Source organism: Xenia sp. Carnegie-2017, unplaced genomic scaffold, assembly GCF_021976095.1.
Source record: "Xenia sp. Carnegie-2017 unplaced genomic scaffold, XeniaSp_v1 HiC_scaffold_6, whole genome shotgun sequence".
NCBI classification, from domain to species: Eukaryota; Metazoa; Cnidaria; class Anthozoa; order Malacalcyonacea; family Xeniidae; genus Xenia; species Xenia sp. Carnegie-2017.
In genome coordinates, this window is record NW_025813526.1 from 4,193,137 (window position 1) to 4,260,393 (window position 67,257).

General features: G+C 30.2%; 10 non-coding genes and 1 pseudogene across 10 annotated transcripts; 4 read left to right on the forward strand and 7 right to left on the reverse strand.

Moving 5' to 3' along the window:
• Nucleotides 1-35: 35 nt before the first annotated feature.
• On the forward strand, nucleotides 36-108 carry Trnai-aau. Its single transcript has one exon. It is a non-coding gene; the product is annotated as a tRNA-Ile (tRNA).
• Nucleotides 109-2,629: 2,521 nt separating this feature from the next.
• On the forward strand, nucleotides 2,630-2,702 carry Trnai-aau. Its single transcript has one exon. It is a non-coding gene; the product is annotated as a tRNA-Ile (tRNA).
• A 2,558-nt stretch (nucleotides 2,703-5,260) lies between these two features.
• Trnai-aau lies at nucleotides 5,261-5,333 on the forward strand. Its single transcript has one exon. It is a non-coding gene; the product is annotated as a tRNA-Ile (tRNA).
• A 2,697-nt stretch (nucleotides 5,334-8,030) lies between these two features.
• On the forward strand, nucleotides 8,031-8,103 carry Trnai-aau. The gene has a single exon. It is a non-coding gene; the product is annotated as a tRNA-Ile (tRNA).
• Nucleotides 8,104-22,991: 14,888 nt separating this feature from the next.
• On the reverse strand, nucleotides 22,992-23,100 carry Trnal-caa. Its single transcript has 2 exons — nucleotides 23,063-23,100; nucleotides 22,992-23,037 (listed from the first exon to the last, which is right to left on the reverse strand). It is a non-coding gene; the product is annotated as a tRNA-Leu (tRNA).
• Nucleotides 23,101-25,613: 2,513 nt separating this feature from the next.
• On the reverse strand, nucleotides 25,614-25,722 carry Trnal-caa. Its single transcript has 2 exons — nucleotides 25,685-25,722; nucleotides 25,614-25,647 (listed from the first exon to the last, which is right to left on the reverse strand). It is a non-coding gene; the product is annotated as a tRNA-Leu (tRNA).
• A 9,768-nt stretch (nucleotides 25,723-35,490) lies between these two features.
• Nucleotides 35,491-35,563, reverse strand: Trnav-uac. Its single transcript has one exon. It is a non-coding gene; the product is annotated as a tRNA-Val (tRNA).
• Nucleotides 35,564-37,296: 1,733 nt separating this feature from the next.
• Trnav-uac lies at nucleotides 37,297-37,369 on the reverse strand. The gene has a single exon. It is a non-coding gene; the product is annotated as a tRNA-Val (tRNA).
• A 1,754-nt stretch (nucleotides 37,370-39,123) lies between these two features.
• Nucleotides 39,124-39,196, reverse strand: Trnav-uac. The gene has a single exon. It is a non-coding gene; the product is annotated as a tRNA-Val (tRNA).
• A 1,594-nt stretch (nucleotides 39,197-40,790) lies between these two features.
• Nucleotides 40,791-40,863, reverse strand: Trnav-uac. Its single transcript has one exon. It is a non-coding gene; the product is annotated as a tRNA-Val (tRNA).
• Nucleotides 40,864-56,344: 15,481 nt separating this feature from the next.
• Nucleotides 56,345-57,541, reverse strand: LOC124456928 (annotated as a pseudogene).
• Between the last annotated feature and the right edge of the window lie 9,716 nt (nucleotides 57,542-67,257).

Consider the following 67,257-nt stretch of genomic DNA (forward strand, 5'->3'; position numbering starts at 1 on the left):
GTAAGTATTTACTTAATATAACCACGTCAATGTCAGGTCTATTAGCTCAGTCGGAAGAGCGTGGTGCTAATAACGCCAAGGTCGAGAGTTCGATCCTCTTATAGACCATTTCCTATACTGATAGTTTTTAAAAATTGTTTAATATTAGTATCAACATTTATGACAGAAATAAACAGTATTTAATGCCTTTTTTAGGTTTACTTTCTTTATATTAAATTCCTCTTAAATTATAATATAAAAAACTTAAGAATTCTCAAATAATTACTAAGATAAAACTTTTAATGTTGGCAAGATAAAGGGCATTTAGGTTGTGAAAAAGTTTCATGAAGAAAAAGTTCCACAAAGGCATCAATAAAACTTGTTTTATAATATGAAAATATTTTGTCGTTTAATGTAATAGTTAAACCTGTATTGAAAGTTAAAAAGGAAACATAAATCCTTTTATTTGGCTTTTCATTTTAGTTATAATGTATATAAAAATTCATTGCTCGTAGAACCTACGTTGAAAAAGAAAATCTGTCACTTATATTTTCCACATCTACAAGTTACATGGTTTTAGATATATATAACACAATTGCTTCTCAGACAATTTTTGTATATGACCTGGCAGTGCAATGTTTTGTAAATTATTTGATGATAAAGCCATATTTTAGCCATGTAAAACATAAATTTTTACATAATTTTGTTTAATCAATTTAAATTTCGCACCTCAGTACCAAGTACATCAAGAAAGAAAATCAGGCAATTGCAGTGGCATTGCTTAGTATGTTCTGACCAGGGGTGAAGATTGAACCGTCAAGTCTTAAAAAATAAATTTTTGATCACTATTGCACTATTTGGTTTATAAACTTAAACCCTATTTAAAATTATGTACATGATATTTGATTATTATTGTATGGTCTATTAGCTCATAAGGAAGAGCTTGCTTTTATTACTGGCAAGGTCGATAATTTGATCTTCTGACAGGCCAATTTTGTTAATGACACTTTTTAAAAACTCTTTAAATTAAGTATTAATATTGATTTTAAAAAACAGTATTTAATACTTTTTTATGTTCACTTTTTTGAAATCAAATTTTCCCATCAAATTATAATTTAAAAAACTCAAGAAATATCCAAATAATTAACAAAAATAAAACTGTTGATGTCAGAATGATAAAGTGATACTTTAGACGGTGGAAAATTATAATAAAGAAAAATGCCACAAAAGCATGAATAAAACTTGTTTTATAATATCAAAATGTTTTGTATGTTTAATGTATTACTTGAACCTATATTGAAATTGAAAAAGTCAACAAAAGCCTTCTATTCGCCATTCATTCTAGTTATAATATAACTAAACATTGATTGTTCGTGGAACCCACCTTGAAAAAAATGTCTGTCACCTATATTTTCTACATCTACAAGTGAGATGAGGGCAACTATTCATACTAACATTGCTTAGATATATGGCATCAAAGTATTTTAATTACTTCGAGATAATAATTTCTGGATATGAGCTAGCAGTGCACAATGTTTTGTAAATTAGTCGAATGTAAAGCCATATTTTAGCAATGTAAAATATAAATTTCTTGACAATATTCGTTAATGAAATTAAATTTCCAACATCAGTACCAAGTATATCAAAAGAAAATCAGTCAATCCCAGTGTCATCACTAGGATGTTCTAACTAGGGTGAATATGTAACTGTCCTAGGGGTGAATATGTAACTGTCAAATCTTCAAATTTTACACCATTTTGTAAAATCTACTTGATAAAACCATGTTTATGTATAGTCTATTAGCTCAGTCGGAAGAGTGTTATGCTAATAATGCCAAAGTTGAGAGTTCGATTCTCTCACAGACCATTTCCTATACTGATAGTTTTTCAAAACTGGTTAATTTAAGTATCAATATTTATGACAGAAATAAACATTATTAAATGCCTTTTTTAGCTACAATTTTTTGAAATCAAATTTTCCTATCAAATTATAATTTAAAAAACTCAAGAAATATCCAAATAATTAATAAAAATAAAACTGTTGATGTCAGAATCATAAAGTGATACTTTAGACTCTGGAAAATTATAATAAAGAAAGAAATGCCACAAAGGGGAATAAAACTTGTTTTATAATATCAAAATGATTTGTATGTTTAATGTGTTAGTTGAACCTATATTGAAATTGAAAAAGTCAACAAAAGCCTTCTCTTTGGTTTTCATTCTAGTTATACCTAAAATTGATTGCTTGTGGAACCTACCTTGAAAAAGAAAGTCTGTTACTTATATTTTCTACATCTACAAGTTAGATGAGGGCAGTTATTCATATTAACATTGCTCAGATATGTTGCATCAAAGTATTTTAATTACTTCGAGAAAATAATTTCTGAATATGGTCTAGCAGTGAACAATATTTTCTAAATTCGTCGATTATAAAGCCATATTTTAGCAATTTAAAACATAAATTTCTTGACAATATTGGTCAAGGAAATTAAAGTTCCAACATCAGTACCAAGTATATCAAAAAAGAAAATCAGTCAATCCCAGTGGCATCCCTAGGATGTTCTGACTAGGGGTGAATATGTAACCGTCAAATCTTCAAATATTTATACCATTTTTGTAAGTATTTACTTAATATAACCACGTCAATGTCAGGTCTATTAGCTCAGTCGGAAGAGCGTGGTGCTAATAACGCCAAGGTCGAGAGTTCGATCCTCTTATAGACCATTTCCTATACTGATAGTTTTTAAAAATTTTTAATATTAGTATCAACATTTATGACAGAAATAAACAGTATTTAATGCCTTTTTTAGGTTTACTTTCTTTATATTAAATTCCTCTTAAATTATAATATAAAAAACTTAAGAATTCTCAAATAATTACTAAGATAAAACTTTTAATGTTGGCAAGATAAAGGGGCATTTAGGTTGTGAAAAAGTTTCATGAAGAAAAAGTTCCACAAAGGCATCAATAAAACTTGTTTTATAATATGAAAATATTTTGTACGTTTAATGTAATAGTTAAACCTGTATTGAAAGTTAAAAAAAGGAAACATAAATCCTTTTATTTGGCTTTTCATTTTAGTTATAATGTATATAAAAATTCATTGCTCGTAGAACCTACGTTGAAAAAGAAAATCTGTCACTTATATTTTCCACATCTACAAGTTACATGGGGCGATTCCACATCTTAACATTGTTTTAGATATATGGTATAACACAATTGCTTCTCAGACAATAATTTTTGTATATGACCTGGCAGTGCGCAATGTTTTGTAAATTATTTGATGATAAAGCCATATTTTAGCCATGTAAAACATAAATTTTTACATAATTTTGTTTAATCAATTTAAATTTCGCACCTCAGTACCAAGTACATCAAGAAAGAAAATCAGGCAATTGCAGTGGCATTGCTTAGTATGTTCTGACCAGGGGTGAAGATTGAACCGTCAAGTCTTAAAAAATAAATTTTTGATCACTATTGCACTATTTGGTTTATAAACTTAAACCCTATTTAAAATTATGTACATGATATTTGATTATTATTGTATGGTCTATTAGCTCATAAGGAAGAGCTTGCTTTTATTACTGGCAAGGTCGATAATTTGATCTTCTGACAGGCCAATTTTGTTAATGACACTTTTTAAAAACTCTTTAAATTAAGTATTAATATTGATTTTAAAAAACAGTATTTAATACTTTTTTATGTTCACTTTTTTGAAATCAAATTTTCCCATCAAATTATAATTTAAAAAACTCAAGAAATATCCAAATAATTAACAAAAATAAAACTGTTGATGTCAGAATGATAAAGTGATACTTTAGACGGTGGAAAATTATAATAAAGAAAAAATGCCACAAAAGCATGAATAAAACTTGTTTTATAATATCAAAATGTTTTGTATGTTTAATGTATTACTTGAACCTATATTGAAATTGAAAAAAGTCAACAAAAAGCCTTCTATTCGGCCATTCATTCTAGTTATAATATAACTAAACATTGATTGTTCGTGGAACCCACCTTGAAAAAAAATGTCTGTCACCTATATTTTCTACATCTACAAGTGAGATGAGGGCAACTATTCATACTAACATTGCTTAGATATATGGCATCAAAGTATTTTAATTACTTCGAGATAATAATTTCTGGATATGAGCTAGCAGTGCACAATGTTTTGTAAATTAGTCGAATGTAAAGCCATATTTTAGCAATGTAAAATATAAATTTCTTGACAATATTCGTTAATGAAATTAAATTTCCAACATCAGTACCAAGTATATCAAAAGAAAATCAGTCAATCCCAGTGTCATCACTAGGATGTTCTAACTAGGGTGAATATGTAACTGTCCTAGGGGTGAATATGTAACTGTCAAATCTTCAAATTTTTACACCATTTTGTAAAATCTACTTGATAAAGCCATATTTATGTATAGTCTATTAGCTCAGTCGGAAGAGTGTTATGCTAATAATGCCAAAGTTGAGAGTTCGATTCTCTCACAGACCATTTCCTATACTGATAGTTTTCAAAACTGGTTAATTTAAGTATCAATATTTATGACAGAAATAAACATTATTAAATGCCTTTTTTAGCTACAATTTTTTGAAATCAAATTTTCCTATCAAATTATAATTTAAAAAACTCAAGAAATATCCAAATAATTAATAAAAATAAAACTGTTGATGTCAGAATCATAAAGTGATACTTTAGACTCTGGAAAATTATAATAAAGAAAGAAATGCCACAAAGGGAATAAAACTTGTTTTATAATATCAAAATGATTTGTATGTTTAATGTGTTAGTTGAACCTATATTGAAATTGAAAAAGTCAACAAAAGCCTTCTCTTTGGTTTTCATTCTAGTTATACCTAAAAATTGATTGCTTGTGGAACCTACCTTGAAAAAGAAAGTCTGTTACTTATATTTTCTACATCTACAAGTTAGATGAGGGCAGTTATTCATATTAACATTGCTCAGATATGTTGCATCAAAGTATTTTAATTACTTCGAGAAAATAATTTCTGAATATGGTCTAGCAGTGAACAATATTTTCTAAATTAAGTCGATTATAAAGCCATATTTTAGCAATTTAAAACATAAATTTCTTGACAATATTGGTCAAGGAAATTAAAGTTCCAACATCAGTACCAAGTATATCAAAAAGAAAATCAGTCAATCCCAGTGGCATCCCTAGGATGTTCTGACTAGGGTGAATATGTAACCGTCAAATCTTCAAATATTTATACCATTTTGTAAGTATTTACTTAATATAACCACGTCAATGTCAGGTCTATTAGCTCAGTCGGAAGAGCGTGGTGCTAATAACGCCAAGGTCGAGAGTTCGATCCTCTTATAGACCATTTCCTATACTGATAGTTTTTTAAAAATTGTTTAATATTAGTATCAACATTTATGACAGAAATAAACAGTATTTAATGCCTTTTTTAGGTTTACTTTCTTTATATTAAATTCCTCTTAAATTATAATATAAAAAACTTAAGAATTCTCAAATAATTACTAAGATAAAACTTTTAATGTTGGCAAGATAAAGGGGCATTTAGGTTGTGAAAAAGTTTCATGAAGAAAAAGTTCCACAAAGGCATCAATAAAACTTGTTTTATAATATGAAAATATTTTGTACGTTTAATGTAATAGTTAAACCTGTATTGAAAGTTAAAAAAAAAGGAAACATAAATCCTTTTATTTGGCTTTTCATTTTAGTTATAATGTATATAAAAATTCATTGCTCGTAGAACCTACGTTGAAAAAGAAAATCTGTCACTTATATTTTCCACATCTACAAGTTACATGGGGCGATTCCACATCTTAACATTGTTTTAGATATATGGTATAACACAATTGCTTCTCAGACAATAATTTTTGTATATGACCTGGCAGTGCAATGTTTTGTAAATTATTTGATGATAAAGCCATATTTTAGCCATGTAAAACATAAATTTTACATAATTTTGTTTAATCAATTTAAATTTCCACCTCAGTACCAAGTACATCAAGAAAGAAAATCAGGCAATTGCAGTGGCATTGCTTAGTATGTTCTGACCAGGGGTGAAGATTGAACCGTCAAGTCTTAAAAAATAAATTTTTGATCACTATTGCACTATTTGGTTTATAAACTTAAACCCTATTTAAAATTATGTACATGATATTTGATTATTATTGTATGGTCTATTAGCTCATAAGGAAGAGCTTGCTTTTATTACTGGCAAGGTCGATAATTTGATCTTCTGACAGGCCAATTTTGTTAATGACACTTTTTAAAAACTCTTTAAATTAAGTATTAATATTGATTTTAAAAAACAGTATTTAATACTTTTTTATGTTCACTTTTTTGAAATCAAATTTTCCCATCAAATTATAATTTAAAAAACTCAAGAAATATCCAAATAATTAATAAAAATAAAACTGTTGATGTCAGAATGTTAAAGTGATACTTTAGACGGTGGAAAATTATAATAAAGAAAAAATGCCACAAAAGCATGAATAAAACTTGTTTTATAATATCAAAATGTTTTGTATGTTTAATGTATTACTTGAACCTATATTGAAATTGAAAAAAGTCAACAAAAAGCCTTCTATTCGGCCATTCATTCTAGTTATAATATAACTAAACATTGATTGTTCGTGGAACCCACCTTGAAAAAAAATGTCGGTCACCTATATTTTCTACATCTACAAGTGATATGAGGGCAACTATTCATACTAACATTGCTTAGATATATGGCATCAAAGTATTTTAATTACTTCCGAGATAATAATTTCTGGATATGAGCTAGCAGTGCACAATGTTTTGTAAATTAGTCGAATGTAAAGCCATATTTTAGCAATGTAAAATATAAATTTCTTGACAATATTCGTTAATGAAATTAAATTTCGAACATCAGTACCAAGTATATCAAAAAAGAAAATCAGTCAATCCTAGTGTCATCACTAGGATGTTCTAACTAGGGGTGAATATGTAACTGTCCTAGGGGTGAATATGTAACTGTCAAATCTTTAAATTTTACACCATTTTGTAAAATCTACTTGATAAAGCCATATTTATGTATAGTCTATTAGCTCAGTCGGAAGAGTGTTATGCTAATAATGCCAAAGTTGAGAGTTCGATTCTCTCACAGACCATTTCCTATACTGATAGTTTTCAAAACTGGTTAATTTAAGTATCAATATTTATGACAGAAATAAACATTATTAAATGCCTTTTTTAGCTACAATTTTTTGAAATCAAATTTCCTATCAAATTATAATTTAAAAAACTCAAGAAATATCCAAATAATTAATAAAAATAAAACTGTTGATGTCAGAATCATAAAGTGATACTTTAGACTCTGGAAAATTATAATAAAGAAAGAAATGCCACAAAGGGAATAAAACTTGTTTTATAATATCAAAATGATTTGTATGTTTAATGTGTTAGTTGAACCTATATTGAAATTCAAAAAGTCAACAAAAGCCTTCTCTTTGGTTTTCATTCTAGTTATACCTAAAAATTGATTGCTTGTGGAACCTACCTTGAAAAAGAAAGTCTGTCACTTATATTTTCTACATTTACAAGTTAGATGAGGGCAGTTATTCATATTACCATTGCTCAGATATGTAGCATCAAAGTATACTAATTACTTCGAAGATAATAATTTCTGTATATGACCTAGCAGTGCACAATATTTTCTAAATTAGTCGATTGTAAAGCCATATTTTAGCAATATAAAACATAAATTTTTTGACAAGATTGGTTAATGAAATTAAATTTCCAACATCAGTACCAAGTATATCAAAAAAGAAAATCAGTCAATCCCAAATTTATTCCCAATTACTCGATCCCAGCCTTATTTTAGCAATGTAAAACATACATTTCTTGACACTATTGTTAATGAAATTAAATTTCCAACATCAGTACCAAGTATATCAAAAAAGAAAATCAGTCAATCCCAGTGGAATCCCTAGGATTTTCTGACTAGGGGTGAATATGTAACCGTCAAATCTTCAACACTTTATACCATTTTTGTAAGTATCTACTTGAAATAACCATGTCATTGTAAGGTCTATTAGCTCAGTCGGAAGGGTATGGTGCTAATAACGCCAAGGTCGAGAGTTCGATCCTCTCATAGACCATTTCCTATACTGACAGTTTTCAAAATTGTTTAATTTAAGTATCAACATTTATGACAGAAATAAACAGTAGTTAATGCCTTTTTAGGTTTACTTTCTTTATATTAAATTCCCTATTAAATTATAATTTACAAAACTTAAGAATACTCAAATAATTAATAAGAAAAACTTTTGATGTTGGCATCATAAAGGGGCATTTAGGTAGTGAAAAATTTTCATAAAGAAAAAGTTCCAAAAGCATCAATAAAACTTGTTTTATAATATGAAAATATTTTTATGTTTAATGTAATAATTAAACCTGTATTGAAAGTTAAAAAAAGGAAGCATAAATGCTTTTATTTAGTGTTTTCTTCGTAATCTTTAAGATCACTACAGTCAACTCCTTTCTCAATGGGATAATATTCACAATAGGTATTATATCCTCCGTTATCATTAATATGGTTATTAAGCCAATAATTATGCCAGTAATAAAAGTAGCTTTGTCCCATAAAATTGGAAAAGTAATAGTATAAATAATCATCCAGTGGACAATAAGCACAAGCATCAATTCAACAACACATGATTATTTATTAATATAATTTTATTTTAGTGTTTTAAAAATATTTTCTTTTAACAAAGTTTCTTCATTAAAATTCATTACATTATCACTTCATCTAAAGTATCGTAGGTATTTTTTTTCTCTACATTCTAATAAATTGATGTAAAGAGATCTTATTTTGTCTTTTTTATTTTTTAATAGTTTTGTCTATTTTTTCATACATTTCTTTTATATTAAACACAATTTCCATTCTTATTAATTTTATAACTTCTTCAATTTTTTCTAAATTTTCCTTTTTCATTTTCGATTTTTTAATTCATTAATGTTATTATTTTGTTAAATTCATTAAAAACTCTTGATTCTAAAGAATATTCAACCTCACAAGAGATACATTTTGTACACGATGATGGTTTACATTTTTTGGAGGGGAGAAATATCATGTGAATTAAAACCATTTAATCCACAATAAGCCACCTTATGAAATAATCTACCTTTATCTTTGGATATCATGGTTTCGTCTGGTCGTAGTTTAATGTTGTTAATGTTGGCAAGGAAGGTGGTGGCGTTTTTAATGTTGTGAGGTGAATTTTTGACTAGTGAATAGAGAATATTAGAGAGATATTTTAAAAGTTCATACGTAGGTGAGCCTGGAAGCGATACGATACTTTGAAGCGGGTTGTTTTCTTTGTGGATTTGTGGTAGTCCGTAGAATTTGGCGGTAGATGTGTCATTGGGTTCAAATCTTCGGTAGTCGTTTTCGGTCAGTTCCTTTTATCTTTGACTTGTTTCAGTTTATGGTTGATGCGGTTGGTGGTCATTTTGCTAGGGTCTGCGTGGAGAGGTTCGTAGGTGGTGGTGTTATGTAGAAGGGTCTTGGCTTTGTCGATGTAATCTGATTTGTCCATGATAACTGTTTTGCATCCTTTGTCAGCTCGTAATATGATTATTTGGTCGTTGTTTGTAGGTTTTTAATTGCTCTTAGTTCTTCGTTATTTAGAGTAAGTGGTGGTTTGTGGCAGAGGTCAGTGGTGATTTGTTACAAATGTCTTCTTTCGTTTGGTCTTTTAAGTTCTTTAGTCAAGTTTGTTCGCATCTTGGAAGTTGTAATTTAATCCTTTGTTTAGAATTTTAGTTTGCTTTTTGGTTAGTGCTTTGCTCCAGGTGGTTTGTGACTCACTCGTTTGTGTTGGGATTAAGTTGTTTATATAATCTTGATTCTTGTAATTTTTGTTGGAGTTTGTGGTGTTACTTAATTCTATACTAAACAAATACAAACCGACAAAGTAACAAGAAACCAAAGGAAACAGTAAACATTTTACTAGGGTTATAGTGGAGAGGGCACATTGTTATACACTTTGCATAACACAAAACTTTACAAGTGTAACTTATAAAGTGTAACAAATGTAAAACTTTACAAGTGTAACTTATGTTACACTTTGCATAACATAAAACTTTACACTTTTTTTCTCGCATATGCACTTTAAGCACTCTTGGATTGCTTAGACTTTTAACTTTCGCACTATGCAAAGCTCACATTTATAGGTATGAGCACTCTGGTGACTCTAGAATACAATCCACACCATTTGTAACTGTACATCCTGTGTCCCAGCTGCAGGAGTGACCATTTTATTATGGTGATAGCCGGGAGGGCACATTGTTGGACACTTTGTATATATAAATATATATAAAGCTCACCTTTATAGATTTGAGCACTTTGGTGACCCAAAACAATCCATACAATGTGTAATCGTACATCCTGTGTCCCAAGTGCAGGAGTCACTATTTTACCATGAAGATAGCCTGGAGGGCATATTGTTATACACTTTGTATATATAAATATACATAAAGCTCACGTTTATAGGTTTAAGCACTCTGGTGACTCTAGAAAACAATCCATACAATTTGTAACTGTACATCCTGTGTCCAAAGTGCAGGAATCACCATTTTACGATGGTGATAGCTGGGAGGGCACATTGTCATAAACTTTGTACAAATATATTGTTTAAAAATAAAAATTTCTCTGGATGTTATAAATAACTTTATTGAGCTTTCTAAATGTCAAAAAAAATTGAAATACTTAAATTAAAAAACAATAAAATTACAATATTTATTTACTAAACAAAATCATGTCAAAGTAAGAACCAAAGCCTTCCAAACAATTATTGACCTAAGTTCTCTTTATAAGCAGATGTTATCACTGGTCCTAATTTGACAATAGTGCGTCCTGATTTTAAAATACATCACACTACAAATAAAAAGCCTTATAAACTTTCCTTTATAGGTTAAAAATTGTACATTTCAAAGTGTGCTTTTGGAAACATGTAATTCTTAAAATGTGTTTTGTATTGTTAAGTTCTTATGATTCAATTAAAAATTGTCTGTTTCCATTATAGATTAACAAAAATATAAAAATACAAACAATATAAACAAAGAGAACAAAGAAAAAATCAGGTAAAAACTAAGCGATAAGTACCATAAATATTCCTCATTAACTTAAACATTCTAAATGTACAATTTAAAGGTTTTCAAACAATTATTGACCTAAGTGATTTTATAAGCCGATGTTATCACTGGTGCAACTTTACAATTGTGCTGTCTTTATTTAAAATTACATCACACTGCAAATAAAAACCCTACAAACTTTCCTTTGTAGGTTAAAAATTGTACATTTCAAAGTTTTCTTTGGAAATATGTAATTTTCAAATGTCTTTGCATGGTTAAATTCTTATGGTTCAATAAAAAAATTGTCTGTTTCCCTATAGATTAATGAAAAATATAAAAATTCAAACTATATGAACAAAGAAAACAAAGACAAACATCAGGTAAAAAATAAACAGTGAGTACCATGGACAGTCTCCAGTAATGTAGGTTAAAATTCATAAATGTCAGGAGTAGGATTGAACACGCCACAATAGTGGACCGAATGCTTGAAGCAATATTAATGCTGTACTTGAGTCGGGCACCTTAGACCACTCGGCCATCCTGACAATCTTACAATCCTCAAAAAAAGTATTATATTGTTTAAAATATTCCAATGTAAAATTATAACTTTTTAAAATGTAATTACATAAGTATGTAAGTTGTTAATAACTTTCACTAAGACTTAATAGCATATAAATGTTGTGGAAAAAGTGGGCGTAGATCTAGTTTATCGTTACTCTCAGAAAAGAGCTCAAATTAGGTCAATTAAAGTATATTTACAATTCTATGTTCAAATGAACCTTAACATGAAATCTTTAAAGATTTTTTTGTGACTTTCTCTGTATATTTCTGAATTTATAACAATGTAAACCTAATTAATCATAGTTCTAAATGTCATAAAAAATTTAAATACTTAAATGAATAAAACAATAAAACTATAATATTTATTTACTAAAGAAAATATATGTCAAAAGTACGATTCAAATCCTTGCAAAAATTATTGACCTAAGTGCTTTTTATAAACAGATGTTATCACTGGTGCTACTTTGACAATAGTGCCGTCCTGATTTTAAAGTACAAAACACTACAAATAAAAAAGCCTTATAAACTTTCCTTTATAGGTTAAAAAAATTGTACATTTCAAAGTTTCCTTTTGGAAACATGGAATTTTTAAAATGTGTTTTGCATAGTTAAGTTCTTATGATTTAATAATAAATTGTCTGTTTCCGTATAGATTAATGAAAAATTTCAAATTGCAAACCATATTATAAAAGAAAACAAAGACAAACAAGTAAAAAATAAACAGTGAGTACCATGGACAGGCTCCATTAACGTAGGTTAAAATTCAGAAATGTCAGGAGTAGGATTGAACCCGCCCACAATTGTGGACCGAATGCTTGAAGCAATATTAGTGCTGTACTTGAGTCGGGCACCTTAGACCACTCGGCAATCCTGACAATATTGCAATCCTCACAAAAAGTACTATATTCTTTAAAATATTCTAATGTAAAATTATAACTTTTTGAAATGTAATTACATAAGTATGTAAGTTGTTAATAACTTTCACTAAGGCTTAATAGCATATAAAAGTTGTGGAAAAAACTGGACGTAGTTCTGGTTTATATTTTACTCTTAGAAAGGAGCTCAAATTACGTCAATTTAAATATATTTACAATCTAATGTTTAAATTAACCTTAAAATGGAAGCTTTACAGATTTTTTTGTGACTTTCTTTGTATATTTCAGAATTTATAACAATGTAAACCTAATTAATTATAGTTTTAAATGTCAAAAAAAATTGAAATACTTAAAGTAATAAAACAATAAAATTACAATAATTATTTACTAAACAAAATTTACGTCAAAAGTCGATTCAAATCCTTGCAAACAATTATTGACCTAAGTGCTTTTAATAAACAGATGTTATCACTGGTGCTACTTTGACAATAGTGCCGTCCTGATTTTAAAGAACAAAACACTACAAATAAAAAAGCCTTATAAACTTTCCTTTATAGGTCAAAAAAATTGTACATTTCAAAGTTTCCTTTTGGAAACATGGAATTTTTAAAATGTGTTTTGTATAGTTAAGTTCTAATGATTTAATAATAAATTGTCTGTTTCCGTATAGATTAATGAAAAATTTTAAAATGCAAACCATATGATGAAAGAAAACAAAGACAAACAAGTAAAAAATAAACAGTGAGTACCATGGACAGGCTCCATTAACGTAGGTTAAAATTAAGAAATGTCAGGAGTAGGATTGAACCCGCCCACAATTGTGGACCAGATGCTTGAAGCAATATTAGTGCTGTACTTGAGTCGGGCACCTTAGACCACTCGGCCATCCTGACAATGTTGCTATCCTCAAAAAAAGTATTATATTGCTTAAAATATTCCAATGTAAAATTATAACTTTTTAAAATGTAATTACATAATATGTAAGTTGTTAATAACTTTCACTAAGGCTTAATAGCATATAAAGTTGTGGAAAAAACTGGACGTAGTTCTGGTTTATATTTTACTCTTAGAAAGGAGCTCAAATTACGTCAATTTAAATATATTTACAATTTAATGTTCAAATTAACCTTAACATGGAAGCTTTACAGATTTTTTTTGACTTTCTTTGTATATTTCTGAATTTATTACAATGTAAACCTAATTAATTATAGTTCTAAATGTCAAAAAAAATTGAAATACTTAAAGTAATAAAACAATAAAATTACAATAATTATTTACTAAACAAAATTTACGTCAAAAGTACGATTCAAATCCTTGCAAACAATTATTGACCTAAGTGCCTTTTATAAACAGATGTTATCACTGGTGCTACTTTGACAATAGTGCCGTCCTGATTTTTAAAGTACAAAACACTACAAATAAAAAAGCTTTATAAACTTTCCTTTATAGGTCAAAAGAATTGTACATTTCAAAGTTTGCTTTTGGAAACATGGAATTTTTAAAATGTGTTTTCTATAGCTAAGTTCTAATGATTTAATAATAAATTGTCTGTTTCCATATATATTAATGAAAAATTTCAAAATGCAAACCATATGATGAAAACAAAGACAAACAAGTAAAAAATAAACAGTGAGTACCATGGACAGGCTCCACTAACGTAGGTTAAAATGAAGAAATGTCAGGAGTAGGATTCAAACCAACGCCCACAATTGTGGACCCGAATGCTTGAAGCAATATTAGTGCTGTACTTGAGTCGGGCACCTTAGACCACCCGGCTATCCTGACAATATTGCAATCCTCACAAAAAGTACTATATTCTTTAAAATATTCTAATGTAAAATTATAACTTTTTGAAATGTAATTACATAAGTATGTAAGTTGTTAATAACTTTCACTAAGACTTAATAGCATATAAAAGTTGTGGAAAAAACTGGACGTAGTTCTGGTTTATATTTTACTCTTAGAAAGGAGCTCAAATTACGTCAATTTAAATATATTTACAATCTAATGTTCAAATTAACCTTAAAATGGAAGCTTTACAGATTTTTTTGTGACTTTCTTTGTATATTTCTGAATTTATAACAATGTAAACCTAATTAATTATAGTTTTAAATGTCAAAAAAAATTGAAATACTTAAAAGAAATAAAACAATAAAATTACAATAATTATTTACTAAACAAAATTTACGTCAAAGTACGATTCAAATCCTTGCAAACAATTATTGACCTAAGTGCTTTTAATAAACAGATGTTATCACTGGTGCTACTTTGACAATAGTGCGTCCTGATTTTAAAGAACAAACACTACAAATAAAAAGCCTTATAAATTTCCTTTATAGGTCAAAAATTGTACATTTCAAAGTTTCCTTTTGGAAACATGGAATTTTAAAATGTTTTGTATAGTTAAGTTCTAATGATTTAATAATAAATTGTCTGTTTCGTATAGATTAATGAAAAATTTTAAAATGCAAACCATATGATGAAAGAAACAAAGACAAACAAGTAAAAATAAACAATGAGTACCATGGACAGGCTCCATTAATGAGGTTAAAATTAAGAAATGTCAGGAGTAGGATCCGAACCACAATTGTGGACCCGAATGCTTGAAGCAATATTAGTGCTGTACTTGAGTCGGGCACCTTAGACCACTTTCGGCCATCCTGACAATGTTGCTATCCTCAAAAAGTATTATATTGCTTAAAATATTCCAATGTAAAATTATAACTTTAAAATGTAATTACATAATATGTAAGTTGTTAATAACTTTCACTAAGGCTTAATAGCATATAAAGTTGTGGAAAAACTGGGCGATAGTTCTGGTTTATATTTTACTCTTAGAAAGGAGCTCAAATTACGTCAATTTAAATATATTTACAATTTAATGTTCAATTAACCTTAACATGGAGCTTTACAGATTTTTTGACTTTCTTTGTATATTTCTGAATTTATTACAATGTAAACCTAATTAATATAGTTATAAATGTCAAAAAAATTGAAATACTTAAAGTAATAAAACAATAAAATTACAATAATTATTTACTAAACAAATTACGTCAAAGTACGATTCAAATCCTTGCAAACAATTATTGACCTAAGTGCCTTTTATAAACAGATGTTATCACTGGTGCTACTTTGACAATAGTGCCGTCATGATTTTAAAAGTACAAAACACTACAAATAAAAGCTTTATAAACTTTCCTTTATAGGTCAAAAGAATTGTACATTTCAAAGTTTGCTTTTGGAAACATGGAATTTTTAAAATGTGTTTTCTATAGCTAAGTTCTAATGATTTAATAATAAATTGTCTGTTTCCATATATATTAATGAAAAATTTCAAAATGCAAACCATATGATGAAAGAAAACAAAGACAAACAAGTAAAAAATAAACAGTGAGTACCATGGACAGGCTCCACTAACGTAGGTTAAAATGAAGAAATGTCAGGAGTAGGATTCAAACCAACGCCCACAATTGTGGACCCGAATGCTTGAAGCAATATTAGTGCTGTACTTGAGTCGGGCACCTTAGACCACCCGGCTATCCTGACAATATTGCAATCCTCACAAAAAGTACTATATTCTTTAAAATATTCTAATGTAAAATTATAACTTTTTGAAATGTAATTACATAAGTATGTAAGTTGTTAATAACTTTCACTAAGACTTAATAGCATATAAAAGTTGTGGAAAAAACTGGACGTAGTTCTGGTTTATATTTTACTCTTAGAAAGGAGCTCAAATTACGTCAATTTAAATATATTTACAATCTAATGTTCAAATTAACCTTAAAATGGAAGCTTTACAGATTTTTTTGTGACTTTCTTTGTATATTTCTGAATTTATAACAATGTAAACCTAATTAATTATAGTTTTAAATGTCAAAAAAAATTGAAATACTTAAAGAAATAAAACAATAAAATTACAATAATTATTTACTAAACAAAATTTACGTCAAAAGTACGATTCAAATCCTTGCAAACAATTATTGACCTAAGTGCTTTTAATAAACAGATGTTATCACTGGTGCTACTTTGACAATAGTGCCGTCCTGATTTTAAAGAACAAAACACTACAAATAAAAAAGCCTTATAAACTTTCCTTTATAGGTCAAAAAAATTGTACATTTCAAGTTTCCTTTGAAACATGGAATTTTAAAATGTGTTTTTGTATAGTTAAGTTCTAATGATTTAATAATAAATTGTCTGTTTCCGTATAGATTAATGAAAAATTTTAAAATGCAAACCATATGATGAAAGAAAACAAAGACAAACAAGTAAAAAATAAACAGTGAGTACCATGGGGCTCCATTAACGTAGGTTAAAATTAAGAAATGTCAGGGTAGGATTGGTTGCCCACAATTGTGGACCGAATGCTTGAAGCAATATTAGTGCTGTACTTGAGTCGGGCACCTGACCACTCGGCCATCCTGACAATGTTGCTATCCTCAAAAAAGTATTATATTGCTTAAAATATTCCAATGTAAAATTATAACTTTTAAATGTAATTACATAATATGTAAGTTGTTAATAACTTTCAAAGGCTTAATAGCATATAAAGTTGTGGAAAAAACTGGACGATAGTTCTGGTTTATATTTTACTCTTAGAAAGGAGCTCAAATTACGTCAATTTAAATATATTTACAATTTAATGTTCAAATTAACCTTAACATGGAAGCTTTACAGATTTTTTTTGACTTTCTTTGTATATTTCTGAATTTATTACAATGTAAACCTAATTAATTATAGTTCTAAATGTCAAAAAATTGAAATACTTAAAGTAATAAAACAATAAAATTACAATAATTATTTACTAAACAAAATTTACGTCAAAAGTACGATTCAAATCCTTGCAAACAATTATTGACCTAAGTGCTTTTTATAACAGATGTTATCACTGGTGCTACTTTGACAATAGTGCGTCATTGATTTTAAAGTACAAAACTACAAATAAAAAGCTTTATAAACTTTCCTTTATAGGTCAAAGAATTGTACATTTCAAAGTTTGCTTTTGAAACATGGAATTTTAAAATGTGTTTTCTATAGCTAAGTTCTAATGATTTAATAATAAATTGTCTGTTTCCATATATATTAATGAAAATTTCAAAATGCAAACCATATGATGAAACAAAGACAAACAAGTAAAAATAAACAGTGAGTACCATGGACAGGCTCCATTAACGTAGGTTAAAATTAAGAAATGTCAGGAGTAGGATTCAGAACCCATACAATTGTGGATGGGCTTGAACAATATTAGTGCTGTACTTGAGTCGGGCACCTTAGACCACTCGGCATCCTGACAATGTTGCTATCCTCAAAAAAGTATTATATTGCTTAAAATATTCCTGTAAAATTATACCTTTTAAAATGTAATTACATATATATGTAAGTTGTTAATAACTTTCACTAAGGCTTAATAGCATATAAAAGTTGTGGAAAAAACTGGACGTAGTTCTGGTTTATATTTTACTCTTAGAAAGGACCTCAAATTACGTCAATTTAATTATATTTACAATTTAATGTTCAAATTAACCTTAAAATGGAAGCTTTACAGATTTTTTTGTGACTTTCTTTGTATATTTCTGAATTTATAATAATGTAAACCTAATTAATTATAGTTTTAAATGTCAAAAAAAATTGAAATACTTAGAGTAATAAAACAATAAAATTACAATAATTATTTACTAAACAAAATTTACGTCAAAAGTACGATTCAAATCCTTGCAAAGAATTATTGACCTAAGTGCTTTTTATAAACAGATGTTATCACTACTGCCACTTTGACAATAGTGCCGTCGAGATTTTAAAGTACAAAACACTACAAATAAAAAAGCTTTATAAACTTTCCTTTATAGGTCAAAAAAATTGTACATTTCAAAGTTTGCTTTTGGAAACATGGAATTTTTAAAATGTGTTTTGTATAGCTAAGTTCTAATGATTTAATAATAAATTGTCTGTTTCCATAGATTAATGAAAAATTTCAAAATGCAATATGATGAAAGAAAACAAAGACAAACAAGTAAAAAATAAACAGTGAGTACCATGGACAGGCTCCATTAACGTAGGTTAAGATTCCTAAATGTCAGGAGTAGGATTGAACCCATACAATTGTGGATCGAATGCTTGAAGCAATATTAGTGCTGTACTTGAGTGGGGCACCTTAGACCACCGGCCATCCTGACAATATTGCAATCCTCACAAAAGCACTATATTCTTTAAAAATATTCTAATGTAAAATTATAACTTTTTGAAATGTAATTATATAAGTATGTAAGTTGTTAATGACTTTCACTAAGACTTAATAGCATATAAAAGTTGTGGAAAAAACTGGACGTAGTTCTGGTTTATATTTTACTCTTAGAAAGGAGCTCAAATTACATCAATTTAAATATATTTACAATTTAATGTTCAAATTAACCTTAACATGGAAGCTTTACAGATTTTTTTTTGACTTTCTTTGTATATTTCTGAATTTATAACAATGTAAACCTAATTAATTATAGTTCTAAATGTCAAAAAAAATACTTAAAATAATAAAACAATAAAATTACAATAATTATTTACTAAACAAAATTTCGTCAAAGTACGATTCAAATCCTAGCAAACAATTATTGACCTAAGTGCTTTTAATAAACAGATGTTATCACTGGTGCTACTTTGACAATAGTGCCGTCCTGATTTTAAAGAACAAAACACTACAAATAAAAAGCCTTATAAACTTTCCTTTATAGGTCAAAAATTGTACACAAAGTTTCCTTTTGGAAACATGGAATTTTAAAATGTGTTTTGTATAGTTAAGTTCTAATGATTTAATAATGTCTGTTTCATTATAGATTAATGAAAATTTCAAAATGCAAACCACATGATGAAAGAAAACAAAGACAAACAAGTAAAAATAAACAGTGAGTACCATGGACAGGCTCCATTAACGTGGGTTAAAATTCATAAATGTGGGAGTAGGATTCGACCCACAATTGTGGACCAATGCTTGAGGCAATATTAGTGCTGTACTTGAGGTCGGGCACCTTAGACCACCGGCCATCCTGACAATGTTGCTATCCTCAAAAAAGCATATTCTTTAAAATATTCAATGTAAAATTATAACTTTTGAAATGTAATTACATAATGCGTAAATTGTTAATAACTTTCACTAAGACTTAATAGCATATAAAGTTGTGGAAAAAGGCATTAGTTCTGGTTTATATTTACTCTTAGAAAGGAGCTCAAATTATCAATTTAAATATATTTACAATTTAATGTTCAAATTAACCTTAACATGGAAGCTTTACAGATTTTTTTTGACTTTCTTTGTATATTTCTGAATTTATTACAATGTAAACCTAATTAATTATAATTCTAAATGTCAAAAAAAATTGAAATACTTAAAGTAATAAAACAATAAAATTACAATAATTATTTACTAAACAAAATTTACGTCAAAAGTACGATTCAAATCCTTGCAAACAATTATTGACCTAAGTGCCTTTTATAAACAGATGTTATCATTGGTGCTACTTTGACAATAGTGCCGCGTGATTTTAAAGTACAAAACACTACAAATAAAAAAGCCTTGTAAACTTTCCTTTATAGGTCAAAAAATTTGTACATTTCGAAGTTTCCTTTTGAAAACATGGAATTTTTAAAATGTGTTTTGTATAGTTAAGTTCTAATGATTTAATAATAAATTGTCTGTTTCCGTATAGATTAATGAAAAATTTCAAAATGTAAACCATATGATGAAAGAAAACAAAGACAAACAAGTAAAAAATAAACAGTGAGTACCATGGACAGGCTCCATTAACGTAGGTTAAAATTAAGAAATGTCAGGAGTAGGATTCGAACCGCCCACAATTGTGGACCCCAGATGCTTGAAGCAATATTAGTGCTGTACTTGAGTCGGGCACCTAGACCACCGGCCATCCTGACAATGTTGCTATCCTCAAAAAAAGTATTATATTGCTTAAAATATTCCAATGTAAAATTATAACTTTTTAAAATGTAATTACATAATATGTAAGTTGTTAATAACTTTCACTAAGGCTTAATAGCATATAAAATTTGTGGAAAAACTGGCGTAGTTCTGGTTTATATTTTACTCTTAGAAAGGAGCTCAAATTACGTCAATTTAAATATATTTACAATTTAATGTTAAATTAACCTTAACATGGAAGCTTTACAGATTTTTTTTGACTTTCTTTGTATATTTCTGAATTTATTACAATGTAGACCTAATTAATTATAGTTCTAAATGTCAAAAAAAATTGAAATACTTAAAGTAATAAAACAATAAAATTACAATAATTATTTACTAAACAAAATTTACGTCAAAAGTCTGATTCAAATCCTTGCAAACAATTATTGACCTAAGTGCCTTTTATAAACAGATGTTATCACTGGTGCTACTTTGACAATAGTGCCGTCCTGATTTTAAAGTACAAAACACTACAAATACTTTATAAACTTTCCTTTATAGGTCAAAAGAATTGTACATTTCAAAGTTTGCTTTTGGAAACATGGAATTTTAAAATGTGTTTTCTATAGCTAAGTTCTAATGATTTAATAATAAATTGTCTGTTTCCATAGATTAATGAAAATTTCAAAATGCAAACCATATGATGAAAGAAAACAAAGACAAACAAGTAAAAAATAAGTGAGTACCATGGACAGGCTCCATTAACGTGAGTTAAGATTCCTAAATGTCAGGAGTAGGATTCAACCCACGCCCACAATTGTGGATCCGAATGCTTGAAGCAATATTAGTGCTGTACTTGAGTCGGGCACCTTAGACCACCCGGCCATCCTGACAATATTGCAATCCTCACAAAAAGCACTATATTCTTTAAAATATTCTAATGTAAAATTATAACTTTTTGAAATGTAATTATATAAGTATGTAAGTTGTTAATGACTTTCACTAAGACTTAATAGCATATAAAAGTTGTGGAAAAAACTGGACGTAGTTCTGGTTTATATTTTACTCTTAGAAAGGAGCTCAAATTACATCAATTTAAATATATTTACAATTTAATGTTCAAATTAACCTTAACATGGAAGCTTTACAGATTTTTTTTTGACTTTCTTTGTATATTTCTGAATTTATAACAATGTAAACCTAATTAATTATAGTTCTAAATGTCAAAAAAAATTGAAATACTTAAAGTAATAAAACAATAAAATTACAATAATTATTTACTAAACAAAATTTACGTCAAAAGTACGATTCAAATCCTAGCAAACAATTATTGACCTAAGTGCTTTTAATAAACAGATGTTATCACTGGTGCTACTTTGACAATAGTGCCGTCCTGATTTTAAAGAACAAAACACTACAAATAAAAAAGCCTTATAAACTTTCCTTTATAGGTCAAAAAAATTGTACATTTCAAAGTTTCCTTTTGGAAACATGGAATTTTTAAAATGTGTTTTGTATAGTTAAGTTCTAATGATTTAATAATAAATTGTCTGTTTCCGTATAGATTAATGAAAAATTTCAAAATGCAAACCACATGATGAAAGAAAACAAAGACAAACAAGTAAAAAATAAAGGGTGAGTACCATGGACAGGCTCCATTAACGTAGGTTAAAATTCATAAATGTCGGGAGTAGGATTCGACCCACAATTGTGGACCCGAATGCTTGAGGCAATATTAGTGCTGTACTTGAGTCGGGCACCTTAGACCACTCGGCCATCCTGACAATGTTGCTATCCTCAAAAAAAGCACTATATTCTTTAAAATATTCTAATGTAAAATTATAACTTTTTGAAATGTAATTACATCAGTACGTAAATTGTTAATAACTTTCACTAAGACTTAATAGCATATAAAAGTTGTGGAAAAAACTGAACGTAGTTCTGGTTTATATTTTACTCTTAGAAAGGAGCTCAAATTACGTCAATTTAAATATATTTACAATTTAATGTTCAAATTAACCTTAACATGGGAGCTTTACAGATTTTTTTTGACTTTCTTTGTATATTTCTGAATTTATTACAATGTAAACCTAATTAATTATAATTCTAAATGTCAAAAAAAATTGAAATACTTAAAGTAATAAAACAATAAAATTACAATAATTATTTACTAAACAAAATTTACGTCAAAGTACGATTCAAATCCTTGCAAACAATTATTGACCTAAGTGCTTTTAAAAACAGATGTTATCATTGGTGCTACTTTGACAATAGTGCAGCGATTTTAAAGTACAAAACACTACAAATAAAAAAGCCTTGTAAACTTTCCTTTATAGGTCAAAAAATTTGTACATTTCGAAGTTTCCTTTTGAAAACATGGAATTTTTAAAATGTGTTTTGTATAGTTAAGTTCTAATGATTTAATAATAAATTGTCTGTTTCATTATATAGATTAATGAAAAATTTCAAAATGTAAACCATATGATGAAAGAAAACAAAGACAAACAAGTAAAAAATAAACAGTGAGTACCATGGACAGGCTCCATTAACGTAGGTTAAAATTAAGAAATGTCAGGAGTAGGATTCGAACCCACGCCCACAATTGTGGACCCGAATGCTTGAAGCAATATTAGTGCTGTACTTGAGTCGGGCACCTTAGACCACTCGGCCATCCTGACAATGTTGCTATCCTCAAAAAAAGTATTATATTGCTTAAAATATTCCAATGTAAAATTATAACTTTTAAAATGTAATTACATAATGTAAGTTGTTAATAACTTTCACTAAGGCTTAGCATATAAAATTTGTGGAAAAACTGGTGAGTTCTGGTTTATATTTTACTCTTAGAAAGGAGCTCAAATTACGTCAATTTAAATATATTTACAATTTAATGTTCAAATTAACCTTAACATGGAAGCTTTACAGATTTTTTTTGACTTTCTTTGTATATTTCTGAATTTATTACAATGTAGACCTAATTAATTATAGTTCTAAATGTCAAAAAAATTGAAATACTTAGTAATAAAACAATAAAATTACAATAATTATTTACTAAACAAAATTTACGTCAAAAGTACGATTCAAATCCTTTAAACAATTATTGACCTTGTGCTTTATAAACAGATGTTATCACTGGTGCTACTTTGACAATAGTGCCGTCCTGATTTTAAAGTACAAAACACTACAAATAAAAAAGCTTTATAAACTTTCCTTTATAGGTCAAAAGAATTGTACATTTCAAAGTTTGCTTTTGGAAACATGGAATTTTTAAAATGTGTTTTCTATAGCTAAGTTCTAATGATTTAATAATAAATTGTCTGTTTCCATATAGATTAATGAAAAATTTCAAAATGCAAACCACATGATGAAAGAAAACAAAGACAAACAAGTAAAAAATAAACAGTGAGTACCATGGACAGGCTCCATTAACGTAGGTTAAAATTCATAAATGGGGTAGGATTCGGCACAATTGTGGACCGAATGCTTGAAGCAATATTAGTGCTGTGTTGAGTCGGGCACCTTAGACCACTCGGCCATCCTGACAATGTTGCCATCCTCAAAAAAGTATATTGCTTAAAATATTTCAATGTAAAATTATAACTTTTTAAAATGTAATTACATAAGTATGTAAGTTGTTAATAACTTTCACTAAGGCTTAATAGCATATAAAAGTTGTGGAAAAAACTGGACGTAGTTCTGGTTTATATTTTACTCTTAGAAAGGAGCTCAAATTACGTCAATTTAATTATATTTACAATTTAATGTTCAAATTAACCTTAAAATGGAAGCTTTACAGATTTTTTTGTGACTTTCTTTGTATATTTCTGAATTTATAACAATGTAAACCTAATTAATTATAGTTTTAAATGTCAAAAAAAATTGAAATACTTAAAGTAATAAAACAATAAAATTACAATAATTATTTACTAAACAAAATTTACGTCAAAAGTATGATTCAAATCCTTGCAAAATTATTGACCTAAGTGCTTTTATAAACAGATGTTATCACTGGTGCTACTTTGACAATAGTGTCAGTCCTGATTTTAAAGACAAAACACTACAAATAAAAAAAAGCTTTATAAACTTTCCTTTATAGGTCAAAAAAATTGTACATTTCAAAGTTTGCTTTTGGAAACATGGAATTTTTAAAATGTGTTTTGTATAGCTAAGTTCTAATGATATAATAATAAATTGTCTGTTTCCATATAGATTAATGAAAAATTTCAAAATGCAAACCATATGATGAAAGAAAACAAAGACAAACAAGTAAAAATAAACAGTGAGTACCATGGACAGGCTCCATTAACGTAGTTAAGATTCCTAAATGTCAGGGTAGGATTCAACCCATACAATTGTGATCCAATGCTTGAAGCAATATTAGTGCTGTATGAGTGGGCACCTTAGACCACCCGCCATCCTGAATATTGCAATCCTCAAAAGCACTATATTCTTTAAAATATTCTAATGTAAAATTATAACTTTTGAAATGTAATTACATCATGCATTAAATTGTTAATAACTTTCACTAAGACTTAATAGCATATAAAAGTTGTGGAAAAACTGGACGTAGTTCTGGTTTATATTTACTCTTAGAAAGGAGCTCAAATTACATCAATTTAAATATATTTACAATTTAATGTTCAAATTAACCTTAACATGGAAGCTTTACAGATTTTTTTGACTTTCTTTGTATATTTCTGAATTTATAACAATGTAAACCTAATTAATTATAGTTCTAAATGTCAAAAAATTGAAATACTTAAAAGTAATAAAACAATAAAATTACAATAATTATTTACTAAATTTACGTCAAAGTAACGATTCAAATCCTTGCAAACAATTATTGACCTAAGTGCTTTTATAAACAGATGTTATCACTGGTGCTTCTTTGACAATAGTGCCGTCCTGATTTTAAAGAACAAAACTACAAATAAAAAGCCTTATAAACTTTCCTTTACAGGTCAAAAAAATTGTACATTTCAAAGTTTCCTATTGGAAACATGGAATTTTTAAAATGTGTTTTGTATAGTTAAGTTCTAATGATTTAATAATAAATTGTCTGTTTCCGTATAGTGTAATGAAAAATTTCAAAATGCAAACCATATGATGAAAGAAAACAAAGACAAACAAGTAAAAAATAAACAGTGAGTACCATGGACAGGCTCCATTAACGTAGGTTAAGATTCCTAACTGTCAGGAGTAGGATTCGAACCCACGCCCACAATTGTGTATCCGAATGCTTGAAGCAATATTACTGCTGTACTTGAGTCGGGCACCTTAGACCACTCGGCCATCCTGACAATGTTGCAATCCTCAAAAAAAGTATTATATTGTTTAAAATATTCCAATGTAAAATTATTTCAATATATGATTGCATTGTTTATCATAGTGAAATTATGAATGAAATTTTAGAGGAAAAAATGGGAAAGAAATATGATTTTGTAGAAATTTATAGAGTATGGAAATGATGAAATCGAAAGAATATATAATAACATTTTTCTTTCAGTGTTTGATTATCATTGTCCCTCTCTTCCAACGTTTGTAAATGATGACAATGAGGAGAACGAAGAAGACTAAAAATTAATAACGATTTTATAAAAGCATAAATTATCAAAAGTGAACATTTAGAAGATAATGAACAAAATATATATGGTATCAAAGAAAAAAGGAAAATATAATCGTTTAAATATAAAAATGTAGAGAAAAAATGATTTATGGAGTATTTATTTCATAGATGCCAAGGTTTTGGTTTGTAAAGTGAGAATGTAATCACAAGGGGCATAATAGTGAGCCCGGATGGCCGAACCTAGACTAAAATATGAATAAAATTCATCGACCTACTTTGGTTTTCATCAACGTAATTGAAATAAGGGTTCAATCAACATGTTTTGTTTTCTCAACAGTAGAAGTTTTGTGAAGCAAAACATCACTTCTTATGGAGCTTGTTATATTCCCATGTTGCAGTTTTGGCTTTCTTTAGCATAGACTTTGGTGGTTCAAAAACTTGGGCTGGTTGTAATATTTAAGAAAAAGAGTGATATTTTGTCTGAATGGAGTGGTTGCGTGAGATTGCGTCGAAAAGCGTGAGTCTCACGCCAAAAGCGTGAGACTTGTTCTTTATGTTATTAATGCAACTCAATCTACTATTGGATTTGTCAATGTTTAAGTCAAGACAAAATAATCATTTAGATACGACTAACGAGTAACCTAAAATTTTATTTTTCTATTAAATTGTGTAATATATTTATTTGTTTTCATTCTGATTTTGTGATGCCATAAAAAATATTTCCAACAATAATAGAGTTTAAGGCACAAAAAGTAAACCAATAACCATTTTAGAAACTATGTATAAATGCATAAATTTAAATTATATTGAAATATAATTTAAATATTACACTTTTTCTGCATTGCTGCCATTGATTCAGTTTTATTTAATTTTAAATTGTCAGTGTTTTCTATTGGCATAAGTGATGTTTCTTTCAATATAAATTACTTTGACCAAAAGTATAAAAATTTGCTATTACTTGTTTTTCTCAGTGTACAGATGAACGTGTTTTTCATGTTAACACAAATGCAATAACCACTATACCACATAAATGACTTCTTGGGGTGTTTGATATTACTTAATAAAAAAGAAACAAATCATATAAGACTAATTCATTTTACACATATATTTTAGATTTAACATTATTTCATACTAAGTTTCTTCTTAATTGTAATATTACCTATGTTTTAAATATCTACCATAAGATTTAAAATTTTTAGGTCATTTTTTTAGCAAGTATAAAATACATGTCATAACATATACATACTACATACAAATATACATACTATCAAATTTGTAAATGTTTATTTAAAGAAAATATAAACTTTGATGTGATTGTCAATATAATAAAATTTTTCTTTGAATATGAAATGGTTTAATATCTTAGCTTGTTTGGTTTCTGCTTCTCTAAAATGACATAAAACATTCACATGAAAATTGTATGTGTTTCATGTTACAAAATATACAAAAGCAATTGGAAAATTATTTATAACTAATTATTTTTATTTTCATTTATACTTTATATTAAACTTTAAATCATCATTGTTCTGCATTGGCATAAATTCAGTAGTATTTAAAATTAGTTTGACATTAATTCTGTTGATTATAAAAATTACTTCCAATTGTTATCATGCTGCTCAGGATCAAACTGAGGGCCTTGTGCATGTAAAACACATGTGATAACCACTACACCACAGAAACAACTGTATTTATTCCTACTAAAAAAGAAACTAATCATATAAGAGTTATTGATGTTGCAAATATATTTTAGACAGAGCACTAGTTTATACTTGGTTTCTTCTTTCTTGTGATATCACATGTGTTTTACATATTTCCAATCAGTTTTAAAAGTTTTTAGTCAATTTATTCATGCAAAAATAAAACACATGTCACTATTTATGTATAACACATACAATAATGTATACAAAAAAAAATTATATCTGTTTTCTTTAATAAATAATAAATGGAGCAAAATGTTTTTTTAAGTTTTATGCAAATACAATAAATATGTCATAATTTCAAAATAAATAAATTAACAAATTTAAATATACTTGACTTAATCACAATGCACTGACAACATTTGGCATGTAACATACCTATCATATCACTTATAATGTACGAATAACATAATCAAATTTGCACCTTTTCTAACACTTAAAAGAATTAAGCATCTCAAACAACAAAATGTATACCGAATAAAGCAGATTTGAATTGTCTTTATTTTCTATAAATTTTTATTTATATTAAATTGTCCAATTCTAAAATTTATTTCTTTTTCAAATTTGTCGCTACAAGAATCAATTAGCAGTAAATTGTTTAAGAGATGAAAATGGAATTAATATTTTTCCTCGTTAATTATATGTGGCATTCACATATTAATGCAACTCAATCTACTATTGATTTGTCAATGTTTAAGTGAACCAAAATAATCATTTACAAACGAGGTAACCTAAAATTTTATTTTGGTATTAAATTGTGTGATATATTTATTTGTTTTCATTCTGATTTTGTAACAAGACATGAAAACTATGTCAACAATGATAAAAGACATTTTTAGAAACTATGTATAAATGCGTAAATTTAAAATTATATTAAAATATAAATTAAATATTGCACTGCCATTTTTCTGCATTGCCATTGATTCAGTTTTATTTAATATTAATTTGTCAGTATTTTCTATTGCCATAAGGCATGTTTCTTTCAATATAAATTACTTACATTGACCAAAAGTATAAAAATTTAATATAACTTGTTTTTCTCAGTATACAGCTGAAGGTGTTTTTCATGTTAAACATAAATGCAATAACCACTATACCACATAAATGACTTCTTGGGGTGTTTGATATTACTTAATAAAAAAGACATAAATCATATAAGACTAATTCATTTTACACATATATTTTAGAGTTAACATTATTTCATACTAAGTTTCTTCTTAATTGTAATATTACCTATGTTTTAAATACCTACAATAAGATTTAAAATTTTTAGGTCATTTTTTTAGCAAGTATAAAATACATGTCATAACATATACATACTACATACAAATATACATACTATCAAATTTGTAAATGTTTATTTAAAGAAAATATAAAACTTTTCAAGTGATTGTCAAATAATGTAAAATTTTCTTTGCTTATGAAATGGTTTAATATCTTAGCTTGTTTGGTTTCTGCTGTTCTAAAATGCCATAAAAACGATCACATGAAAATTGTACATAAATGTGTTTCATGTTACAAAATATAAAAAACAGCAATTGGAAAATTATTTATAAACTAATTATTTTATTTTCATTTATACTTTATATTAAACTTTATTCATCATTGTTCTGCATTGGCATAAATTCAGTAGTATTTAAAATTAGTTTGACATTAGTTTTGATTATTAAAATTACTTCCAATTGTTATCGTTGCTGCTCAGGATTGAACTGAGGGCCTTGTGCAAGTAAAACACATGTGATAACCACTACACCACAGAAATAACTGTATCGTTCCTACCAAAAGAAACAAATCATATAAGAGTTATTGATGTTGCAAATATGTTTTAGACAGAACACTATTTTATACATAGTTTCTTCTTTCTTGTGATGTCACATGTGTTTTGCATATTTCCAATTAGTTTTAAAAGTTTTTAGCTAATTTATTCATGCAAAAATAAAACACATGTCATTATTTATGTATAAGACATACAATAATGTATACAAAAATAAATTATATCTTTTTTCTTTTATAAATAATAAATGGAGCAAAATGCTGTTTTAAGTTTTATGCAAATACAATAAATATGTCATACCTTACTTGTATTAAAATTCGCGCAGTACTAGAATTCGCGCAGCGCTGAGTGCGCGAATTTTTAGTACTGAAAATATAATCTGAAAAGCTTTGTAGTGTTATATGAGACATTCATTGTTGGTTATGCAAATCAGTTTTTTTATTAACGCATATACATATTGACATATGTTTTTAGTTGTCCTGGTAACATTAAAAATCAAAAATGTCTTCATTTTCATCCTGTACAATTTCAGTCGGGATATTCTCAGGTTATACGTAGTATTCCGTCATGAATGCCTGCATTTTGCTGTATATCCTAAAACTTGCATTGTTCTGCATGACTGTTAGGGTAATAGGAATCTCCAAGCCTCCTTGTGGTAATGGGGATCGACGAAATTTGATGTCACACACACATGCTTCTATATTGCCCCCATATTCAAAAAAGAACTTGCAAAATCGGGATAGTGAACTCACGCTTTATTTTGAAGCCATTTTTGAGGCCACCCAATCGCTTTTTTGATGAATATTGAGGTATTTCTTAATAAAGAAAGCTCAATATAAATGCGTTAATTATTAATAGTTCTTTTGAACAAACCAAAAAGAACGAGCACATAAAACTACTTGCGCGAATTTAAAGCTGAGCGAAAATGAGTACGACTCGAATTTTAATACAAGTAAGGTAATTTAAAAATAAATAAATGGACAAATTTAAATATACTTGACTTAACCAAAATGCACTGACAACTTTTGGCATGTAACACACCTATGATATCACTTATAATGTACGAGCAACATAATCAAATTTGCACCTTTTCTAACACTTAAAGGAATTAAGCATCTCAAACAACAAAATGTATGCCGAATAAAGCAGATTTGAATTGTCTTTATTTTCTTACATGCTGGGTAAAGTAAATTGTCCAATTCTAAAACTTATTTCTTTTTCAAGTTTGTCGCTACAACAATAAATTAGCAGTAAATTGTTTAAAAGATATAAATGGACTTAATATTTTTTCATCATTGATTATATGTGGCATTCACATATAAATGCAACTCAATCTACTGTTGGATTTGTCAATGTTTCAGTCAAGACAAAATAATCATTTATAAACGATTAACGAGTAACCTAAAATTTTATTTTCGTATTAAATTGTGTAATATATTTGTTTGTTTTCATTCAGATTTGGAACAAGCCATAAAAAAAAAGTCCAACAATAAGAAATGATCTTTGGGCACAAAAAATAAACCAATAACCATTTCAGAAACTATTTATCAATGCATAAATTTCAAATTATGTTAAAATATAAATTAAATATTACACTGCCATTTTTCTGCATTGCCATTGATTCAGTTTTATTTAATATTAAATTGTCAGTGTTTTCTATTGGCATAAGTCATGTTTCTTTCATTATAAATTACTTGTAATGACAAAAATTATAAATATTTCCTATAACTTGCTTTTTCTCAGTATACAGCTGAAGGTGTTTTTCATGTTAAACACACATGCAATAACCACTTTACCACATAAATGACTTCTTGGGGTGTTTGATATTACTTATTAAAAAAGAAATAAATCATATAAGACTAATTCATATTGCACATATATTTTAGAGTTAACATTATTTCATACTAAGTTTCTTTTTAATTGTAATATTACCTATGTTTTAAATATCTACAATAAGATTTAAAATTTTTAGGTCATTTTTTTAGCAAGTATAAAATACATGTCATAACATATACATACTACATACAAGTATACATACTATCAAATTTGTCAATGTTTATTTAAAGAAAATATAAAACTTTTGATGTGATTGATGAATAATGTAAAATTTTCTTTGCATATGAAATGGTTTATTATCTTAGCTTATTTGGTTTCTGCTTTTCTAAAATGCCATAACAACGATCACATGAAAGTTGTACATAAATGTGTTTCATGTTATAAAATATACAAAACAGCAATTGGAAAATTATTTATAAACTCACTAGTTTTATTTTCATTTATACTTTATATTAAACGTTAAATCATCATTGTTCTGCATTGGCATAAATTAAGTAGTATTTAAAATTAGTTTGACTTTAATTCTGTTATGATTACTAAAAATTACTTCCAATTGTTATACATTGCTTCTGCTTAGGATTGAACTGAGGGACTTGTGCTTGTAAAACACATGTGATAACCACTACACCACAGAAACAACTGTATTTGTCCCTATTAAAAAAGAAACAAATCATATAAGAGTTATTGATGTTGCAAATATGTTTTAGACAGAACACTATTTTAAACATAGTTTCTTCTTTCTTGTGATATCACATGTGTTTTGCATTTTTCCAATTAGTTTTAAAAGTTTTTAGCCAATTTATTTATGCAAAAATAAAACACATGTCACTATTTATGTATAAGACATACAATAATGTATACAAAAATAAATTAAATCTTTTGCCTTCAAAAAATATTAAATAGAGGAAAATGTTTTTTTAAGTTTTATGCAAATACAATACATATGTCATAATTTAAGTTATAAATAAATGAACAAATTTAAATACACTTCACATAATCACAATGCACTGACAATTTGGCATGTAACACACCTATGAAATCACTTATAATGTAGAGCAACAAACTCAAATTTGTATCGCTTCCAACTTAAAGGAATTAAGCGTCTCAAACAACAAAATGTATGCGAATAAAGCAGATTTGAATTGTCTTTATTTTCTTACATGCTGGTAAAAGTAAATTGTCCAATTCTAAAACTTATTTCTTTTCAAGTTTGTCGCTACAACAATAAATTAGCAGTAAATTGTTTAAAAGATATAAATGGACTTAATATTTTTTCATCATTGATTATATGTGGCATTCACATATAAATGCAACTCAATCTACTGTTGGATTTGTCAATGTTTCAGTCAAGACAAAATAATCATTTATAAACGATTAACGAGTAACCTAAAATTTTATTTTCGTATTAAATTGTGTAATATATTTGTTTGTTTTCATTCAGATTTGGAACAAGCCATAAAAAAAAAGTCCAACAATAAGAAATGATCTTTGGGCACAAAAAATAAACCAATAACCATTTCAGAAACTATTTATCAATGCATAAATTTCAAATTATGTTAAAATATAAATTAAATATTACACTGCCATTTTTCTGCATTGCCATTGATTCAGTTTTATTTAATATTAAATTGTCAGTGTTTTCTATTGGCATAAGTCATGTTTCTTTCATTATAAATTACTTGTAATGACAAAAATTATAAATATTTCCTATAACTTGCTTTTTCTCAGTATACAGCTGAAGGTGTTTTTCATGTTAAACACACATGCAATAACCACTTTACCACATAAATGACTTCTTGGGGTGTTTGATATTACTTATTAAAAAAGAAATAAATCATATAAGACTAATTCATATTGCACATATATTTTAGAGTTAACATTATTTCATACTAAGTTTCTTCTTAATTGTAATATTACCTATGTTTTAAATATCTACAATAAGATTTAAAATTTTTAGGTCATTTTTTTAGCAAGTATAAAATACATGTCATATACATACTACATACAAGTATACATACTATCAAATTTGTCAATGTTTATTTAAAGAAAATATAAAACTTTTGATGTGATTGATGAATAATGTAAAATTTTCTTTGCATATGAAATGTTTATTATCTTAGCTTATTTGGTTTCTGCTTTCTAAAATGCCATAACAACGATCACATGAAAGTTGTACATAAATGTGTTTCATGTTATAAAATATACAAAACAGCAATTGGAAAATTATTTATAAACTCACTAGTTTTATTTTCATTTATACTTTATATTAAACGTTAAATCATCATTGTTCTGCATTGGCATAAATTAAGTAGTATTTAAAATTAGTTTGACTTTAATTCTGTTATGATTACTAAAAATTACTTCCAATTGTTATACATTGCTTCTGCTTAGGATTGAACTGAGGGACTTGTGCTTGTAAAACACATGTGATAACCACTACACCACAGAAACAACTGTATTTGTCCCTATTAAAAAAGAAAGAAATCATATAAGAGTTATTGATGTTGCAAATATGTTTTAGACAGAACACTATTTTATACATAGTTTCTTCTTTCTTGAGATATCACATGTGTTTTGCATTTTTCCAATCAGTTTTAAAAGTTTTTAGCCAATTTATTTATGCAAAAATAAAACACATGTCACTATTTATGTATAAGACATACAATAATGTATACAAAAATAAATTAAATCTTTTGCCTTCAAAAAATAATAAATGGAGGAAAATGTTTTTTTAAGTTTTATGCAAATACAATACATATGTCATAATTTAAGTTATAAATAAATGAACAAATTTAAATACACTTCACATAATCACAATGCACTGACAACCTTTGGCATGTAACACACCTATGAAATCACTTATAATGTAGAGCAACAAACTCAAATTTGTATCGCTTCCAACACTTAAAGGAATTAAGTCTCAAACAACAAAATGTATGCGAATAAAGCAGATTTGAATTGTCTTTATTTTCTTACATGCTGGGTAAAGTAAATTGTCCAATTCTAAAACTTATTTCTTTTTCAAGTTTGTCGCTACAACAATAAATTAGCAGTAAATTGTTTAAAAGATATAAATGGACTTAATATTTTTTCATCATTGATTATATGTGGCATTCACATATAAATGCAACTCAATCTACTGTTGGATTTGTCAATGTTTCAGTCAAGACAAAATAATCATTTATAAACGATTAACGAGTAACCTAAAATTTTATTTTCGTATTAAATTGTGTAATATATTTGTTTGTTTCCATTCAGATTTGGAACAAGCCATAAAAAAAATGTCCAACAATAAGAAATGATCTTTAGGCACAAAAAATAAACCAATAACCATTTTAGAAACTATTTATCAATGCATAAATTTCAAATTATGTTAAAATATAAATTAAATATTACACTGCCATTTTTCTGCATTGCCATTGATTCAGTTTTATTTAATATTAAATTGTCAGTGTTTTCTATTGGCATAAGTCATGTTTCTTTCATTATAAATTACTTGTAATGACAAAAATTATAAATATTTCCTATAACTTGCTTTTTCTCAGTATACAGCTGAAGGTGTTTTTCATGTTAAACACATGCAATAACCACTTTACCACATAAATGACTTCTTGGGGTGTTTGATATTACTTATTAAAAAAGAAATAATCATATAAGACTAATTCATATTGCACATATATTTTAGAGTTAACATTATTTCATACTAAGTTTCTTCTTAATTGTAATATTACCTATGTTTTAAATATCTACAATAAGATTTAAAATTTTTAGGTCATTTTTTTAGCAAGTATAAAATACATGTCATAACATATACATACTACATACAAATATACATACTATCAAATTTGTAAATGTTTAAAGAAAATATAAAACTTTTGATGTGATTGACGAATAATGTAAAATTTTCTTTGAATATGAAATGGTTTAATATCTTAGCTTGTTTGGTTTCTGCTTTTCTAAAATGCCATAAAAACGTTCACATGAAAATTGTATGTAAATGTGTTTCATGTTACAAAATATACAAAACAGCAATTGGAAAATTATTTAAAACTAATTATTTTTATTTTCATTTATACTTTATATTAAACTTTAAATCATCATTGTTCTGCATTGGCATAAAATTCAGTAGTATTTAAAATTAGTTAGACATTAATTCTTTTACGACTATTATAAATTACTTCCAATTGTTACACATTGCTTCTGCTCAGGATCGAACTGAGGGCCTTGTGCATGTAAAACACATGTGATAACCACTACACCACAGAATCAACTGTATTTGTTCATACTAAAAAAGAAACAAATCATATAAGAGTTATTGATGTTGCAAATATATTTTAGACAGAACTCTATGTTATACATAGTTTCTTCTATCTTGTGATATCACGAATTTTTTTTACAAATTTCCTATCAGTTTTAATTGTTTTTTTAGCCAATTTATTCATGCAAATATAAAACACATGTCACTATTTATGTATAAGACATACAATAATGTATACAAAAATAAATTATATCTGTTTTCTTTAATAAATAATAAATGGAGCAAAATGTTTTTTTAAGTTTTATGCAAATACAATAAATATGTCATAATTTAAAAACAAATAAATTAACAAATTTAAATATATTTGACTTAATCATAATGCACTGACAACATTTGGCATTTAACACACCTATGATATCACTTATAATGTACGAATAACATAATCAAATTTGCACCTTTTCTAACATATAAAAGAATTAAGTGTCTCAAACAACAAAATGTATACCGAATAAAGCAGATTTGAATTGTCTTTATTTTCTTAAATGCTGGGTAAATTAAATTGTCCAATTCTAAAATTTATTTCTTTTTCAAATTTGTCGCTACAAGAATCAATTAGCAGTAAATTGTTTAAGAGATGAAAATGGAATTAATATTTTTCCTCGTTAATTATATGTGGCATTCACATATTAATGCAACTCAATCTACTATTGGATTTGTCAATGTTTAAGTGAACCCAAAATAATCATTTACAAACGATTAACGAGTAACCTAAAATTTTATTTTCGTATTAAATTGTGTGATATATTTATTTGTTTTCATTCTGATTTTGTAACAAGACATGAAAACTATGTCCAACAATGATAAAAGCAATAACTATTTTAGAAACTATGTATAAATGCGTAAATTTAAAATTATATTAAAATATAAATTAAATATTGCACTGCCATTTTTCTGCATTGCCATTGATTCAGTTTTATTTAATATTAAATTGTCAGTGTTTTCTATTGGCATAAGTCATGTTTCTTTCATTATAAATTACTTGTAATGACAAAAATTATAAATATTTCCTATAACTTGCTTTTTCTCAGTATACAGCTGAAGGTGTTTTTCATGTTAAACACACATGCAATAACCACTTTACCACATAAATGACTTCTTGGGGTGTTTGATATTACTTATTAAAAAAGAAATAATCATATAAGACTAATTCATATTGCACATATATTTTAGAGTTAACATTATTTCATACTAAGTTTCTTCTTAATTGTAATATTACCTATGTTTTAAATATCTACAATAAGATTTGAAATTTTTAGGTCATTTTTTAGCAAGTATAAAATACATGTCATAACATATACATACTACATACAAATATACATACTACCAAATTTGTAAATGTTTATTTAAAGAAAATATAAAACTTTTCAAGTGATTGTCAAATAATGTAAAATTTTCTTTGAATATGAAATGGTTTAATATCTTAGCTTGTTTGGTTTCTGCTTTTCTAAAATGCCATAAAAACGTTCACATGAAAATTGTATGTAAATGTGTTTCATGTTACAAAATATACAAAACAGCAATTGGAAAATTATTTATAACTAATTATTTTTATTTTCATTTATACTTTATATTAAACTTTAAATCATCATTGTTCTGCATTGGCATAAAATTCAGTAGTATTTAAAATTAGTTAGACATTAATTCTTTTACGACTATTATAAATTACTTCCAATTGTTACACATTGCTTCTGCTCAGGATCGAACTGAGGGCCTTGTGCATGTAAAACACATGTGATAACCACTACACCACAGAATCAACTGTATTTGTTCATACTAAAAAAGAAACAAATCATATAAGAGTTATTGATGTTGCAAATATATTTTAGACAGAACTCTATGTTATACATAGTTTCTTCTATCTTGTGATATCACGAATTTTTTTTACAAATTTCCTATCAGTTTTAATTGTTTTTTTAGCCAATTTATTCATGCAAATATAAAACACATGTCACTATTTATGTATAAGACATACAATAATGTATACAAAAATAAATTATATCTGTTTTCTTTAATAAATAATAAATGGAGCAAAATGTTTTTTTAAGTTTTATGCAAATACAATAAATATGTCATAATTTAAAAACAAATAAATTAACAAATTTAAATATATTTGACTTAATCATAATGCACTGACAACATTTGGCATTTAACACATCTATGATATCACTTATAATGTACGAATAACATAATCAAATTTACCTTTTCTAACATATAAAAGAATTAAGTGTCTCAAACAACAAAATGTATACCGAATAAAGCAGATTTGAATTGTCTTTATTTTCTTAAATGCTGGGTAAATTAAATTGTCCAATTCTAAAATTTATTTCTTTTTCAAATCTGTCGCTCCAAGAATCAATTAGCAGTAAATTGTTTAAGAGATAAAAATGGAATTAATATTTTTTTCCTCGTTAATTATATGTGGCATTCACATATTAATGCAACTCAATCTACTATTGGATTTGTCAATGTTTAAGTGAACCCAAAATAATCATTTATAAACGATTAACGAGTAACCTAAAATTTTATTTTCGTATTAAATTGTGTGATATATTTATTTGTTTTCATTCTGATTTTGTAACAAGACATGAAAACTATGTCCAACAATGATAAATGAGTTTTACGCAAAAAAAAAAGCAATAACTATTTTAGAAAATATGTATAAATACGTAAATTTCAAATTATATTAAAATATAAATTAAATATTACACTGCCATTTTTCTGCATTGCCATTGATTCAGTTTTATTTAATATTAATTTGTCAGTGTTTTCTATTGGCATAAGGCATGTTTCTTTCAATATAAATTACTTACATTGACCAAAAGTATAAAAATTTAATATAACTTGTTTTTCTCAGTATACAGATGAACGTGTTTTTCATGTTAACACAAATGCAATAACCACTATACCACATAAATGACTTCTTGGGGTGTTTGATATTACTTAATAAAAAAGAAATAAATCATATAAGACTAATTCATTTTACACATATATTTTAGAGTTAGCATTATTTCATACTAAGTTTCTTCTTAATTGTAATATTACCTATGTTTTAAATATCTACAATAAGATTTAAAATTTTTAGGTCATTTTTTTAGCAAGTATAAAATACATGTCATAACATATACATACTACATACAAATATACATACTATCAAATTTGTCAATGTTTATTTAAAGAAAATATAAAACTTTTGATGTGATTGAGGAATAATGTAAAATTTTCTTTGCATATGAAATGGTTTAATATCTTAGCTTGTTTGATTTCTGCTTTTCTAAAATGCCATAAAAACGATCACATGAAAATTGTACATAAATGTGTTTCATTTTACAAAATATACAAAACAGCAATTGGAAAATTATTTATAAACTCACTAGTTTTATTTTCATTTATACTTTATATTAAACGTTAAATCATCATTGTTCTGCATTGGCTTGAATTCAGCAGTATTTAAAATTAGTTTGACATTAATACTGATTTGATTATTAAAAATTACTTCCAAATGTTATACATTGCTTCTGCTCAGGATCGAACTGAGGGCCTTGTGCATGTAAAACACATGTGATAACCACTACACCACAGAAACAACTGTAGTTATTCCTACTAAAAAAGAAACTAATCATATAAGAGTTATTGATGTTGCAAATATATTTTAGACAGAGCACTAGTTTATACTTGGTTTCTTCTATCTTGTGATATCACATGTGTTTTACATATTTCCAATCAGTTTTAAAAGTTTTTAGCTAATTTATTCATGCACAAATAAAACACATGTCACTATTCATGTATAAGACATACAATAATGTATACAAAAATAAATTATATCTTTTTCTTTTATAAATAATAAATGGAGCAAAATGCTTTTTAAGTTTTATGCAAATACAATAAATATGTCATAATTTAAAATAAATATATGAACAAATTTAAATATACTTGACTTAATCACAATAAGCTGACAACATTTGGCATGTAACACACCTATGATATCACTTATAATGTAAGATCAACATATTCAAATTTGTACCTTTTCCTAAAAGGAATTAAGGGTCTCAAACAACAAAATGTATACCGACTAAAGCAGATTTGAATTGCCTTTATTTTATTAGATGCTGGGTAAATTAAATTGTCCAATTCTAAAATTTATTAAGACAAAATAATCATTTATAAACGACTAACGAGTAACCTAAAATTTTATTTTCGCGTATTAAATTGTGTGATATATTTATTTGTTTTCATTCTGATTTTGTAACAAGACATGAAAACTATGTCCAACAATGATAAATGAGTTTTACGCAAAAAAAAGCAATAACTATTTTAGAAAATATGTATAAATACGTAAATTTCAAATTATATTAAAATATAAATTAAATATTACACTGCCATTTTTCTGCATTGCCATTGATTCAGTTTTATTTAATATTAATTTGTCAGTGTTTTCTATTGGCATAAGGCATGTTTCTTTCAATATAAATTACTTACATTGACCAAAAGTATAAAAATTTAATATAACTTGTTTTTCTCAGTATACAGATGAACGTGTTTTTCATGTTAACACAAATGCAATAACCACTATACCACATAAATGACTTCTTGGGGTGTTTGATATTACTTAATAAAAAAGAAATAAATCATATAAGACTAATTCATTTTACACATATATTTTAGAGTTAGCATTATTTCATACTAAGTTTCTTCTTAATTGTAATATTACCTATGTTTTAAATATCTACAATAAGATTTAAAATTTTTAGGTCATTTTTTTAGCAAGTATACAATACATGTCATAACATATACATACTACATACAAATATACATACTATCAAATTTGTCAATGTTTATTTAAAGAAAATATAAAACTTTTGATGTGATTGAGGAATAATGTAAAATTTTCTTTGCATATGAAATGGTTTAATATCTTAGCTTGTTTGATTTCTGCTTTTCTAAAATGCCATAAAAACGATCACATGAAAATTGTACATAAATGTGTTTCATTTTACAAAATATACAAAACAGCAATTGGAAAATTATTTATAAACTCACTAGTTTTATTTTCATTTATACTTTATATTAAACGTTAAATCATCATTGTTCTGCATTGGCTTGAATTCAGCAGTATTTAAAATTAGTTTGACATTAATACTGATTTGATTATTAAAAAATTACTTCCAAATGTTATACATTGCTTCTGCTCAGGATCGAACTGAGGGCCTTGTGCATGTAAAACACATGTGATAACCACTACACCACAGAAACAACTGTATTTATTCCTACTAAAAAAGAAACTAATCATATAAGAGTTATTGATGTTGCAAATATATTTTAGACAGAGCACTAGTTTATACTTGGTTTCTTCTTTCTTGTGTTATCACATGTGTTTTACATATTTCCAATTAGTTTTAAAAGTTTTTAGCCAATATATTCATGCAAAATAAAACACATGTCACTATTTATGTATAAGACATACAAAATGTATACAAAAATAAATTATATCTTTTTCTTTTATAAAAATAAATGGAGCAAAATGCTTTTTAAGTTTTATGCAAATACAATAAATATGACATAATTTAAAATAAATAAACGAACAAATTTAAATATACTTGACTTAATCACAATGAGCTAACAACATTTGGCATTTAACACACCTATGATATCACTTATAATGTGCGATCAACATAATCAAATTTGTACCTTTTCCAACACTTAAAGGAATTAAGGGTCTCAAACAACAAAATGTATACAGACTAAAGCAGATTTAAATTGCCTTTATTTTATTACATGCTGGGTAAATTAAATTGTCCAATTCTAAAATTTATTTCTTTTCAAGTTTGTCGCTACAAGAAACAAAAGCAGTAAAATGTTTAAGAGATATAAATGGAATTAACCCTAAATGCCCGTGTGACAAATTTGTCACACGATATATTATAGAGCTAGTGCTTCCATAGTGTATAATATTTTTCTTAAAAATGCTTAGTGACACATTTGAGCCTTAGTTAATATTATTAGTGAGCTAATAGTGCTTATTGTGAAGACTGGGCTTGAAAAGAATAATTTCAACATGGCAGTCATTTTAAAATATAAGTGAAAATCTTGTGAAGAAAATGTGAGAAATACACTGTATAAAAGGTAAGTTACTGTGATATTATATATTGAATCGTTTTAATTGACTCACAAGCTTATGAAATTAGTTTAGAGTTTTTTTGATTATATATTTTCTTTCGACAAAAATACATGGAAATAGTTGTGTGTCAAATTTGTCACAATGGGCATTTGAATGCCATTTTGATTAATGACACATGGAAATACAATTGTTACACCGATGGAATTCTTTATTATTTTTGATTGTTTAGTTAACTAAATTATTAAGAAAATTGTTATTGAATAGAATTTAAAAAAATTGAGCAATATATGTAGGTCTTAAGCTAGAATTTTGAAATACTATTAGTATAATTTTATTATGAATGATTTTGGGTTATGTTTGGTCAACACAATTGCCGGTGTATTTATTTCCCTACATAATTAGTTTTTAATTTTTCAATTTCTAGAGTATGAATAAGAAAGAGGATATCTTTGGTGTTGAAGATGTGTTGCAGGTAATAGATGATATCAACACTAGTGAAATTGATGTCAGTGAAGAATCATCTGATGATTAATACCAGCTAATTGCTGATAATGATGGATACAATGATTTGCTTTGTAATTCTGTAACAAGTGCAGATGAAAATGATGAAGAAAATACAAGTACAGATGGTGATGATTGCATTCCATTGGCTCAAAGAGTCAAGTCTTTTGCTGACAATGAGACAAAAAGGGTGTTTATCGATGGAAGACATAGATATGTCCATGTTGAAAAGCCTTTCATGGGTGATCAGTATATTGTACCTGAACCTCCACCATCACCTTTGACAGTTTGTAAACAAAGAGATGCTTGAAAACATGTGTCAGCAAACTAACAATTATAGTGTTGAGAAAACCGGAACATCTGTTATGATGAGGTAAATGACCCATCAAAAGGAATTACCATTGTCAGATGGCTGGACAAAAAGGCAGTGACATTGGTATCTACTTACTGTTGAGCAGAACCATTAGGTGTTGCAAAGAGATGGGAAAAGAAGGAGAAGCAATATGTGGAATATCCCAAGCCAAAGCTTGTAGATGAGTACAATAAGTTCATGGGGGGCATTGACTTAATGGACTTGCTTTGTTCATTGTACAAGTATTCCATAAGATCAAGCGATGGTATCTTTACCTTTGGTTTCATACCCTTACAGTGGCTATGGTCAATTCATGGCTTCTTTTCAGAAAAAATCAGAGAGGAAAGAAACAAATCAAACTTCATGACTTCCAAGCAACAATTGCAGAGGGATTGATTAAGGTAGGAAAAGAAAAAGAAGACGATCTTCCAATGCCTTGACATCTCGAAAAGACCAACCACTCAACCAAATGAAGAGATATGGTTTGATAAAATAGATCATATGCCTTCCTGGGATGACAGACATCGTCAGAGATGTAAAATTTACTCTGCCTTTCGCTCTAATGTTGTCTGTGGCAAATGCAATGTTTATCTCTGCTTCAATAAAGACAGAAATTGCTTTATGGAATACCAAACAAATAAATAAAATCATAAAGATTTCTACATACTGACAGATTAAAGTATTGATTGATTAAAACTCTTGTTATATTCACAATTTTCATGCTTTTTGAAAGAACAGATTTTTGCATTGAGTTTCTCCCTCCTTGGGCATTTAAGGGTTAATATATTTTCCTCGTTGATTATATGTGGCATTCACATATTAATGCAACTCAATCTACTATTGGATATGTCAATGTTTAAGTCAAGAGAAATGAATCATTTATAAACGATTAACGAGTAACCTAAAATTTTATATTCGTATTAAATTGTGTAATATATTTATTTGTTTTCATTCTGATTTTGTAACAAGCCATAAAAACTATGTCCAACAATAATAAATGAGTTTTAGGAACAAAAAAATAAACCAATAACCATTTTAGAAACTATTTATAAATTCATAAATTTCAAATTATATTAAAATATAAATTAAATATTACACTGCCATTTTTCTGCATTGCCATTGATTCAGTTGTATTTAATATTAAATTGTCAGTGTTTTCTATTGGCATAAGTCATGTTTCTTTCAATATAAATTACTTACATTGACCAAAAGTATAAAAATTTGCTATAACTTGTTTTTTCTCAGTATACAGCTGAAGGTGTTTTTCATGTTAAACACACATGCAATAACCACTTTACCACATAAATGACTTCTTGGAGTGTTTGATATTACTGATTAAAGAAGAAACAAATCATATAAGACTAATTCATTTTGCACATATATTTTAGAGTTAACATTATTTCATACTAAGTTTCTTCTTAATTGTAATATTACTTATGTTTTAAATATCTACAATAAGATTTAAAATTTTTAGGTCATTTTTTTAGCAAGTATAAAATACATGTCATAACATATACATGCTACATACAAATATACATACTATCAAATTTGTAAATGTTTATTTAAAGAAAATATAAAACTTTTCAAGTGATTGTCAAATAATGTAAAATTTTCTTTGAATATGAAATGGTTTAATATCTTAGCTTGTTTGGTTTCTGCTTTTCTAAAATGCCATAAAAAAGATCACATTAAAATTTTACATAAATGTGTTTCATGTTACAAAATATACAAAACAGCAATTGGAAAATTATTTATAAACTCATTATTTTTATTTTCATTTATAATTTAAATTAAACGTTAAATCATCATTGTTCTGCATTGGCATAAATTCAGTAGTATTTAAAATTAGTTTGACATTAATTCTCTTTCAATTATTAAAAATTACTTCCATTTGTTATACATTGCTTCTGCTCAGGATCGAAGTGAAGGCCTTGTGCATGTAAAACACATGTGATAACCACTACACCAAAGAAACAACTGTACTCGTTCCTACTAAAAAGGAAACAAATCATATAAGAGTTATTGATGTTGCAAATATATTTTAGACAGAGCATTATTTTATACATAGTTTCTTCTTTCTTGTGATATCACATGTGTTTTACATATTTCTAATCAGTTTTACAAGTTTTTTGCCAATTTATTCATGCAAAAATAAAACACATGTCAATATTTATGTATAAGACATACAATAATGTATACAAAAATAAATTAAATCTTTTGTCTTCAAAAAATAATAAATGGAAGAAAATGTTTTTATAAGTTTTATGCAAATACAATACATATGTCATAATTTAAATTATAAATAAATGAACAAATTTAAATATACTTGAATTAATCACAATGCACTGACAACATTTAGCAAGTAACACACATATCAAACACCCCAAGAAGTCATTTATGTGGTGTCGGCGAATTTCTTCTAGCCTTCTCTTACTAGCTGGTATGTTTTGAACAATCTGTGCAACATAAATGTTCAAATCTTTGTTATGATACACTCATGTTAGATTTGTTTACATTCATATGCAAATTGTTATAGAATCACGTGATATGTAAATTACCTCGTGGTATGTAAAATCAGTTCATTAAAGAGTTCAAGCGATACCACAACATGGTGTCAGAATTTGTGGATTTTTAAGCCATTTTCTCAATCAAATATCGCTAGAAACAAGCTTTAAACATATCAATGGATAATCTACGTGGTATACAGTTTCCGTCAATGGATTGGACAGCCAGAAATCTTGCAGAAACCTTCAGAAAGTTCAAGAGGAATTGCGAAATCGTGTTCGCTGGACCGTTAAATGATCAAACCGAAGCCGTAAAGTAAACTATCTCAAACTCTTTCTTGGTGACGAAGGACAAGACATAATCGATAGATTGGACCTCACAGCCGACGAAGAAAAGGAGCTTGACAGCCACTGGTCGAAACTTCAACAATACGTGCGACCGAAGACAAATTTTTGCGTGGTCCGAGCTCAGCTCCGTGAATTAAAACAAGCGCCAGATGAGACAATCGACAGTTTCATGACAAGAGCCAGAATACTGCTGATGATTGTGAGTACAAAGACAAAGAAGAACAACTAATCGACACACTTATATTTGGAGTTAATTCAAACGAGGTTCGCAAGAAATTACTCACCAAGGATAGCTCTTTGAAGCTCCACGACGCCATGAAAATAGCTCGCGCCGAAGAAGCATCACAGAAACACGTGACCGCCCTTCAAGAAACTAAAACAATAAGCGCTGTAAAATCTACTCCAAGAAACCAAAACCGTCAATATCATCAACGTAGCCAGACAACTCAGTCCCAACAGTCACCGTATCGCCCAAACGTCAGACAAAATGGATGTCTCAACTGTGGTCGTGCTCACAATCGCGACGATATATGTCCAGCCCGGAAGGACAATTGCAACTTCTGCGGAAAACGGGGACATTGGGAAAAAGTTTGCATCACAAAGCAATATCGCCAGATGGATAGGAGCCAGCAGAACCCTAGACGCGAATCATCAGCCAAAACACATGTCAATTCTTTAGAATACGCCGGAGCGTCATGTGATGACTACAATGACACAATTGATTTCACCTTTGACTCCTTAGAGTACTGCGCCTTAAAGGGAGAGGAACTGTTCTCTACTGTCAGAATTCACGGAGAAAGAGGACTGTACAATCTCTGCTGCAAGGTGGACACCGGAGCGCCTACCAGTGTGATTTCAAAGAAAATCTACCGTGAGCTATTCCCTAACGATTTTGATAATTCCGGAAAACTTAAGCCAGAAACAAAGATTATGCCTGCCCAAGTCAAGGTTAAGACATACGGTGGTTCAGAACTACAAAACATTGGGTATTTCACCACTACCATACGCCATGGCGGAAACGCAAGCCCAGTTCCTTGTGACAGAAACTGACAATACCCCTTTGCTTGTCTACCTTCACTTCGCCAGTTGAGATTGATCAAAGAGCTGCAACACAGACTGCACCTTGTGTAATAGCCAAACAGACATATACCAGATTAAGACCCAACAAAAGCCCATCCACATTTCAAAAGACTCCCTTCTTAAGCATTATCCTGAATGCTTTAAGGAGATTGGAACACTTCCTGGAAAATACAAGATACCCATACGAGATGATGCTATCCCGTGTAAGGACGCCCCAAGATCCGTGCCAGAAAGTCAGCGTGAACCAGTCCGCAAGGAACTTCGACACATACAAAACATCGGTGTCATAGAGAAAGTCGACGGACCTACAGACTGGGTTAGCAGCATCGTGGTGGTGCCAAAGCCAAACGACGATGTAAGGATCTGCCTGGATCCTAAGCGACTCAACGATGCGATCAAACGTGAGCACCACTACATCCAGAAACTTGAAGACGTGCTATCCAAACTCAGTAACGCCAAAGTCTTCAGTAAACTTGACGCCAGATCTGGGTATTGGAACGTGGTCCTTGACGAAGAATCAAAGCTCTTGACAACCTTCAACACTCCCATGGGTCGCTATTGTTTCAAACGCCTCCCATTTGGTTTGGTATCTGCACAGGATATCTTCCAGAGAAAGATTGACGAAACATACGACGGATTGCCAGGAATCATCTGCATCGCCGACGACATCGTAGTTTACGGCAAGGACAGGACACGAAAATCTTTTGCGAGTGATGGAGAGAACCAAAGAACGTGACCTGTCTCTCAATTATGACAAATGCCACATCAAGCAGAGCAGCATTGGCTTCTACGGACACATCTTGACCAGCGAAGGAATTAAACCCGACCCATCTAAGGTATCTGCCATCAAAGATATGAAGCAACCTCAGAATGTGAGCCAGTTGCTATCATTCCTGTCATCAGCCAAATACCTCGCTCCATTCACCCCAGATCTATCTGATCTCTGCACACCACTCAACAAACTCACTCGAAAAGATGTTGATTTCCAGTGGGGACCTGAACATCAGGAAGCTTTCGAGCGAATCAAAGACAACATCGCAAATGTTGGAGTCCTAGCTTATTTCGACCGACAAGGCCTGTGACAATCCAGTGTGACGCATCAACGGAAGGACTCGGAGCCATACTCTATCAAGACAACAAGCCAGTAACATTTGCCAGCAAGACCCTAACGAACACAGAACAGAACTATAGCAATATCGAGGAGAGATGCTTGCCATAGTCTTCGCTTTGACAAGATTTCATCACTACACGTATGGACGCCACGTATTAGTGGAATCAGATCACAAACCCTTGGAATCAATTACTAAGAAACCAGTCTCAACTGCAAGTCCCGGATTAAGCGAATGCTACTCAAGATTCAACCATATGACTACACTGTGAAATATGTTCCTGGAAAACAATTGCCAGTTCCGACATGCTTTCAAGATCACCACTTCCTGGACCAGAGATACCTCAACTAGATGTCAGCATCGGATCTCTTGCACACATGACTACGAGCCGGCTCGAAAAAGTCAACATTGCAACACATCTTGATCCGTTACTTCAGAAACTTACAGACCAAGTCATGGTAGGATGGCCTGAGTATCGCCAAAACTGCCCCATCGACCTTCACCAGTTCTGGAATTTCCGTGACGCGATAGCTGTACATGATGGTATTCTCATGAAAGGTGATCGTGTAATCATCCCAAAGACATGCCAAGCGAGATACTTCACCAGATACACACAGGATATCAAGGAATCGAGAAATGTCGACTTCGTGCTAGACAAGCTGTCTACTGGTATGGCATTGACAAAGACATCAAGTACATGGTAAAAAGATGTGCTTCCTGCCAGCAACACCAAACTTCAAATCCTAAAGAAACGATAATTCAACAAGAAGCACTGAAACCTTGGGAAGTCGTGTCATCAGACTTGTATCACTGGAACAATGCTAACTACTGTTATTGTCGACCACTATTCCTCATACTTTGTTGTGAGGAAACTATCATCAACCAGATCTTCAGACATCATCAGCAAACTTAAGGCCATTTTAGCTGAATTTGGCATACCCGAAAATTAGTGAGTGACAATGGCCCTCAGTATGCATCACAAGACTTCGAGAATTTCAGCAAGGAATATGGATTCGAACACTCAACCAGTAGTCCACACCACCATCAAGCTAACGGGAAGGTTGAACGCTTCGTCGCTACTGTAAAGAATACCTTACAAAATGCAAAGAAACGCATCAAGACCCAGCATTAGCTCTTTGGCTGTGAAACACACCAATCTCCTCTACAGTACCTTTACCAGCGGAACTTATGTTCCAACGTAAAATCGACGATGGACTTTCTTTCAAGAGTTCCTTTCACCAGACCGCTCAACAAGACATTTCTCAGCACAGACAACGCCATGTCCAGCGATACGACAAAAGAGCCCGCGATCGACCAGATCTTGCTATTGGCCAGAGTGTACGGATACAGAATCCAACCACCAAACTCTGGGACCCTGCTATTGTTACACAGAAACTAGTAGAACCAAGATCATATGAAGTAAAAGCCAGCAATGGAGCCACCTATCGCGCAACAGAAGGCATATCAACACCACAAATGAAGACTTCACCAACACAGATACGGAAGACCTTACAACTTATTCAGAAACTGAACTGCTGCCAGACGATCCAGCAAGGACAACTTCATCCCCTTGTCGCGCAGTACCACAAGATAATATTGTCATAACCAGATCAGAAAAAATTAGCAAACCCCCACAGAGACTTATTAATATGTAGCTACTTTGACATTTTAGAGAAAGGGGAATGTTATGATACAGTCATGTTAGATTTGTTTACATTCATATGCAAATTGTTATAGAATCACATGATATGTAAATTACCTCGTGGTATGTAAAATCAGTTCATTAAAAGAGTTCAAGCGATACCACAACAATCTTGGGATAAATTGTTATCAGATTTTGTAGGTTGTTTTATAATAGGAGCTCGAGATAATGCTTCCGCTACAACCAACTCTTTTCCTGGTATGTGACGAATAGTAAACAAATATTTCATCAGCCTCATATTGAATCGCTGTATTCTTGGAGGAAGTTGGTCTAATATCTTCGAGCCAAGCAGAGGAACCAAGGGTTTATGATCAGTTTCTATCACAAAATCCATTCCTAAAATATAATCATTAAATTTCTCACAAGCCCAAGTTGTTGCCAGTGCTTCCTTTTCAATCTGGGCATACCGTTCTTTGGTAGTTGTCATTGGTCTCGGCGCATAAGCGACTGGTTTCTTTCTCCTTTCTTATTTAATTGCCAAAGAACTGCTCCTATACCATCTGACGATCGTCGGCTGCCAAAACATTTTGCTTCGTTGGGTCATAATAGGCTAAAACTGGTACAGAACTTAATTCAGTTTTCATCTCTACAAAAGCTTTTTGTTGAGCACCTCCCCACTGAAATTCATTCTTTGTACTCAATAGATCTCTAATAGGTTTTGTTTTTTCTGACAAATTTGGAATGAATTTTTTCAATTGATTCCCAAAATCTTCATCACTCACATTTTGCAGCACTTCCATACCTTGTACTGCTTCAATCTTTTCTGGGTCTACTTGAATTCCATCTTCACTCACTATATTACCAGCAAACTTTACCATCTTAGCAAACTCACACTTCTCAGGATTTAGTGTTACTCCAGCATTGTCAAATTTTCTCAGCACAGCTTTCAGTCTACTGTCATGTTCATTCTTTGTCTTTCCATGAACAAGTACATCGTCACTTATGCTTACTTGACCATGTTGTTTCTCCAGCATCTGTTTCATCCTTTTCTGAAAATGCTCAGGTGCAGATTTATGCGAAAGGCATTCTGTTGAAACAGAATCTTCGAACGGAGTAATAAATGTAGTTAACAAACGAGAGTTTTGTTCTACGCATCGGTAGGAATATTAACCTTTGAAATAACGCCAAGTTTTTCCATGCGCGTCAATTCATCATGAACTTTCTTTGTCATCGTTAAAAGTATTCTTCTAGGTGTGGTTAACGCAAATGAGATAACACCAGGTTTTAATTTGAGGTTGTATTCTCCGTCTAAATTCACCCAGACATTTAAACAAGTTTGGATAAGTAGCCTTTATTTCTTCTTCCATATCACTTGCATCATTTGACTGAATCGCTTCGACTGTCGCTATTAGATTAAGGGCATTGATAGCTGGACGTCCCAACAATGGCTCTTTCAAATTTTCACAATATAAAGCAGTTCTCAATGTTGCTCGAATTTTTCCAGTTACTGACAGCTTTGCTTGATTTGGCCCGAACAATTCTTTATTAGTTGATTGCATCCGCCCATATCAATCTTAAATTTCACTGTAGACTTTCCTAATAATAAGTCGATTGCCCATTTTCGCTCATTTTCTATTTCGTTAACTGTCCCAAAAACAAAATCTCCTGGGAATCCGTGCTTTTGTCATGAACTGATTGAATTTTTGCTTGAGTTACTTCTGCATACCACTGCAAAATGCCTTGTTTATTACACTTTAAACAAGTTTTATTGTTCGCTGGACAATCCTCTCTTGTGTGAATTGTTGATCTTCCACATCGAGAACATTGACGGTTTTCTTGCTAGAATGTTGGTCGGGACTCCTATTCTGACACCATTTTCTTCATTTTTGGTCATATCAGTACCTTTTCGTCTATTTGTTCTTACGCGACCAATCAGCCCATTTTCGCTGTCTCCTTTCCTTTTAGAATATCGTGATGGTGCTTGACAAGCTCCGATGATTTCACCTCCCTAATAGCTTTCTTCAATGTTAATTTATCATCTTGCATTAGCCTTTGTGAAAGGTTTACATTTTGTATAGATACTACAATTCTGTCTGGTATCAACTCGTCTTTCAGTGTTCCAAATTGGCAAGTTTCTGCCAGTTTGTACAAATTTTCCAGAGTCGATGACTATTTCTTTTTCACCCTGTATTCGTTTATTGAACCGAGCACGCTCGAAAATTGTGTTCGATCGACCAACAAAGTGCGATGCAAATTGTTCTACAACATTACCATACACCATATCTCTTTCGCTTATTTGAAAGCTTTTTAATAGATCATTGGTATTGACTCCCATAGCATATACCAAAGTATTGACTTGTACTTTATCATCTTTTTCGTCTCATCCAGCTGCGATGCGATAACATTCGAATCGTTCGATCCATCGCTTCCAATCTTTGAGCTTTTTCGATTCTAATTTTTCTGGCAATGGAATTTGTGTTTGAAATGCCATTTCCTATTTATCTCCATGTCTCTTGTCCACTGGTCTTTACCATTTTAGACAGAATCCCATCACTGCCACCATGTAGAGTTTTTGTTAAGTGACCCTCCTATCTAAATGTCCTCTATATATATACATTACATGCGGAAGTAATATTCAACAGGAAGTGACGTCTACACATTACAGTTCAATATTTTCCTGAGTTTATGGTATATGGGGAAGTGTTTGTCAATCAATGAAAGGAATTTGTGGCCAATGTTCGTGTGAACGTTTTTGCTAAATGGAGGGTTGTACCAAAGTATATTTTGTTGATGGTCTATGGGGAAGTCAGTCCCTCATGACCAACGCACTAAGGTTGTCAAAACGTCAGTCAACATCAACAAAACAGTCCTTCTCAGGACTCTACTAACCTGGAAAATCTACATCTACAAACTTGTAAAGATACTCTTGTCCAATATAAGTGAAAAGGTTCAAACCATCCACTTTATTGAAATCATATCTTGTCCAATGAGTGTAAGAGAAAAATAAATAGGTCCCTGATGGTCCCTAATTATTAGGCCTTTTAAGGGTATCATTTGACTTTGGGGGCCCATTTAATACAATACAGGGGCATGAATAACAAAGAATGCAACGATGGTTATGTTTATTTACATGTTTGAGCTGCAGAGTAGTTCATTTAGGTATGGCTTATGGGTTGGATACTGACAGTTTTTTGAGATGTTTCACAAGGATGGGTGGTAGAAGTAAATATCCAGTAAATATCACAAGTGATGGAGGGACAATTTTGTAGGAGCTGAACTAAAGTTAAAAGAGTTGATAGACAAACTAGATAAAAGCAAGATTCGACAAGAAACTAATGTTCAAGGAGTAAGATGGAACTTTAACTCTATGCATGCTCTTATTTTAGTGGGATTTACTAAAGCAGTGAAAAAAGGAATTTATGCAATGGTGAAGGACGCAGATGTCACTGATGAAGAATTATCTACCATATTCACTGGTGCTAAAGATTTGCTAAACACAAGACCATTAATATATTAAAGGTCAGATCCAAAAGATGTAATCCCTTTAATGCCTAACCATTTTCTCCATGGACACGTTGGGGGGAAGTCAGCTGTCGAAACTGAGGTAGTGAGTTGTAGATACTGAGGAAGTCAGCTGTAGATGCTGTAGATACTGAGGAGTTTAATCTGTTTAAGAGATGGAGAAGGGTTCAGGAAATCAAATGTGAACAAAAGATAGTTACGAAAATGGCTACCATAGTTGAATATTTATTCAAAATGGTTAGACGAAAAACTTGACATTAATGTTGGAGATACTGTGTTAATTATTTTTGAATAATGCCATCGTGAAAATTGGCCGTTAGGACGAGTCTTGAAGTCTACCCAGGTAAAGACAAGCATGTGAGAGTAGCAAAAATCCAGGTAGCACAAGACATTGTCATACGACTGATTACAAAATTGGCTTTGTTTGATGTTATTACAAAAATTACTATTGGTAGGAGCTACCAAGGAGGGAGAATGTTAAAACGATTAAAGTTTAATTGTTACAAGTAAGATTAATATTATGCAAATTTTGGTTTAAAAAAATATAAAAAAGGTGAACAAAAAATATAGAGGTTACAGGTTAAAAATTACTTTAATTGTGAACATTGTATACAAAGTTCGAAATATAATTTTATAAAAAGAATACGTTGGGTTGTATTGAATTCACTTGAACAGTCAATATGCTAATATTATTATAACGCACTCGCTTTTCTTTATGATTTCTTTTGCTATTACAATGATTATTTTTAAACAAAACTAAGTCTACATTAAAGAGAATAATATCATAAAAGCAATGTCGTCAAACAAGTCCACTAGCAGCAGGAATACGCCGGACACTTCTGATATGGTCGTAGCGATAGCACTTCCCTTCTTTGTTTCTTTATGAAACAATGACATTGCATAGTTTAGCGTATCAAAATGTGGACCCTGGAAAAAATACAGTTGAATAGATTCAGATACGGAAGGAATATTGCAACAGACATTATAGCAAAGAAATTAAGGAACAATATGATTAAATTAGCGGTAAGTATTTATAATTGGTTACATGGCCTTGTATAGTAACATATGTCACTGTCAACTGTCAAAATAAAATACCTTTTTGCAATTAATATTCATATCATGAATAACTAATTTACTGAACTTTGCTTATTGCTTACAAAATGCAATAGTTTTTGTATTCTACTAAATTTCTAATTTTTACAACAGCTGTGTAATGCATAAACAAAAACACAAATTATTTTTTTATTTTAATGAAACTCTTAGGTGCACTTGTCAAAGTTGCCATATTGAGTTACTTGAGGATGCATTGGACCGTTGTTGCTGTAAAAAATGGGACCAGTGATAAGAATGACTTGATGGATGCATTGAACATATCAAGTGCATCACTGAACATGATTTTGGACCCATGACCTTCTTAACAGTTTGGATAATGTTGGTCCACTTCTGAAGGACAGGAATGGACAACCTTATCGATGACATGGATCACAAACTTGGAAATTAAATGATCTTTTTTCACTTTCAAGTTTCATAGCATTACTGCTCACAACTTTATTAGCCTAAACTAAGTAAATAAATTTTCCAACATCACACATAATAAACAACATAGTCATGTCTCTAACAGAGTAACTCACAATAAATGGAATTGATACAAAACCATGCAGTAATATTGCACTATACCTGAATAAATTCAAAGTGGACTAGTTTTCATGATGCATTATTAAACACTGTGTAAGCACCATATTTGTAACCAAATTTGTAAACTTCCAATGTTTCAAAAGAGATGAAAATAAGAATTCTCTTTGAAGACTGTGGTATACTGCAATAGTGTGTAAATTCGTGTGTCTAAATATCAACATAGCAAGAGTAATATTATTGAATAAAGACATCAAAATGCCAAAGAGTTGTAGTAGAAAAATATTTGCATTTGTATTTAATCTGAACACCATTAAAAATTTGATTGTGTCTATATGTAGGTGGAGAGTACAACAGGCTATTTAAAGAACAAATTCTTTGAATAAATTCAACTATTAATCAACATGAAAGTATTTCCTGTGTGATTCTCATTCTCTTCGGTACACTGACTTTATTTTTCAAGAGATGAATAGTCCCCCCAACGTGGCGCCAATGGAAGGATTGTTGATGCACCAATTCGACGACAAACACGATCTTACACGAAGATATATGACCGAAAACAAAGAGAAATTATCAAGAACAAAGACCGTTTGCGCAGGAAAAAGAAGCGTTATTACGAAGTTGTCGAGGGAAGCTGAGAGTCTTTTAAAGAAAAGTGTTGTACTCAAGGGGCGATTACAAACGATCAACGGACTGTCTGAAGAAAACTGCGATTAATCAAAGAATTGGACTCACAAGTGATTTCTGTAAAGTAAACGACACCGAACAGGAAATCGACGAGGATTTTACAATTTATTGAAGGTGAGCCAACATTTTAATGAGCAGTTTAGTCCCTAAACTAAATTTTATCATAAAATCGTGGCAGTAATCGCTATCAATTTCTCCAAAGACTGTATAGTAGTCACAGTACAAGCTCAGGCAATCTTGGGTCAGGTTAGTGCTGTTATTAACCAACTAAGTTCCAAAGTTTTTGGAGCTAAGAAATTTAACAGCATATAATTTGAGCTGATATTGTGATTGAAAGAAATATCTTTGAAATTGTATGGAATTTTTGCTTGAATTAAAGTTTTGTTCTGCATAAAAATGGCTTGATTTTAATTTTACTAAACAATGTCATATATTGTATGTTTTAATGCATGAAATATGATTTAATACAAAAATATTCATGGAACTTTTCCAAATCACAATACACTTCAATTTTTCTGACCTTTTTGATATTTAGATAATCCGGTGTCCACAGTGCATACTCTTATTTCAATTCCAAGTACACTTATAAGTAGGTCAACCACTAGATCAACTGAAGGTGCTTTGCATTTAGCAGTCAAATTTAACCAAAAAATTTACTAGGTACTACATTTATATTCTGTTCTTTTTGGAAATGGAGTTAAATAGGCTCTTTAGCTTTGGACCATCTTCTGCACAACCAACTAGTGAAAGGAAGAGAAAGTATCAAAGCACAATAAATATTCCAAACACTTGGACTAATGTAAAACAGTGAAACACCAAATCAAAGCTATAAACAAGGTAGTTATGCTGCCTGAATGAAATGAGTGTGAGTCATCTCATAAAGGAATGCGTAAATCCTAATTTTCTTAAAAAATCCTAAAATCTTTCACAATAAGACTTGAGTGGACCAATGCGATCAAAATGCAAGTAACATTAATGACATAGATGTAAGAAAGATGAAATTTATTAAAATAACAAAACATACATAATACTATTATTCCCTTTCTATTTGTATTAACTAAACGTCCTTACCATATTTTCCTCTGCATTTTCAAAATAATCAAATTGCAATAACGTTATGGTCAGTAAGACATTTATGAGTACTTTCAGTATCCAAAGTGCTGGTTTTATTAACAGCTTTGACATTAAATTTATTGTTGTAGTAGTCATGCCTCAGTTGTTAGAATTATTTTGTACAACTCATTGTCCTCTAACTGAAAATTCCTTGGAGGAATTTGTCTGCTCTTTGAAAATTTTGTGCAGTTGTCGCAATTTATCGTCAAATACCATGGCGGATGCTCCATTGCCAAACAAGACAGTTGCCAGTACATGGTGTTTACATTTAGTCTCTAGTTGGTGGTTTGCAACCATCCCCATGGGAGTAAGAGAACAATGGAATGCTCACCATGTTGGATGAAATTTCCATTGTTAATAAGGAAAATCCTTTGTTAAAATCATCCAACATGGCGACTATGAAGTAGCTTGCAACCCAAGAATTGCACCAACGCCCATTCACTGCACTTTACATTTTTCTTGTCAGGCAAGGCAACTATTTTACTCCGGCATTTATTGCATGAAAGGAATCTTTTTACGTTTTCACTGCCTTATACAGGGCAGTTGATTTTGTTTGTATTGTTGCAAATATCTATGTCATCCTCTCTGTCAATAGCGACACCTAAGATTTCAATGGTCGATTTTTTATTGAGGGTTAGATATTTCTTTTGTTCAAACTCTTGTACCATAACATTTGAAAGTTTATATGTGCCACCAGAATCTACCCGTTCAACATCATTTTCCCACAATACCAGTTGCACAGTTGCTGTGTTATCAAATAGTTGAGCCTCTTGTTTAAGAAGCATTTTTCATTTGATCATAACAGTTTCTTTGGTACCGTGCAATGACAAACATCTATTGATATTTACTTGTTGATTTAAGTCACCTATAAAAATAAAGATGAGACGAGTAATATGAACCATTGTAACTGTGTTGGTTGCGATGAAGAAAGTCGTTAGGCATTTTCAAATACCTTCAATCAAAGAAATTATGTTTTTCAGACCTGTTATTGGCTCACTTACATCACTTTGGTCCACTGCTTCTTCTTGCATGTCATAGGTAACTTCGCTTTGTGATGAATTGTCTAGTCTGTTTGTTGGCATGAATTTCCTCTTCATCTGTGCAATGATTTCTTTTCGCTAGATATTTTGAAATTTTAATGGGAGATGAAGACCCTACACTACCTTGCGTTTGTGGTGATTCGGGCAAGAAAACCACTGTCCTCATAGTTCTGTGTTTTGTCCGAAATTTCTGTTCAAAGTAGTTGTCGTTTCTTTGCCTAGTCTTAAAGGGAACTCCACCCTCACATAATGTTGGTCTTAAAACTTTGTCAGTCCCGTGAAAATAAATATCGGCAATTTTTTGTTTGTTTGATTCAATATTTTCACAAAGAATGAGTTGAAATGCTGCAGATAGGGCATCCGGTGCGTGGGAGCAGAAACATGTCAGCGGCTTGTACGTCATATCGTCAATTGCTGCTCAAAGCTCTATGTGAAGTCATTGTACAGCCATTACTTGCGTCAAAATGCTTCTCCTAATCACAAAATGTTTCTTTTCGAAACTTCAGAATTTTTTATTCATAGGTATATACACAAAGAACTTTTATAGCTTACATGCAAGTATTGAGCTGGTTATTTGTATTCTGTTTTAATAGAACGGTTTCACATGCATAAAGGCCATTATCGCACAGTTTCCGCACTACATATAGAACTTAAATATGGATTAATATTATTTTTTAAAAAATACGAAGGTTTATTCGTGTGAAAACTGTGCTGTAATGCCGTTTGCTTCGTTTGCTTGTCGTCGGAATTCAACCTTAACAACAGTTTCTACTGATGTGAAACCAGTCTATTGCCATGAATAACATTGAATAATAATAAAGCATGGTTGTGTAATTTAGATTCATTATGGTTAGAAAATAATCCTACATAAAACCATTGTAAAATTAGCCTTTCGTGCATAGAATTTAGGTGTCGTTTCCTTGACGTAAACTATGAACTTATAGTTTCGTTAATATTTGTACATAATTTCCTTTAATAAGTCACATTTGGGACAAAATTGCCAGTGCTATGAAAAACAAACACCCTCATATTGATCACCAATATGATGTGTGGCATTTGTCTATATCTGTCACATAAAAAACTAACAAAAGCTAACATTAAGGGAAATGATGACTTGACCCATTGGATTAAGTCCATTTCTAATCATCTTTGGTGGTGCTCTGCAAGTTGTAACAAGAATGCAGAAGAATTGGTGGAAAAATGAGTCTATCCTTAACCAACAACAAGCATTTCTGGAGAGGGAACACATATTTTCATCAATGTTGCTACCAACAATTAACAGAAAGACAAACAAGCAGAAGAAGTGGTTATCTCCTACTTCACAAGCATATATTGCTGCAGAGAAGGTGATTTTGACAAGAGGCTTCTAAAGACCTGTGGAAGCTATCTGAGTTTTGTCACACAGGAGAGTTGGAGGTTTACCATTCTCTTTACTGAAATACTGCCCAAAGCGAGCATTTTTCATTTCCTGGAATGGTAGCCCGCACTCAGCAGCTTTTGATCACAACAACAATATTAACCGTGATAAAGCAGTCATTAAGTCAGGGACAAACAAAGGGCAAGACCATTACAAAATGATTTTGCTAAAACAAAGAAGCAATGGGTTGTAAAAGTAATGAAAGAAAAGAAAGAATACCAGTACGTTGATATACTACTTGCCGAGGTTGTGAATGCATGCAAAACTGAGGAGATTGAACTTGTACATGATGGCGAGAATCTTCCAAAGAACATTTCTAAATCATGTCCACCCAGGAAAGAAGTACTTGTAAAGGAACATCAGTTAGTGGTGAAGTTAGCTATGGCAATAGGTTTTACCATGCCCATATAATATGATGTTGCATCAGTGAAGACAACTTTTGTACATTCATTCTTAAATATTAACATAGCAAAACCAGCATAGTGGAAGCCTTCAAATTGAAATTCTTCTGCAGGGCCAGGTGGAGGAAATGTTTCTCTAATGCGAGTAACTGCACATGATGGCAAGACAACTCTTACTTCTCCACCCAAGATACCCTAGCACCATCTTGTCAACTGTCTATATGCAATATGGCGGTACAGTTTGTCTTCGGGCCCATCATATGCTACCTCATATTGCTGCTTGTACTGGTATCAAGCTGTTTGTAATACCCACCTGTTAAGACAAACAGGCTAAAACCGGGATGTTGTGTAATGCACAAAGAGACTTGGTGGTCTCGTTCGTTTCTACTGCCTCTACATTTTGTCACAAATATTGGAAATCTCTTTGCAGCATAAACATACCTCGTTATTGTCCATTATTTGGCAGTTACCACATTGACACCTGAATATGTTAAAAGAAAGGATTTTGAAAAGTAAATGTCAAAATTTCAATAAAATTGTATCTTACAATAAAACTTTAAAATCTGAAGTATTATGTGTGTGTACGTGGTCAACTTTAAAACAACAAACGTTCTTTCGAGATCGAAACAATGGTCTAGAATACTATAACATTGTAGTACCACCCATTGAAGATTGTCGCGCCAAGATTAATCCTCAATATACACAAATTCCTGTTCTTCGTTGTCCTCAAACTAGTGAGCTTCTTCGTGTTCATCAGCTGGCCATTCGGGCTCAAAGTGATATGGCCGAATATTGTTTTGCTGGATTGTCTTTCATTTCACTATCCATTGGTGAATTAGGCCGAGGTTCTTCCAAAAAAGCCATTATAAGCGATTGTTTTGTTTTCTGTGCTAGGCTATGCGTTATTATTTTACTTTGTTGTAAACACAACTCCAAATCGGTTTGATGATATGACGTCAAAATAATTTCCGCTGGTGCTTTCTGTGCCCACGCTGCTAAACCTCAAAACAGCTCAAATAGCGCTTGAAGACGCGATTTTGTCAAAAATAAAATAGCTGATGGAAAAATTTCAAAATATAGTAACCTTTGCATAAAAATGGAACTTTTAAGACCAACATTATGTGAGGGTGGAGTTCCCCTTTAATGGGTGGAAGACTATGAACATATCCAACCAAACCTAATATAAAAATACATGAAGTTTTATTTTTCTTTCAGTAGCTATACTTAGCTCTACTCCAATGTATTGAAGACTTTATTATGGGAAAAATCAAAACCTTAACTTCCCATATACATTTTTGCATACAAGCAGGTTATATATTATAGCATATAAATCATAGTAACTCCTCCAACCATCCATAGAAAATTCAATATTATCTATCACATTTTATATTTTTGCAGAACAATTAGAAACATGCTGCTTAGCATATGGCGAGTCTACACAAATCCTTTCCCAAACTATGTGTGGCACACCTTGTCGGGAGCCATAAACTTGTAAGGTGAAGGATGGTCATTTATCATGCAATAGATGGGTTTAGCCCATGGTTATTTTTGCAAAATGTAGCTCAAACAATCGGGCGGAAACTGCACAAAGCCATTTTGTTCAGGCTATATCAAAATATGGACATCCTGCAAAAGTCTGCAGACTTGGTTGAAAGAACGTTGACATTTGGCATGACATGACTGCATTTAGAGGGATGCCAGCATTCCGGTGCTAATGGGGAAGTCAGTCCACAATCAACGCATAGAGCAACACAACTGTGCTCTCAATGAGCAAGTGTTGTCTACGTTTCAACAACAGTTTTATGGTTTAAAAGTGAAGGCACTCTTGATGTAAATAATGACAATGACATCTTTTGCCTGCATTGTGTTTACATTTCTCACATTAATAATGCCATTGAAGAGTTCCTTGCAGCACACAACAGACATAAAATTTCTACTGAAAATAACCGATCGCCAGAGCAACTATTCTGGTGCAATATAAGGCTTGCACATACATATGAAGGAGCCTTACCCCAGCATCCAAACCAGCCATGCATTGAAGAGCTTTTAACCAGTGATTTGCCACATGTTTGTGTTCCAGACACCCCAAATCCATTGGGAGATGATCAGTCTGTATATGACTTTGTTTTGTCACTAAATTGTCAAAATGCAATGGATGCTTACAGAGATTTAGTTAGCTTTGTAGCAGAGAAATTGATATAAGTTTTGTTTCAACATTATTAAAAAATATGTATGCATTGCATACGTGTGTGTAGCCTGTAAAATTTATGGACATAAGTAGAATAAAACTAGTTCAAAAATTGTAAAGTTAATATTTAATCAAAACTTGCATGAAATTCAAACTGAACACCCTTGCTAGTTTGCATGTCTATCCATATCACGTGACTGTGTTTAATAGTAAAAGTGTATTCCTTAACATTTTGCCTTAAGCTCGGTTTCCATATAATTGTTGAATCGTCAATCGCCGAAAAAATAGCTCTTTTTGTGCAGCAATTAAATGGAAACATGGTTGGGACGATCAGGAATGTTGATTGTCGATCAACATTCTTGATAAAAGCATCAGTTCATATAATGAATTGATACTAAAATAAAACTAAAATATGCCTTGCATTTCTAATTCTTTTAACACATAAGCAACAATCAACAAATGTTGCTCTTGTAATGGTCATCTTTCAAGGATTTATGACTGACATTTATGCTTAAAAGCTCAAGAGCAGCTAAAAATATTTTGTTCAAGCTTTTAGATAATACAGTTTTTTTAGGCAATATAACCATCTGGGCAGGTCTGGACGACATGTACATGCTATAAGATCAATATATATATTTGTTGTGTCTAAGGAGTAAATTGTCCATTCTTTTTGGTCCCACTATATTCAAATTGCAAGCGAATTTTGCTTTGTACCCATGCTTTTTTGAGTGTTTTGACGATGGTTGATTATATGGAAATCACTGTTATTTCAAAATTGTTTGACAGCTTATCAAGTTGGGCTTGATTAGAAAATTGACTTTTTTCCCACGACTAATGATTCGATAGTTATATGGAAACTAAGCTTTAGATACCATATCGTTATAAACTTGTTTTAAAAATGTTGTTTGATTAGAACAATACTCTTATGACTTGTTCAATTAACATATGCCCGATTTGTAAAAATACATTTCTGACGATTGAACAAAATGTGTGATCTTTGACAAGGGAGATGTCACACGTAAAATTGCTGAGCAAACGTTTAAAAGCTTTTAAGGATGCCTGAAACTCAAATAAATCTCTAAATTACATGTGTTTGTGGATAATAAATGCAAGTACTCATCTAGTCATATCGTTCAATATTGACAAAATTTAAAATAACTTAAATAGTGCAAACATAACTCCTACAAAGAAAAAATACTTACATTACCTGTAATATGGTTTTACTATTAAGCCAATCCAAACATTAGAGAATTCAGATGCTATAATACATGAATTGTTTGAATAAATCATAGCTTAAATAGTCTTTTTGTAAATGAAGTGGAAGGTACAAAATATTTGCACATGTATTACTTCTTGGGCGAACTTCATCCCAAAATAGATTTGTGGTTGTGGTTGAAATCCCAGAGGTGGAATCTCATTTGAGCCCGTTGCAAATATCAAAATCTCAGGCAAGGTGACGGAATACAATGCTGAATGTTCTTTCGAAAATCCTGTACAAAAAAGAAATGAAATATGCATTCTTATTGTGCAAGTGAAAGTGCAATGTAATATAACATAATACGATTTACATACCTGTCTTGCATCATACTTCCCTCTACCAAATAATTAGGTAGAAAGATGTTGTCAATGGTTAGGGCCGTTAATGACATTGGCAAGTGACAGAAGTATTGATGAAGAGAGGGTTGCTGCTTAAGAAATGCCAAAACATCTAATGTACATAAAACCTTCTTTGAACTTCTTGATGGAACTGCTTGCTTTATCAACAACAAAGTAATAACTTAGTTCTTTAAAGAGTCGCTCTTTCATTGCAAATTCTGGTAGTACATGATTGGTCAAAGCAATCCATGGCAAAATCAGTCCCGACTATGTCGTTAAAGCTTCTTTTATTACAGCACATCTACAATGTATTAAACATTGAGTAGTAGAGATATGGAGTCCCAAATGAATTAGGAAAAACCGTAACAGGTGACCATCATCATTCCTGTACTTATTACATTCCAACACGTGCAATTAACCAGATAATATAAATATATTTACTCACCTCTTCAAGAAACATTCTTATTTCCGGTTGTGCCACATCATCAACTGTAAGTAGTGTAGCACGACAACCAACAATGTAGTCAAAATCCAAGGAGAAAGACAGCATCGAGCACCACCACCATTACACAAAGAGATGGCCGGAAGTCTTCCAATATGGAAATATAAATTTTTCTGCTTAGCTGTGATCGAATACAATATAAAATGCATATACTTAAATGGTACAAGAACATTTGAAAAACTAACATTTCTAAGTCAGACTAATATAATTTATCATCTTGATTAACAACAACAACTTTGCCAGAAGATACCTCTACAAAAGCATTAGATGAGAAATCTTCTTCAGTTGCTAGGGGAAGAAACTCTCTGGTCGGCCCACCAAGAGCAACTGCTCCTTCACTTGACCCCATATCATCAGCAAACTTTACAGACAACGGCATTGAAGAATCAAATTATTGATCTTGACATTTTAGCCAGGCCATCGTTGAAAACATGCTTTTGCCTGACATTGATAATATTCTTGGGTGCCACATTAGATGGCTGACCAATCATCTTAAGTCAGACATGCTCTGTGAGTAGTATCTCAGCAGTTAAATTTTCATTTCCTTCCCTTGAAAAGACATAAATCCTCATCAAGACTTCAACAAATAACAATTTTAACAAGCAACAACTTTGTAGCTATATTATATTTTGAGAGTGCAACCTGTTTTCTATAGCAGCCTGAAGTTCTTCATCGTCTTCATCTGTGCTAACTTCAATGGTGTCTGGGTGTAGTAAATTAACCTATGATCTGCAAAAAATATGTCCTAACTGTCATAGAGAAAATCATTAAGTAATTATGCACCATTTAAATATCACATAGGGATTCAGAAAAAATTACAATTTGATTGATTTATCAATATACCTATAGCAAGGCAGACAACAGATTTTGACTAAGCAAAACTGTTGAAGTAAAAGATAAAGATGTGGTTACAACTACGGCCAGTGCAATACTTGTGACTGACAAAGGATGCTTATGATTTAAAACAGTTTTACTAACAGCATCACTCTTTTCATCTTTAGGTTGGTTACCAATTCCTTGTACTCTTTCAGTAAAATAAATAATACAATCATTAAAAAGTTCTGAGAACAGTTATGACCATTTATCTCAAAATTTTTGATTTCTGCTACAATATAATGCCTAATACCTCATTGAGATCATCACAGTCATCATCATCTGAGATGCAAAACAGTGGACGCAGGATTGATTTAGGCATTATGTATAGACATCCTTGGGATGAATTTGAGTTGACTTCTGTCTCATTCCACACAAAGATCTTGATATTTGTGGGAAAGTCAATTGTTTTGTCCCCTTTGTTATACTTAAACACGTCTTTAATAAATACATGTTTTCATTGTTTTATTTTGGTTACATAACTCAACTTAATAGCACAATTACAACAATGAGCAATGCAAACATCTTATATTCAAAATGACATACCCCAAATAATCATCTGACAAAACTTCTCCAGGCTAAAGGTTAAATACCCTAGAGAATACACTAGAAATTTCTTCTACAACTTTTCAACCCCCAAGCAGTGTTGATGGGAACTTTCCCTATCAAGCCCATTTCTGCAAGATGTGCTCTTTCATTCCCTCGTGGCATAGGAATGTTGAAGGTTTGATCTGTTGGTGGTAAACAAACAACATCCTTTGTGTAAACTTTTTCCTCTTTTAGGAAGGCATACAGAAGATCGTTTTCTTTTCTTTCCACCAGTTAGTCCACCAAAATGTGAAGGGAGTTGCTTTGTCTAAGAAGTAATTTAAACTTTTAATAGATTGCTTAATCATGTTTCACTTCTAATACCAAGCCATAATATACAAAGTAAGTAAGAAATTGCTTATGCCTCCTGGCATTGACAACAATTTAACTCTGGAAACTCTTATTTTGGCACTGCAAATTTCTCATTTGGTGACAACATAGTATAAACTCCTGATAGCATACATATGATAAATGTAATGTGGTTATTAACATTGTTAATGTTCATCAATGAATTTCTGATTCACATTGATAATTTATTATAAAAAAGCTTACCACACTGAGGTGACAACTTGAATTTGATGTCTCCAAATAACTTTTGGCTGGAATTCTTTGCTACAGAGAACACATTCTGTATATCACAATTATGTTTTGCTCCTTTTACTCATGTGAAATAAAACTTTGAGAAATAAAATATTAACAAGACTGTCTCAGGAAAGCATCTCCATTGACTTGGCACATAGTAACCCAGGGCTCTGCTGTAAAGAAGGCAACGTACGTGGACAGGATGGACTGTAATAGAACAAGCATTAGAACTATTTTGGCTTGGGATGTCATCAGCCGTTGATGCCTGCTGATCGAGAAAATACTTAAAATCTGAATCAAGAAAATTTCTTTGATTTTATGTAGTAAGCCACTGGTTTGAATGTCCAGTGGATCATTTGTCTTGAGCTCGATGCTCATCTGTTAAATTTGTTTCAAATCAACAAAGAAAGACTGCTGTTGTATTGAAAAAACTAAATGCGAAATAACTCCCTTATTTACCTCTCTTGTACCCAAAGATTGCGTGATTACTCTTCCTATCACTTCTGTCAGCCTTCTTGAAATATCATTTGTATTATCATAATGCTTCAAAATCTCAAGATTTGTCTTATAACCTAGCAACTGCCTTTTCTCTCACATTTCAATGCATACTCGCGCGATTTCTCCACGTATTCTGCCTATCTTCAGAGGGCGGAAAATATCATTTGTATTATCCGCCATGCGTTGTTTTGCACGCTTTTTTTCGTAAATCAGTGAACGATAATATTGAACCGGAAGCCATGCTTCATAACTTTCCACAGGGTAAGTAGATCGCGAACGTTACGTCATCCTAAGTGTGCCAAGTGTAACAAAATTCTTTGGTTATTTGATATAACCAAATCGGTACCAAACTAAAAATGGTTATTTAATAATTAACAAAGTAGCATACAATTGGTTATTTGTTATAACTAATTTGATTACCAAGCTAAATATGGTTATTTATTAAATAACCATGTAGCATACTATTGGTTATTTGATATAACGAAATCTGTACTGAAATAAATATGGTTATTTATTAAATAACCATGAATAACCATGAATAACCATGATATCATGAATAACCATGATAGTTATTTATTAGGTAACCAAATTTTGTCAATTGATTATTTGATAAAACCAAACTTATGCTAGTCAAAAAAATGGTTATTTGTTAAATAACCATGTTTTGGCAAATTGGTTATTTGACATAACCAACCTATTACGTTTGGCTATTTAATAAATAATTAAATTAAACATTAGAAATTCTGTAAATAATAAAGAAACACTTTGCACCCCATATATGCCTAATAAACAAGGGGATATCATTTTAGACCTCATTCAAAGGCCTTTTAGCTGACAAAATCAAATTGAGGAAAAGGCGATAGCTTGTATTCCTTGCCCAACGCCAATGCTTACATTAAACACAGGTAATCGCAGCTTTGAAAAGTCCAAGAATATGAACAAGGACTGGTTGTGTGCTAGCAAAGTTAGGAGATGTTTCTTTTACTGGACTTGTTTGCTATTTGCAATAGTACAGGTGGTATGAAGATGCATAGCTTTTAAAGTGACTACCAGAAGAATGAAGAGACCAAGTCACATATGGAGTCTTATAAAACATGGAGAAAATTTAGTTTGGATAAAAATTAAAGCATTGATGTTATGTATTCTCGTGCAAGCAGTGAAGCTGTGGAGAAGTACAATGACAATGTAAGGAAAAATAGGGAAATGTTAAAGAATCCAACTGAAGCTGTTTTGTATTTTGCTACACAGGGGCTGTCATTTAGGGGTTGCAATGAGTCAAGTGAAAGCCATAACAGGGAAATTAGAGAGAGCTTTTGCAATACTATTTCCAACTTGTTTCAGTTTTGATAAAATG